Source organism: Temnothorax nylanderi, unplaced genomic scaffold (genome assembly GCF_030848795.1).
Source record: "Temnothorax nylanderi isolate EJ_2023f unplaced genomic scaffold, tnyl_v1.0 TNYL_tig0323_pilon, whole genome shotgun sequence".
Taxonomy (NCBI): domain Eukaryota; kingdom Metazoa; phylum Arthropoda; class Insecta; order Hymenoptera; family Formicidae; genus Temnothorax; species Temnothorax nylanderi.
In genome coordinates, this window is record NW_027249385.1 from 1 (window position 1) to 72,089 (window position 72,089).

A 72,089-nucleotide genomic window follows, 5' to 3' on the forward strand; every position below is an offset into this window, starting at 1 on the left:
ATATATATATATATTGTTGCGCCCGAGCCGTGACGCCCGGTAGAAACCCGGAAGGCAGCCGCGAAGCGCTGTCTGACGACGTGCCTGACGACGAGCCGTGTATTTGTTTGTTGACGTTCATCGTTATTCAGATTCTTCGCTGGGCCTTCGTGTCGAACAGACGTGTTCACGAGCCCTTCGTTGTATTCGCTAATACCCATTAAACGAGTTCCTTTCTAATTGAGAGAGTCTTTATTCCCGGCAACGGGATCGCGCGCCGCGTTCGCGAGTGAGAGTGTTGTGAGTGCAGCGAACGCGCGGACGAGCGCAACATTTTGGGGGCTCGTCCGGGATAAAAGTATCCCGGACAGGATGACGACCACGCACACCCCACCGAGGACCCGTTCGCAGGCCGCGGCGTCGACGGCAACGGAGGCGGGCGCGACCCATCCGCAGGATGCGAGGGTAACGGAGGCTGAGACGGGCGCTTTCGAAGCTGTCTATTTGGAGCTTCAAAAGCTGCGTCAGGAGCGGCAGCTGGAGCAGCAGGAGCAACAGCTTTTCCGCAGCGAGTTGGAGGCTCGTTTGAGGGAACGCGACGCTGCGGTGGCACGTCTCCAGGCAACTCGCCGTACATCAGCTAAGTCCTTCCAATACGAAATTTGGTCGGGCCGCTGCGTGTGATGGGCGCGGGTGAGGGCGCGTGTGCGGGGCGCGCCGCGTGCGGAGGTTCGAGTGAGGCGTCGCGTGGTTTGAAGTTGAAGCCGGACACGTTTGACGGGACGGCGCCGCTTCGCGAATTCTTAGCGCAATTTCTTTTAATCGCGCGCGCGAATTTGTGGACCGAGGCGGAAAAGGCAGTCGTATTGGCATCGTGTCTGCGCGGGAAGGCACGGTCACTTCTCGAATCTGCGCCGATGGAATCGAATCTCTCACATTCGCGGAGCTCACTGAAAAGCTCGAGCTGCGTTTCGGAGAGGGGCACCTCTCACAAAATTATTACTCTCTTTTACCAATAGGAAACAAAAATTCGGGGAGGAATACGCAGCGCTGGGCTCCGATCTTGAAAGGCTCTCGCGCCTGGCCTATCCCGAATGCACTTATGCTGTGCGGGATAAGATTGCTTGCTCACAGTTCGTTTCCGCTTTGTTTGATGGGTTTGTCATAGAACTTTACAATTGGAAGGTGGTCACTTCATTAAAGATCGCGGTGGAAAGGGCGAAAGCGGTTAAAGCTATTCAGGGCGAAAGCTTGGGGGAAAGAAATAGAGGTGGAAAGTTTTTCAATAAAAATGGGGGAACTAATGAAACAGCAAATCCTATTTTGGGTGAACAAAAAGAGAAAGAGAACATGAAAGAAGGAGCAAAGGGAAGATTTGTTTAAGAATAAGCCGAAGGAATGTTGGCTTTGCGGGAGGCAAGGGCATTTCCGTAACGAGTGTCCGGATAAAAAGGAAAACGCGGTTTAGTTGATCTCGGCGGGGAGAGATCAACTTGCGTGGATAATCCCCGACGAAACGGTGTTTTCTTGTTAAAAGGGTGCGCATAAAGTTTTTAAAGATTATTGTTACACTGGTTTTCTAATAATAAAGAATGCATTTTCAAAATAGATACGGGCTCTGATGTTTCTTTAATAAATAAGAAATTCGTTCGTGAAGGGGAACGGAGATTTCCGGTATTCGGTCGAAGGTTTAAGTATCCCACGGGGGAAGACGTTATGGTTGACTTTGAAATTCTCGCCAAGGTTGAACTTGGTAAAAACTCATTTGAGCTTCCAATATTAGTGTCGGATATTGCGGATGATTGTCTTCTGGGGGTGGATTTTCTCCGGAAGACAGATTTCGGTCAAGTTTGCGATTCTTTTTTTGGCGCACCTTCTGTTGTTCGAAGGATTGCCCAAACGGAGGATTCTGAGGAGTTCTCTCCCCTTTTGGAGGAGCTCCTTTCTAAAAATTCTAAGAATCTTTCCGATAATCAGCAAAAGTTTTTGTCGAATTCATTCGTGAATATCGGGATGTATTTTCTGAAAAGATTGTTGCGGGAAATTGTGATGTAGTTAGACATGTAATTAACGTTGTAGATTCTCTCCCTATTAAACAGGTACCACGCAGAATCCCGTTTAACATGAGAAAGGAAGTCAATGAGATTATTGAGGAAATGAAGAACAAGGAGTGATCGAAGCATCACAAAGTCCCTGGATTTCTCCTGCAGTATATTAGTAAAAAAAAAAAGGATGGATCGATTAGATTCTGCGTGGATTATAGGAGATTGAATGATGTAACTATGAAAGACTCCTTTCCTTTACCACGAATTGACGATATCCTCGACCAGTTAGCAGGTACACTTGGTTTTCTACACTCGATCTTAAAAGCGGATATTGGCAGGTGAAAATACATCCCGAGGATAGGGAAAAGACGGCCTTTTCTATTGGCAATGGTCTTTGGCAATTTACTGTGATGCCATTCGGATTGTGTAACGCCCCCGCGACTTTTCAACGTCTTATGGAAAAAGTTCTTCATGGTTTATTATTTAAGATTTGCTTAGTTTTATCTGGACGATGTAATTTTTTCGGGAAGAATTTTAACGAAATGGTTGAGAATCTGAAAAAGGTTTTCCTTCGATTGCGAAAGGCTAATTTAAAAATCAATCCAAAAAAATGTGTCCTTTTTGAAAGAAATGTAAATATTTAGGTCATGTAATTTCTTCCGAGGGCGTTGCAACAGATCCTGAAAAGATCTCTGCAGTGAGAGACTGGCTGTCCCTCACACAAAGAAGCAATTGAGGAGTTTTCTCGGGTTTTGTTCCTATTATAGAAAATTCATTAGAGGATTTTCTTCAATAGCCAAGCCTTTATTTATTCTACGGAAAATAAAGTTAAATTTGTTTGGGAAGAAAATTGTCAAAAGGCTTACGAAGAATTAAAACTTGTATTATCATCTTCCCCAATTCTATCTTTTCCTGATGGGAAGGAGAATTTATTGTCGATACAGATGCTTCTGGTGTTGGGATTGGCGCGGTCCTTTCTCAGGAACAGGAAGGAAAAGAAAGAGTAATTGCTTATTATAGTCGTGTCCTAAATAAAGCAGAAAGAAATTATTGTGTGACTCGCCGCGAACTTTTGGCGATTGTCGACTCTCTTAAATCTTTTCGCCATTACCTTTTGGGGCGAAAATTTTTAATTCGCACGGATCATGTCCTCTTTGAAGTGGTTAATGTCCTTCAAAGATTTAGAAGGGCAATTGGCTCGTTGGTTGGAGAGACTCCAACAGTTTGAATTTTCTGTGGTTCATCGTAAAGGCTTTTCTCACAAGAATTGCCGAACGGTTTATCAAGGCGACTGTGTGAGATGGAAAATTGTCAGTATTGTGCAAGTGGAAAGAAAATCTTTTCAAGGACAAGAAGAGGACTGTTGCTCGAATCTCCTTAGACACTGGAAGTCTGGAACTTTGGCGAAAGGAGCAGAGATTGGATCCGGACATTTCTTTAATTTACAGGCGAAGGAGGTAGGTGTTCGTCCTCCTCGTTCTGAATAGCATCAGGAGATATTTCTTCTCAGATTTATTGGGCATACTGGGATGCTCTTGTTGTTAAAGATAATATTCTTTATAAGAAGTGGGAAGCCCCTAATCTAAATTCTGTTCATTTTCAGCTGGTGGTTCCTCGAAGTCAGGCTGCCAGAATTTTAGAGGAAGCTCACGATTCTTCTTCGGGAGGGCATTTTGGGATGAATAAGACCTTAAGTAAAATCCGTCGACGTTTTTATTGGGCTACCTGTAAGCGCGATGTGGAGACTGGTGCAGATCTTGTCGTGTCTGTGGTAGCCAAGAGGGGTCCCTCAGGCAAGGGAAATCTCCTCTTCAAATTTATAACGTGGGGACCCTTTCAGAGGGTACAAATGGATATACTTGGTCCCTCCCAAGAACTTCCGCCGGGAACAAATATTTACTTGTGATCGTTGATTGCTTCACTAAATGGGGTAGAAGCATTTCCAGTCAAGAATATTAGGACAAGGACTATCCGCCGAGATCTTCGTTAACGAGGTTATCTCCAGACACGGAGTACCCTCAGAAATCCACACTGACTAAGGGCGAAATTTTGAGTCTAAATTATTTTGGGAATTAGTGTACCTTCTGGGAATTAAAAAGACAAGGACTACTCCTTACATCCCCAGTCGGATGGCCAAGTCGAACGTCAACATCAGACGATAACGAATTTCTTGGCGAAATTTGTCTCTGAGAATCAAAAAGATTGGGATAGGTGGATTCCCATGTTTCCTACTGGCATTTAGATCATCTAAGCATGAGACCACGGGTCTCACTCCAGCAGAGTTATATTCGCTAGAGACTTAAGACTTCCTCTAGATTGTTACAAGGTAATTCTCCGGGCGTTCAGGAGCAGGAATCTTCCGGGAATTACGTCCAGGACTTGAGGAAGAGATTAGGAAAAATCATTTTGAGGCGAGAGAGAGAATGTCGTTGAGATCTTCGAAGACTAAACCTGGTATGATGAGAGAGCGAGATCATTTCTTTTCCAAGAGGGCAGAAAGTTTGGCTGTTTAATCCTCAAAGGAGAAGAGGGAGGGCTCCTAAGTTGCAGAGCAGTTGGGAGGGCCCATATTCTATAGTTAGGAAATTAAGTGATGTAGTGTTCTGTATTCACAGGTCTCCTCGGAATAGGAAGAAGATTGTACATGCTGATAGGTTAGCTCCTTTCGTAGAGAGACATTTGGGTTAGGTCGTGACGCGAGGAGTCTAGCGGAGCCCGAGGGGAAGGGGAGGAAATAATTCTTATTTATGTTTACAATGTTTACACGTTTAATTGTTTTTCAGTTACTCGAGAAGGAGGGAAGAAGGGAGTGCCAGAGGCGGCTACGGACGAGGAACGACTCCGACTTCTGCGGAGGCCGAGTGGACCTTCTCCTCCTTCGAGTTTCGTTTTTGTTTCTCCTTCAAGGAAGACCCCTTTTTTTTTAGAAGACCGCCTTCCCGAGGTTTTCGATCCGTGGTTTTCCGAGGGACTACGGGCAAATGCCAAGGCGGAGGCTTGGGGAGTCCTTTGGACAAAGGGTCCACGGTAGTTACATTTCCCCCCCCTTGCCTGAAAAAGGAAGAAAGAAGGCCGCAAGTCCTCAAGACAGAAGAGGAGCACAGGCGGCGGATCGGTCAGAGATTTGCCTGATGAGGATGCAGCCTGGTAACCCGAGAGTTTCACGTCGGGGAGGGCAAGAAGGAAAAAAAAAAGAAGCATCGAGGCATTGAGATCCCGGAAGAAACGGCTGCAAACTACCTCCTTGATTGTCGGGACGACCATCTGGAAGAGGGAGGGCAGTGTTGCGCCCGAGCCGTGGACGCCCGGTAGAAACCGGAAGGCAGCCGCGAAGCGCTGTCTGACGACGTGCCTGACGACGAGCCGTGTATTTGTTTGTTGATGTTCATCGTTATTCAGATTCTTCGCTGGGCCTTCGTGTCGAACAGACGTGTTTCACGAGCCCTTCGTTGTATTCGCTAATACCCATTAAACGAGTTCCTTTCTAATTGAGAGAGTCTTTATACCCGGCAACGGGATCCGGCGCGCCGCGTTCGCGAGTGAGAGTGTTGTGAGTGCAGCGAACGCGCGGACGAGCGCAACAATATATATATATTTCTTACAAAATTGATGTCGGTCATCTATTCGATATCGAATCGATGACTTATCGACATCGAATTTGACATTGAAAATCAGCCGATTTCAATCAATTGTTTGGCATTAAGTTGCTTCTTCTAAGTTACTTGTGTTCAAAACTCTAAAAATTTTGTCTAAAATTAAGAGGACTATCACCATATAGTATGCAGATAGTCATCGATTCGATGTCGATCGATATCGAAACCGATGACTATGCATACTCTCATATGGTGACAGGCCGATATTCATAGTCGGTTCTTATATTCAAGTCCGTCTAAGTTGAATCTTAAAATGTCATGAACCAATCGCATAGCCGTATTAAGCCTCTTGCACAATGCCAGGCAACAGGCAATAGGAACAGGAAATAACAAAAAAATCGTTAATTACAACCTAAAAAATTCGAATACTATGATTGGTTGGCAACAGGCAATAGGCACAGAATTTCCAACGTGACGGAAACTCTGTGTCTATTGCCTGTGTCACTGTTATTCTGTATTTATACATGTATTTATACATGATTTCTGATTTCTATTCCCTGTTCCTATTGCCTGTTGCCTGGCATTGTGCAAGGGCTTTAGCGTCTTAAGACATAACTTAAGACGGTCTTGAAATAAGATCCGACTATGAATACCGGCCATTAGTCTCTTAATTTTAGACAAAATTTTTAGAGTTTTGAACACAGGTAACTTAGAAAGAAGCAACTCTTGATGCCAAACAATTGATTGAAATCAGCTGATTTTTTATGTTAATTTCGATGTCGATGAGTTTTCGGTGAATCGACGTTGAATTGACGTCGATTCGACATCAACCTTCTCACTGGATAAACATACTAAATATGCGACATGTTCGACATTTTTACATCAGGCTATGCTGAATCTACAACTTTCAATAAGATCTGTTTCTATTCCGGCACTGCTAAACTAGTGCACACTGATGCAGTATAAGTTAGAGTGGGACAAGTTATACTTTGTTTATATCTTACATTTAATCATAAAAATATTTTTAGAATATTGTAGAAAGTTGTAAATAGTTGTAATTTTTACAATAATTTGCAACTTCTACAAATTACTAAAATTTTTATTTAAAATGTTGTTAGAACGTTGTAGAAAGTTGTAAATAGTTGTGATTTTTACAATAATCTACAACTTCTACAATTTACTACTTTCTCATAAAAATATTCGCAGAATGTTGTAGATAGTTATAAATAGTTATGATTTTTACAATAATCTACAACTTCTACGATTTACTACGTCTCATAAAAATGTTCGTAAAAAAGTTGTTACAATTTTCTATTACTTTTTACAACTTACTACAATTTACTACAATTCACCATGAATTTCTACAATTTTCACAAATTTGTAGAAATTGTGATTTGTTGTAGAAGATTGTAATTCTTCATAGAAATACGTAAATTGTTGTAAAATTATTTCCACCAGGGGCCAGTGACTATATAATCTTTTTGTTCATAAAATGTCACGTTGTAAGCACCTACTATAGTATATTGTGCACCGGAGAGAAAGCAGCGTTTTTCAGACGAGTGTGAAGTTTGCCACCCGAGCCAAAGGCGAGAGCGGCAAATCACACGAGTCTGAAAAAGCTTTTGATTCGAGGTGCACACGATATTTTCACAACACTAATGAAAAGTTCGACTTTCATGCCTAGAGAGGGGCGAAAGTGACCAATTTCACGCTAGGGCGGCATAGCAGGCGGAAAGTAACCACTTTCCTTCCTAGGAAGGAAAGTCCAAGCATGGAAAGTCGAACTTTCCGTGGAGGTGTTGTGAAAAAATTATTTTTAGTTAATAAAGTTAATTTTTTTGTTTGCTTCAAATTTCAGATTACCTCCTTGTCAGAGTATCAGAATATTTCATATTTTTTATTGCTGTCTCTCTATTGTCATTACACACGCAAAACGCAGAATTATTATTCAGTTTTGATTAATTACATTTTGATTCACATACCTTTTGTAATCAAGAAATAGAGAAGAGAAGGGACGGTATCAAACCTAACATAAAACCACTCCATTAATTATAAAGTGCGTATTTATTTATATAATTAAAGTTCGAGACAAATATTTAATTTTAATATCTTTCAGAATAAAGTTTAATCCATACAATGTAATAATGCCTAGTGCTGACCTTCGCATCAGCGCTTTCGGTGTCCCGGAGTTGAAATGGAAATTTTTAAGCGTACGGCGCAACTGAACAGAAATACGCAACACCTACCTACAGCGCGACGCCTATACCACATATCATCTCGTCTTGCCAAAAATCTAATAATGGTATCATAATAAAAATACACATGGATGTATTTGGCATTTGACGCTATTAAATTTGCGTTGGAAAAATTGTTATATTTGGCAAAAATAATAGGTGGGGGTGGGTTAAATTAAAAAATGTGACAAATTGAAAAATCTGATTACGCCATTGTAAAGAGCACAAAAAGCCATAAACATTTTGTACAAATTTTTTGTCGTTACGCCTTATATTTTCGAAGATATTCGCAAAAAAAAACTATAAAATCCGATATTTTCTAGGGGTTGTTTCAACCCCTAAACGTCGAGATACGCCGCAAAAAAAAACACGTGTCTAATGTTTTTTGATGCTCAACACATATTCAAAGCGCATCCAAATCGGGTAGGTTCCAAATCGGGTTTTTTCAACCAATAACGTCGAGATAAGCAACAAAAAAAAATGCGAGTCTAATATTTTTTGATGCTCAACACATATCCAAAGCGCATCCAAATCGGGTAGGGACACTTCCGACCGTTCCCTTGTAAGTGAGACTCGTTGGTCAGCCAGAGCGGACGCTATAAAAGCTTTGTCTCTAGGATATAGTTGTTTTCGAAATGCTTTAGAAGAGCTTAGAATTGACAGCAGTCAAAAGCAACAACTAGAATAGAAGCACAATTTTTTATTAACTCATTGAATAACTTGAAATTTGCGATTATTTGTGAAATTTAGAATGATATTTTACAAAAATTCAACGCTACAAATAAAAGTTTGCAAAATATTAATATTGATTTGGAAACTGTGGTAAAATTGTATAATTCTTTAAAAGATTATCTCTTAAATCTTAGAACAACGAATACTTTCTGGATTTTGAAAAAAGAGGCAGAGAAAAATCTAGCTGTGAGGAGTACGATTCTAAAAGTAATCGTAAAAGAAAACGCCACTTTGATGAAGGTGCAGAAGCTGAGACTGTTTTCGATGCCAGAGATGCAATGAAAATTAAAGTGTATTTTCCAATTTTGGACAACCTTATCAATGCCCTAGAAAAAAGAGTGGCAAGCTATAAATATTATTTGGAAACATTTGGATTTCTAAGCAAGCTACACTTCATTCTGAATTTGGAAATGATCAACTAAGAGTTTGCGCAAAAAAAATTTAGTAAAAATGTATAATTGCGATCTAGAGGACGAGTTTATTGAAAAAAACATTCAATTTAGATATTTTATCCAGAAGAATTTCCTTCCGATATTCCACTTCCAGTATCTTATTTAAAATTAATACAGGAAAATAAAATTCAAGCCACTTTTCCAATGTCGAAGTGGCAATAAGAATATATCTTTGCCTAGCCTTAACAAACAATAGCGGTGAACGATTATTTTCGGAATTGAAGAGAGTAAAAAATGCTTTTAGGTCAACATTAGGTCAAGAAAAGCTGAACAACCTTTCTATTTTAAATATTGAATCGGAGTTTTCAGCTAAAATAACACTTCGATAATATAATACAAATATTTGCAGAGAAAAAAAGTCGAAAAGTACATTTATAACAAAATGTTCCATTTTTTAATTATTTATCTGTTCTTAAATGTTTTAAAAGTTTAATAAATATTAAAATGTTATTTAATTATATGCTGTTTATTCATTTGGAGAAGGAGGGAGCTAGATCGGGGGCGCTCGAAGATCACAAGTCCCTGGGCGCAATTTTTATAAACGCGGCACTGCGTCACGTGACCCCCTTTTCTCTGATTGGTCGCGGGTAGAGGCCTAGATAATCAGAGAAGCGACATTGAGGGCACGCTTGCTGATTGGCTGACCGCGGCACCAATCAAAACCGAGGCTATCGGGCCCGCAGCTGATTCCGTGTGCACGTGTGCAAAGTAACGTGTTACATCAGGTTAGGTGAGTGAAAAAGATTATATATTTTTAATATTATTAAGAAAAGAATTGTAGACATTCGTGAAGTTTTTGGGACATCGTAAATATATGCATTTTTTGTGGATGAGGGTTATATCATACAATAATCAGTAATATTCTGTTTACTTGTAACTAATTGAGAGAGAATGTGATCATATTTTTAAATATTTTTATAAACTTATTACATTTGTCGTCTTTACAGAAATCAAGAGTTTGTGAATAAAGATGGTAAAAGTGTGTGAGGTATTCGGTTGTACAACAACGGAAAAAGAAAGGACTCTGTATGCATAAATTTCCTAAGAAGAATGTGGAACATCGAAATGCGTGGTAGCTGGATTACTCGTAATCGTCCCGGGTGGAGTCTGAAATGTAATAGCAGAGTTTGTGAGGTATTTTATAGGATTCATAAAATATTGAAACATGCCCTCAGATGTGTGTATGTTTTATCATGTATTGTCTATTTTGTTGCAGTTGCACTTTGTTCCTGAGGACTATGTGGAGGACACAAGAGGAAATAGAATTCTTCGAAGGCTGAAAACATCTGCTATTCCCTATTGCAAGTAGAGGAAATTGAAGATAGTGAAAATCATTGTAATACGAAAACTATACGAAGATTTCGACAAACCGCACAATGCTTGAAGATGTAACAAATATCCCTATTATAGGTGGTAAAGAAAAAGAGAATGAGCATGCATACTGCTTAAAAGTATTAACTTGTGATGAAGTAAGTATTCTCTCGATTTTATCATTGTTGTGCCAAAATATCATATATGCTGCGTTCCAATATTCACTGCCAGTACTAAAAATCTATAGTATACGTAACGGAAACTATAGATTTTCAGTACTGGCAGTGAGAATATTGGAACGCAGCCATAGTGTTTGTAAAAATAATTTTTTTTCTGATTAATACATCCTTCCAGCAGGTACAGGACTGTTTAGAAGTAGGAAATACTCATAAAGGGGAAGAATTACAGCTGAGTGTAAGATGTTTGAAAGATGAACATAGTGATGTCACACATGCAATGAAAACCATCGATAATGAATATACATCTTGTTCAACGCCACCAATCAAACATCCTTGTTGACGAGTAGACTAACTGCATCGTCGGCTTTATTGCAAGAGGTCATGACAGTATCAGTGGCACAAAAAGATTCCGACAATGATTGCAATATTCAGGTAAAGGATTTTTCTTTTCTTTTCCAGTTTTGTTTGAAATTGTGGTCGACCTTTTGTATATATTGTTTATGCATTCTTTTTAGTTGGATGCAACCACTGCTGATGTACTGGACAGCGAAAACCAAGAAACTTTGCAAACAGAAGAAGCATTGTTAAAAGAACTAACCGCATCATCGGCTTTATTGCAAGAGGACATGACGGTATCAGTGGCACAACAAGATTCCGACAATGATTGCAATATTCAGGTAAAGGATTTTTCTTTTCTTTTCCAGGTTTGTTTGAAATTGTGGTCGACCTTTTAGTATATATTTGTTTATGCATTCTTTTTTAGTTGGATGCAACTACTGCTGAATACTGGACAGCAAAAACCAAGAAACTTTGCAAACAAAGAAGCATTATTAAAAGAACTTGAAGAAAAGAATAATATAATAAAAAGTCTAAAAAAACAAATTGCTGCAACGGATCTCAGTTTGCAAATATTACAAAACTGTATAAAGTGACTAAAAAAAATTACTTCGATGAAAAGAAACGTTTGAAGAGACTACAAGAGTATCATTTTAAAAGCCATGCAGGTGTGTCCGCAACATTACGACCAGATCAGATTAGAGCTTTAAGTAGAAAGTCCACTAATGGTGTGAAATGGAGTCTTGCAACTATAACAGATGCTTTGGAATTTAAGTTTAAATGGGGAATTCGTGGTTATGAGTCTTTTGTGAAACGTGTTCCGATTTATCCTACGGCACGAACTTACAGAGAAAGTTGCAGCATATACAATTTGATAGTAATATTCTAGAGGAGATATTTCATATGCTGCAATGTGAAATGACAAAATTACAACCTCACGAAAAAGACTGTGTAATAGTAATGGATGAGATGGCCATCAAGGATGAGGAGGTGTTTGATCCAAGTAGTAAACAGTTTATTGGGTCTTGTTACTTTTCCTACGCATTCCGGGATAGCCAATAAAGTTTTAGTATTTCTACTGGCAGGCTTAACAACTCGTTGGAAATACACCGTAGCCTATTACTTTACTAAATCCACTGACTTAAAATATAAGGAAAGCAAAGTAAATGCAACTGGTTCAGCATTGAAGAATATTGTTCTAAACATTATTGAGAAATCAGAAAGCATTGGTTTACAAGTTCATGCAATAATCAGTGATATGGGTACGGATAATAGAGCTATGTGGAATGCTTTTGAAGTCGGTTGCTCAAGACATCATGTCAATGTTTCTGTTCAACATCCAATTAGGGCAGAAGATAAACTGTTTTTTATTCCAGACCCTGTTCACGTTTTTAAAAATATTGCTTGTATGCTAAATAGCAATAAAGTTATTACTTTGCCCCATGACATTTGTCAATCTGAAAATCTTAGCTATCTACAGGTTCACTTGCAACATTTGGATAGACTTCTAAACCTTGAGAACAATTTGAACTAAAGATTGCCTTTAGACTTATTGAAACTTACTTGCACTGTCAAGATCAGTATAAAAAAATGAAAGTTTCAACTGCACGATCAGTTTTTAATAAAAGAACTGAAGCCGGATTGAAATGTTAGCCAAAAGAACTAATAATTCTGCTATTGAAACTACAGCATTTTTTATTAATCTCGTTAGCCAATGGTTTGCTCTCATGACAAACAGAAAGAGATCTTTAGGTCTTAGTAAAAATAATATTGAAAATTATAACGAAGCAATATATCACATTAAAAAGACCCGTACTATTTTTCAAAACATGAGCATTGGGGTAAAAGGACAGTGGAAACCAGTGCAGACTGGTGTCATTATGGCCACTGAGAGCATTCTGCAACTACAAGATTTTCTTCTTAACAAACGGGGCTACAAATTTGTTCTGACCGGCCGCTTCACACAGGATTGCTTAGAAAATTTATTTTCGCTGCTCCGTTTTAAATTGCCTACCCCGAATGCTTTGCAAGTGAAGCAAAATTTGAAACTCATTACTATGACACAAATTTCCTCTTGCTCCAAAGTAACCAGTTATGACACTGACATTTCAATGGATGAGCTCGAAAGTATTAATATAAATTTCTTGGACGTGTCAAAACAATTGGCAACTGAAAAATGCCAAGAAAAGGAGGTTCAAACATTCATGGAAGCTTCAGCTATTCATGTACCAGAACTGACAGATGTTTATTTAAACTTGATAGATAAGTGGGAATGGCCAATCATATATGATATTGCTGGAGCTGTGATACGTAGCATTAAGAAAGTGTGCATACTTGTGATGTATGTTTTAATGCTGTATTATGGCAAGGTCCTAATAATCATCCATACGGATTGTTATCGATTTACATGATTATAAAGATGGTAAATTATATAAGTGTCTGACGATTGTTTCAAGCTATTATGAAAGCAGAAATAACGTTTCGACAACTTAGAGACACTCTAAAAACAGTAACTTATATAAACATCATAAACTTTATGGTTGAGAAACTGCAATACGTGTGGGATGGAACATATATTCCATCTTGCCATACATCGGTCACAAAATCCTGACTAGATTTTTTACAATGAGATTAAGAATGTATTGTTTGAAACAAAAGGAGCAGTATTCCCAAGAAAAAAAAGCATATACAATAGCAAGACTATGGCTATGCATGCTATAGTTTAATGAAAGCCCCTGACACAATAGTACGATTTACAAGAACATAGTCGATCTCCAATCACATAGTTTAAGTTGAGAAAGTAATTTTTTTTGCACCATTAAAGAAATTTTTTTTATTGAACAGTAACAGCATTGATTTGTAAAGAATATTTTATGTTGCAAATATGTTAATATGTGCAATTGTTTTGTATAAGATCTTAGATTTAGGTATTAACATTTTTGTTAATTTCACTTTATAGTTTTCATAAAATTATTTAAATGTGAAGATATTCAATGCAATATGCTCATAAGGCGCTTGACTGATATAATTATAAGTTAGTTTAGGCTCTCTACTTCTCATGATGAGAAAAATACTTTTTTTTTACATTTACTGGTCATATGTAACTGTATTTATATCGTACAATTTATTTTTTCTTATGAGTTCGAAGTTCAGTATTACTATAATTTTGTACGAATATATATGTTATGTATTTATGTTATGACAAGGCTTGAATAAAAAAGTAAACACATTATGTATGATTGCCATTTATTTTAAAGACAGTATGAGGTATAACAAATATAACAGTTTTTTGTCAAAAAGAACTCTGTTGCTTTAGTCGTGCAAAATATGATTTATCCCAATAAAGGATCTTACAAAATGCTTAACTGAGTTATTCATTCGCACAATGCCTGTTTTTGCATATGTGGCATAACATCACATGATATATAACAAAGATACTGGCATTTTTTTGCAAAATGTGGACGTCGTCGAATTTTTGATTCTTGTCTTATTCGCATGATTTGTATGTAATTATTATTGCCTATTTTGTAAACATAATTATAAAACTCGTAATCAGAAAAATATTACAAATAATGTGACACAATGAACACAAGTGTTTAGGTCTATTCCTTGTTTTACACTTCGTGGAACTACATTTAGTAGCAGTAGACTGTAACTTTCGCAATGCCTTCTCCATTTTGGCAATCTCACTGAACATCTTACATAACTGCTGCAGGCCTAAGTCACGTTCAACTCTTAAGTCTTGAATAACTTGTGATGCTTTGCTACACTGCAATTTCAGTTCCTCAATTGTATAACATTCTGTTTTGGAAACCAGTAGAAAAGGGATTGAATGTCTCTCTTCAATAGCACGAATCTATAACATACGTTATAACACAAATGAAAATTTTGATTGACATTTTATACAATTGTAAGCACATGACATTGGGTACGTTCAGGAAACAACGGTTGCACAACAGCTGAGTAACTGGTCAATGTAATTGGTCTAAATTTAAAGATTTAATAGTACAGGCCAATAATCACTGACCGCTCACTGATCGCTTTGTTTTCCAAAAGCGGCTATTAATACTGACCTTTGCAGAATATTCATTTGATACTTGAACAGAAGTAGTATCAGTCTCGTTACATTGTTTTTCCATTTTTATTTAATGAACTGGTTCCTAGACAATGAACAAAACAAATATCACATTATGATAATAACATTACTTACTTTATCATTTCAATAAGATATAAGTAAAAGTACTAGAGTAGGCGTCAGCCCGATAAAAACAGTCACGTCACATCCACGTCGAATCCACGTAATTTACGTGGACTACGTGGATGCAGATTTATCCATAAACTATCCACATGGATGCAACGTTCTTTTCTCATCACTACATCGAAGTCTATTATCTCCGAAATATCAATGTAGATTCTCTGTGGATATATCTATTAAGAAATATGTACAGGGAATTTTATTGACACGTCGAGGATAAAAAACTTCGATGTAATGATGAAAAAAAAACGTTGCATCCATGTGGATAATTTGTGGATAAATCTGCATTCACGTAATTTCTATTAAAGATTATAATTAATCAAAGTGATATAAAAATTATAATTAATGAAAGTATTATTATACTGCGTTTATGCGCTAACCGGATGAGGTCCCAATCATTATTTATTAGGGATGCCATAAGAAAGGTTTCCTTATTTTTGTCTAGTGAGGCCCTTGTAAGGATTTGATAAGAATGTTTTAACTTTATAAATATACTTTTTTTCATAAATATATTTACGACACAAAAATTTCATAATGAGCCGGCACTGATTCTGACATTCACCCGACATTAAGAAATATTATATCATATATCCAATTCAAAATTTCATTACTCTTTTTAAACTGAATTTGTTTCTTAAGATAATTTTTGAAAAATTATATATTTGCGCTGGTTATGACATATGTAGACTATATATAACGCTTACATCAAATTAAGAAGTAGTCTACCACGTAAGGCAGTTGGCTCACGATGCAGAGGTCCCGAGGTCTCGAGTTCGAATCCCACCAAGGTAAGTGTGTTTTTCAAATACGAGAAATATTTATAATCATAGACTGCATCTTAAGAAATAAATTTAGTTAAAAAATAGTAATAAAATTTCGAAATAAATAATTTTTTTATGTCGGGTGAATAATTATTCAGTGAAACATGTCACTCTTTTCAGAGTTGAAGAATCACTCCAAGTAAAGAATGAATAAGTAACTCACTTTTTCGAAAAGTGAAATTTCACTCCAATTAGACTGGCAGTATTTCATTATTCCTAGGAGTGAAATCTCACTCTTTTGGAGTGAGATTCCACTCCAAGAAATTTAGAGAGAAGCTCGTGGATTTCACGTCAAATCGATGATCTCATCCACGTGGACTACAGTACCGTTCTTGAGCGGATTGTCCACTCGAATGTCCACGAGGATTCCACGATGCTGATCCACGTAGCAATAACGTGGATTTCACGTACTGTTTTTATCGGGAGTGAAATAAATCATTTTTATTTCTTACTCTTACCGCTTGTAAGCGTAAGAGCTGAAGTTGGATTAAGAATAAAAATAATTTATTTTGCTTACGCCTTTATTTTAGCTTTATTACACTTTTTACTTCTCACTTCTTACGCCTACTCTTACTTCTTACTCCGCGTATTGTAGACGACGCTTCATCAGAGGTTAGTTTCTTCACAAGCGATCAGCTGCGGGCCCGATGGGAACCATGGTGGGGGTATAGGACTCTAGGTGGGGTAGAGTTGTCGCTTCCTCTGATTATCTAGGCCTCTAGTGTTGATAACACGACACTCAACACTGCTGAACGCGGCCATTGTGCAAGGGGCTTAACGGTATCGCGAAAAAGCCGGTGGGATTAGGTTATGCTTCTTTCTATTTACTGGTTTGAATATGTGCTAAACCAAGTGTCGTGTCGTTAAATTGCTATTGTCGTTTCAGTTGCCATTGTTGTTTGCTCTTTGCTCTGTGTTGTTATTATACCGTAAATGATTTGCCGAGACTTTATGCTGCGTGTGTGCAGCAGAAAATCATGCAAAATGCTTCATGAAGTGAAAAATTGCACTCTAGCATCTTGCAATGGAGATAATACCTGTAAAAAAGTGCATCTCACAGACGATGAAGTAACTGAAGTTAATAATAATATACGACCTTTTCGGCAAAAAGTTTACCTAGAGATGACACGTTTAGCGTATATCTTAAGAGAAACTTTTCCAAAAGAACGCAGATCACAAGTCTGTACGCTCAATATGTTGGGAGAATGCCTATGGCCATGTTTGGCTTGTGGAACATGTAGGAGGAATAGTAAGTTTTTCTATAATTATTACACCCTTATAGAAATTTAATACTGTAAAGGATTTTATGGCTAGTGATTAATCATTTAAAAGCACTATTAAAAGCACTATTAACAGTGCTTTTAATAGTGCTTTTAAGTGATGAATTACTAGCCAAAAAATCACTTACAGTTGTAAATTTCTATAAAGGCATTTCTAATTAAATATTTCAGTTATTAAAATGATTTAATTGAGAATATTTTCTGCTTTCAGCAACTACACCAGTATGCAATAATTGCTATATCTTATGAACAAAAGACAACATGAAGGCCTTGAGGTGTTGCCATATATACTGTGAATATTGCTTTAACCGGCTTCCATTTGCAGCAAATGGTCCACTTCCCTTGTGGTGCTGTAAAGTATGCTCTAAATGGACGACGATTTTTATACTGTGTAAGTTTTGAGAAACACGTATTGTTAAGAACATAATTTTTGTAATGTTTTTGCAATATTCTTGAAAATTGAAAAAAAAACTTGGTCAATGCTGCTTGAAGAATGTTGTAATGTGTAAATACATTGTAGAAAAAAGATTTCTAACTTGAACTTATACTATAACTACGTTATGCATTGACTAAGTTTTATTTAAATCTTCCAAAATTGTAGATTTATCTTCACAATATATTTAAAATGTTATATTTTATCTTCAATATACTTAAAAAAGATAGAAGTATTATCTATTAATAAATTATATAATTTATTAATAAATATATTATTCATATTTCATTAATATATATTTATAATGAGGATGAAACATATTGTTTGCAGATTAAGCAGATTAAGCAATAGAGGATACAGAGGAAAGAAAAGTTGCAGTTACTTAATAATTATTAAAAAATACAAGACTTTATGATATACAAATATATTTTTTTATGTAATGTTTATTTTGTTAACATAAGTAAACATGTATTTTTGTAAATAAAATTAGAGTGTGAAAAAAAGGACAATGTATTGAAGAGAATAAAATATTCAAAAATTACAAAACAATACAGTTTAGAGAAATTGCTATGACACTTTTTGAAAGTAATAGAAGACAATAATGACAGGAAGAAAAAGTAAAGGAAGGAATGCATTACAACGTTGAATAAAAAATGAACAATTTTTATTTGAAATAAAGTGAAATATTAATCAAAAGTGAAATATTAAAGGTACAAATATTATGATAATTTCTTATACGGGACTGTTTTCTTACATATTGGACATTGTGTTTTGACAAAGTTTTCATCTCTGTCATTTATTAAGCAGCGCACTGCACAATTGGCACAAAAAATATGCCCACAATCTCCTACACCCAAATATTCGACATTTATTATTTCTGTGCATATTATACACTCTAAAGGTGCTACATCATATTTAACATGTCGTAACCTGCATTTTGGTAGTGTGCAATCACCATTTTTAAATTTGCCACATATGCTTGAGCTTTGTAGCGTTCGGCCAACTTCCCTCTTTAGCTGCTCGGTTTCTTTTCCTGATGTCTCGTAACGAAGCTGTTCCAAGCTGGTACAATGTAAGAACGGACATTTTGTGTCGCTGCATGTAGTATTCTGGTATTTGTAACAGTATTGATATTTGTGAAGAAAATTGCAATTTGGATCAAAGCAACATTATTTTAAAAGCAGCGCAATCTTCAATGACAGATTTTCTGAAACAAAAAGCATTGAAGTGTTGAGCGATGTGACAATAGATACTAAACTCGCATAACTGTAAAATATTTAAAAATCTGACCGGAAATTATAGCACGGCATATTTGTAGGCAAAACACAACAATAGCAAAAACGACAGGGGCAAAGTAAACGACAGAGGCAAAGTAAACGACAGAAGCAAACTGGACGACAGAAACAGCAGTTTTTCTGAACACTAGCAAATTAAATAATACAAGAGTGAGAATTGCAACTACAACAGCAATAGATAAAGAATAACACATGTTCAAAGCAGTAATGTTTACAGATTCTTATGACGTTTTGTCGTAGCAAATCAGAGCCTCCACATAGGAACATCCGTAACACGGTGCAATACGTTACGATAAGTTCTGACCGTATACTTACATTTGTACGTAAATTTGGATTTCGGTCAACGCACAAAGAAAGATGTAAAACGTAACACGCTTTTATTGTTACGTACGCATCAAAGTATATGGTCGGAACTTATATAACCTAACGTAACGCGTTAATAACCCCGACGATCTTGTGCGGAGACTACTATATATATCGACATATACGACATATGAAATATTAGCCTAATGGAAGATTCTCACCACGTCCGGCGTCAAAAACACGTCAATCCGATATTCGATAAAATAATCAGTTCTGCCCCGCGAAGCGAAATATTAAATCGTTGAAGTTGACGACAATTCAGGTTATGAACCTGTCATACCGACATAACTTAAAACATAATAGGCTGCGTTCCGATATTCAGTGCCAGTACTGAATATCTGTTGAGAACGAGCATATCCCATAGGCCGGTATTCATAGGCCTAGTCGACACAAATCACTTAATACACGTATTAAATAGTAAATAACTAGTAAATTAGTTTGATTATTGGCTGATCAGTTCAAATATACTATTTGATACGCGTATCAAAAGATCGGTGTAACTAGGCCTTCAAGACAGTCTAAAGGCCATCGCACACAAAATTGCATAGGCTGCATAAGCATAGCATAAGACCGCTGGACCAATGAGCATCTTATGTAAATTAATATGGCGGCTTTATGGATGCTCATTGGTTTAGCGGTCTTATGCTACGCTTGTGCTAAGCTATGCATTTTGTGTGCGATGGCCTTAAAGCGGGGAGCACACACTTCTGCACAACGCATAATACGTAAGCATAAGAAAATTGATTGGTATATTTCCCTATGCACATTTGTATGTACCAATCAATTTTCTTATGCTTACGCATTATGCGTTATGCAGAAGTGTGTGCTTCCCGCCTTAAAGGTCAATACAGACAAACTTGCATAGCGCATAAACATAAGCATAAAGCGGGGAGCACACACTTCTGCACAACGCATAATGCGTAGCATAAGAAAATTGATGGTCCATACACATGTGCATAAGGAAATAGACCAATCAATTAACTTATGCTTACGCATTATGCGTTGTGCAGAAGTGTGTGCTCCCCGCTTAAAGGTCTATCCAGACAAACTTGCATAGGTGCATAACCATATGCATAAAGAAACGGATTGGTCTATTTCCTTATGCATGGCACATGCATATGGATCAATCAATTCTCTATGCTTATGTTTATGGGCTTATGCAAGTTTGTGTGGATATAGCTGAAGGAAATTGATTGGTCCACATACATGTGTATAAGGAAATAGACTAATCCATAGACCTTAAGTAGCAATTGAGCGTGATTGTTGGATCCAAAGGTAAGAACCAATCACATTCAATTGCTACTTAGCGGCTCAGTGAGCGGTCGTGCTTTCTGGATGCACCCAATGTTTCCCGCGTTTTTCGCGGCAGTTAGCAACGCTCGTCATTGTAATCGCTCAATGCACGTGCTGAATCTGCTTCTGATGTACTTGTCGTAATAATTATGCATTTGTTGTAACGATTGTGCGCTCATGTCGTTAATCTGCTTTTGATGTTTCCTTGTCGTAATAATTGCTTTTGTGTATTGATCGTGCTCGTGTCGTAATTGTAACCTCAGTTGCTCATACATTCTTAATTCTAAGAAGTGATCATTTTTTAACGGCTGCTTCTTTCTTTCATTTGATGCTTATCGTATCGTTACCAATGTAAGTAACCGACAACAGCAAGAAAAAAATATCTGCTACGTATTACTTTTCTACAAATTAAATATTTTATTATAAGAATTTGATCAGTTTAAGCCTGATGTACAATGTGTTCTTTGCTTTCTGTTTTCTGCTCTTAACCTCTTACGCTATCTCGTATTTCGCAATTCCGTCGCGTAACGCGATGTTTTTGTCTCTGTCGCCCAAGATAAAAATTGACGAACTTTAATAGAGACAAGAAACATCACGTTACGCGACGGAATTGCGGAAATACGAGATAGTCGCAAAGAGGTTAAGAGCAGAAACAGAAAGCCACAAGAGCACATTGTAGATCATCAGCCTTAAATTATTGTATGGAATATTTTATCCGTACGTGGTCTAACGCTTCTGCAAACAGAATAAATCGCCAGCAATTTCAGAGCAATAAGTTATTGATTAATTTAATTCGCCGTAGAATTTGGATAAACTTGCTGGCCTAAATTCTGGTGTGAAAAAATAATGCATGTGCGGCATTTTTCATAGTTTGTATACTACATACATAAATAATCTTAGAAATTATTTGCATATGTAATACAAAAAATTTATTAATTATGCTTTATTAATAGCTATAATATTGGAAGATTAGTGTTGCTCGAGAATTTCAGGAAAATAATACTTTCAAAGACATATGCTTAAATAATTACAATATATCCATGATTTAACAGAACATTTTGTTTCTTTCAATTTTTATTACAAAGTATTGACTATTGTCTTTAATTTAATATTTTTTTCAGATGGAGGAAATATGTGGCAAGCAACCTGGTACAACACTTTATGTTTACGATGATTACAGTTATAATAAAGATTCTCGCAAATCAGAATATTCTAAGATGCAGTACTCGCCGGTCTTCAAGTGTCCTGGCGCTATAAATCTTGAGAATGATCAAATACGTTTAGTCCAGATCATAATCATACAAAGACACAATGGAAGATAGTGCAATCTACCATGAAACAAGAAATGTTGAAGCTGTGTCGAGAACGTCTTGTCTTTGAAAGATATATTTGACAATGTCTGTAGACAGTAAAGTAAAATTACTCTTCGTGATTATTCCGTTACTTAAATGTATGAATCCTGATGACCCTGCAATGGGACATATGTTGTAAATATGTATGTTTTTCCTATTTTGGCTGAACCTTCTCACTAAAATTGAGAATACATAGATAAAACTTCAAAACATTATTTACAAAATAAAACCTACATAAAAAACATTGAAAAGTCACAGGAACCTATATATTCTTTCAACGTTATAGAATTGCTGTTACAGTTACGGGTTAAAATAGTGTATAGAATAACAGTATGAAAATAAAATTTAAATGCAAATCTTTCCTTTGTAAACAATCAAAATATTTTATAAGCATGAAGCTTAAAATGTAGTGAAAATTATAACCTTTTTTATTGCTTTTTTTAATTTGTTTGCATAAAAAAGAAATATAAACTAATTAGATATTTGCATTTCATTGTTTATTTTACTTTTTATTTCAAACAGCATTGAATTTATAAAATTATGAATTTATTATAATATATATGTATTTCAAAATGCAGTGCCGTGGGTCGTGCGTTCTAGAGTAGCTGTTGCACTTGGCAGCCGACGTTGGATAATGCACAGTCACGGGCGCTACATTTGGAAATACATACATTTATAATAAATTCATAAATGTAAAATTAAAGCAGAATTAAAACACAGAGTGAATAATTCATTGCTGTATGTAGTGAATTAAACGGAAAAATTATTTTTATTTTTTTAGTTATTGGATCTTTTTAGTTACCATTTCAATATATTGAGTGCTTTTTCCGTAATCGGTTTTTAAACCCTAATCTTTGGCAAACATTTTTATTAAATTAACTTTTAAAAATATAATTTTTTTTATTTAACTTTTGTGTGATAAAGGTTTTTTATTATATATTTCATATATAAAGAAAACCAGATAAAGTAATAATATGTCTTACAATTAGTTTACTTAAACCAAAATTTTTTATTTTCAATTTCCTTCTTTAATAAGAATCAACTTGCCTCTTTTATTAAGTTTTTCTCCTTCTTTTTTTCTTTTCTTCTTTTATTTTAAATTTTTTTTTACCATCACTGCTCTTTGTATTTTTAGTCTGTTTAATAAACTTTCTTTTTTACATTTTCCATCTTTTTATATTTTTATTATCGGCGGAAGTTTTTTCTTATTTTACCTTTTATTTTGTCAATTTTGCTACACAAGGGAAATATAAATATTCTTTCAATACATTTCTTTTTTATTTTATTAGATTAACAACAATTTTGTTCATAGTTTCTGTCATGTTTACATTACAAATTATACACAAAGAGATTACTATGTAAACAGATATATTTAAAAGTAATTTATATTTTTTTTGAAGTGTTGCAAAATATGAAAAGATTGCGTAAAAAAAGTTTTCAAATTTAAAAATGTTTAACCGATTTCGATTTACATTTCCCTATTGCTTTCTAACAAGTAAATAAAATTACACTCTGAATATAGATTTGAAAACTAGAGGCCTGCTTTTAACCCTCTGGAGGTTACATATTTTTGGCTTAACCTTTTAAATTTTTAAGATGTTTCATTCAGGTAATAACAAGTTTAAGATAAAAGTCTATGGGCATTTTGTAGAAGAGTAGAAGGTCTGGTGTCTCTGTAACTGATGTCTCAACATTATAATTTAGATCAACTTGTTTCGGTGAAAATTAGCATTTGTCTTATAATTGATTGTAATTGTTGCTTGTTTATATAGATATCCTGATGCAGCCATAAATTTGTCATATGCCTCATTAAAATCTACATTGTATCGTGAAAGAAGGAAACTGCGTCCTAATGTAACAAAAGACATGAACGTTCTTGCTATGAGTTTATCAGCATACGCACCTCTTGAAGGATTTTACAAAGGAAGCGTAACCTGTAGCAATGGAAAAACAGCATTAATATTTACAAGTAATGAGCTGTTGCAAGAATTACAAAAATCAACAGAACTTTATGTAGATGGCACATTTAATGTAAGCCTAGCTCATTTGCAAAACATTATATTACTATATATGTTTCTATGTTTTAATAAATAATACAAATAATATTAATAATATAAACTATTTTTAGATTGTTCCACGTGTACCATTAATGAGCCAACTGTATACTATTCATACTCGATTCGTAACGTGGTAAGTACCAAAGTACGCTCTAACATAGCTTTTATTATTATGAATTGTAGCTTGTTAATGTAGCATATAAATGTTGAGTAACAGTAGAAATATAGAAAAAGAATAGAGGAGCTTGTATCAATATTCTACATTAAGTTCTTTGTACAATAATATTCTTTTCATACAGATTGGCTTATATTCTTTTAAAGAATAAATATAGGAAAAGTAAGAACAATAGGAAAATAATATTCTATTTTATATGGATATCGACAGTAGGAATTTAAAAGAACGAATACATCATTATTTTTTATAAATTTATACGTGTTTTAAATAAATGTCTGATTACTTTCTTAATAGTAATAAAATAGTGAGATTTAAACAATATTTATATTAACAATTCAGTTCGTATCTTACTTCCTATATGATTCTCTTGTGAAATATCTAAATATGTATATATTACTTGATTTTAATAACAAATCTGTTATATTTTGTAGGGTATTGGTATGATCTTTGTCCTGTGTGAAAGTCGTTCAAGTAATTTGTATACAGCTATTTGGGAGAAAATTATTGAATTAGTGCCAACGCTTCAACAAAATTTAAAGTTTATAATGAGCGACTATGAGGCAGCTGCCATGAAAGCGATAAATAAACAATTTCCAACAGCAGAGGCGCATGGTTGCTGGTTTCACTTTAATCAGGTATAATAATTTATTAGAAGAAATATTGATAACTGTTGGAATAAGATTTTGTACAACAAAAATCAATGTGAAGAGTAATATCTGATTGATAATTATGTTTCTTTATTATCTATTGATAAAAGTAACGCGTTACTTGTAACATTGTTATAAAATGAAAATAATATTGGTAACGAGTTACTTTTATCAATACATAATAAAGAAACATGATTATGATAATAAATGTTACTAATTTTTCATATTTACTTGGCGCAAATTTCCTGATATCATTTTTTATTTTGTACGGAGTACGTACACTTGGCGCAAAACACTACTGTGTCTCTTGATCTTAATGAATACAAAAATCCTTATGTATAACATAAACTTATACTTGCAATAGTTGTCTCTATAATTATCGGAATTGACTGATTATAATGAATAAAAATATATTTATAGGCATTATTGCGTCATTGGCGGCGATTAGGTTTAATGGATGCACCAAGAAACGTTTTATCTATGACTATGACTATGGCGTTGATTCCTTCTGATTGCTTTGAGAAAGCATTCTTTCTTATACAGCTTGAAGCTTGTCAAATTTTGGGAAAATATCCTGCTGTTAATAATTTTCTGGCTTATGTACGGAATACTTGGTTACCGTTAGCATCAAAAGTCAGTGTTCATAATTGTCCTGTGAGGACAAATAACATAACAGAAAGTTTCCATAATATAGCAGGAAAAAAATTTGGCAAATCTCATGGAAACGTGTGGGACTTCTTAGGTAGGTAATTCATTTCCATTTTATGAAGAAATGAACAAATTTGATATAACATTCCATTTGCAGATAACTTACGAAAATTGATTGTTGATGAAGAACTAAAATTAAAACGTCTACAGACTGGTGAAATAAGTGGATATCGTACAAGCCTTAAAAACAAAAAACGGGATTCTAAAATACTGGAAGCTCAAAGAGCTTTTGCAGCTTGCAGGTTAGATAACAATAAATTATATTAATTTACTGAACTATGGCAAACAATAGTTACAATGTTTTCTTATTTTTAATATTTTAATTTCTTATTTTTAATATATATATATATATGTACCTCAGAGGTAAAGGACCATATGTCTATAGTTTTATACATTTCGAGAAAACGGCGTTCAAAGTTTTAAATAAGGAAAGTGTATTTTTATTAAATGTAAAATAAAAGTAGCAATGTCATTTGTTAAATATTTATTACAGCAATGAAACTGATATGTTTTGTAGTATAATTGTCAATACATTGTACCTAACCAAAACTAAAGAACTTGCAAGAACTAAACAACTTGTTTACCGCTAAATGTAAAATCAGGTTAAAGAAACATAAATTTTAGACACTATTTTAGATAATATAGTTGTAATAGACATAAAATCTTTTACTATATTAAAATTTAAGCTCCTGGTATATTGGAAATAGTACTAACTCAATTTTGATAAAAAGTGGACATATGATCCTTTACCTCTGAGGTACAGACTACAGATATGTCACTACAATACAAATAGGTCTGTATAAAAAAGTACGTAATTCAATTAAAAAATCGTACTTTACGTAATTGGTAGTAAAATTAAACTCAAATTAATATTAATGTTCCATTTCCCAATTCAAACTCAACAATTTTATCTAAAACTATTTTAATTAAACGGTTTTAATACCAAGTATTTGGATTTATTTTCTTATTTGAAACACTGTATTTTTATTTCATATTTTTCCATACTTTTTAATATTTATGTATAGTAGTTTTAATATTATGTATGTGGTATAACAAACTGTATTTCTTATTTATTGCAGGCTAGATCTTGAATATTTCTTACGTATGTTTACTGACAGCTGCGAAAATTTTATTCTGACAGATACAGTAGTTCCTAAAGGTAAATACACATATACACACACATATATTTTTTCTATTAACAATGATAAATGATATTTAAAAAAATAAGTACAAGCGGTTTAATTGGATATCATACAATTGCTCAGATTATATTTCATTAGTTTTTCTCTTATAAGTTCAATTGGACTAAACTGTAGTGTCGAAATAAATCGTGTCCAAATGAAACCCTGTTATTTTAAGTAATAATACTAAAGTATATATTTTTATATTAAGTGCTTATTATGTATTGCTAGAAATTAAGTTTATAATCTGAACAATGTAAATAATATATTTTTAATTGTATATTTTTCCAATATGCATGCTTAACGTTTTAAATTTCCAAATTAGGTTTAAAATGAATTAAGTATACATTTCACTTTTAAGTTGTAAACTTTTACAATAAACATCTAAATTTAACTTTTACATAAATTTGATTTATCTCTTGCAGTACTACATAAATAAAATATGCTATAAAATACAATTTTTGAACGTAACATTTATTAGATAAACAATTTTTTGCTTTCTTTAATTCTTACAGTAGTCTTCAGCTTATTGTTATTAAAATATTAATATTAATTTCACTTTTTTACAGAAGGTATCAATCACGAATCAAATTCAATATCTGATGAAGAAGATACGCCTGAAAAAACAAGATCAGAGACATTGTACGATAATGCCGAAAGTGATATTCAAGTTGATGCTCCATTCCACAAAATACAAACAAACTGTTAAGTGCTAATAAAGGTAATAATGCAAATTTCAATGACATTTACTAGTTTTACATACATATATATATGTTCTCTATTAACAATGATAAATATTTGAAAAAGAGGAGTGCAAATGGTATGCAGTTGGAAACCATAAGATTTAGATATAAATACAATTGCTTAGATTGGATTTGATTAGCTTTTCTCTTATGAGTTTAATATGATTGAACAGTATAGTGTCGAAATGAATCGTATCAAAATAAAACACTGTCATTTTAAGTAATAATACTGAAATTTATATTTTTATATTAAGTGGTTATTATGTATTGCTGAAAATTAAATTCATAATCTGAACAATGTAAATAATATATTTTTAATTGTATATTTTTCCAATATGCATGCTTAACGTTTTAAATTTCCAAATTAGGTTTAAAATGAATTAAGTATACATTTCACTTTTAAGTTGTAAACTTTTACAATAAACATCTAAATTTAACTTTTACATAAATTTGATTTATCTCTTGCAGTACTACATAAATAAAATATGCTATAAAATACAATTTTTGAAATTAACATTTATCAGATAAACAATTTTTTGCTTTCTTTAATTCTTACAGTAGTCTTCAGCTTATTGTTATTAAAATATTAATATTAATTTCACTTTTTTGCAGAAGGTATCAATCACGAACCAAATTCAATATCTGATGAAGAAGGTACGCCTGAAAAAACAAGATCAGAGACATTGTACGATAATGCCGAAAGTGATATTCAAGTTGATGCTCCATTCCACAAAAATACAAACGAACTGTTAAGTGCTAATAAAGGTAATAATGCAAACTTCAATGACATTTACTAGTTTTACATAGTAAAGTATACAGTAATATATAATTAAACATTTATAATTGTCAATCAATAAATTTATTGGAAAAACTATTTTGAAATATTTTTATCATTGATATTTGGTCTAAAAAAAGTGGTATTTTATTCGTCAGAATTTTGTCGATCACTTGTGCAACTATTATAACGAATATTAGCTCATTAAAACCAATTTTTTGACAAAAAATATATTTTTATGGCCTTCAATGAGTAACTAATAATATTTATTGACTAGAATTAAAGTTATTTTTACAGTTAATTTAATAATTTATGGAAAAAATAAAAAAAAACATCCAATAAAGCTCATAATTTTGTTATAATATGAAAAAAAAAGAATTTTTATCCACTTTGAACTTTAAACCTTACTATCGTCTAAATGGTATTATATTGTTATATTAAAATATTAATATTACTTTTTTGCAGAAGGTAACAATCAAGACCAAAATTTAACATCTGCTGAAGAAGGTACGCCTGACTCAAGGATATTGTACGATAATGCCAAAAGTGATATTCAAGTTAACGCTCCAATCCAGAAAAATACAAACAAACTGTTAAGTGCTAATAAAGGTAAGAATGCAAATTTCAATAACATTTACTAATAGTTTCATATTTTTCAAAACTAGTGAAATTAGACTAAGTCTTCAACCAACACGCATCAAGAAATATTAAAGATGTTTAAAGAGATGTCTAAACTCTATTAGATATGTCTTATTAGACTTATCTAATAAAAATTTGACATCTTTTTAAGCGTCTTTAACATTTCTTTCAGACATACGCGTTGTGTTGAAAATGTAACATCTAGGAATATCAGGTTTCTGAGTAATAAAAGTAATAATAATTTCATATGTATATTTATATATACAAGGTAGGGAAAGAAAGTCGGTCTCCCTGAATAACTCAGAAAATATAAGTTTTATAGATAACTTTGAGATAAAAGTTGTAGGGTTTAAAAATATATCTATTTACTAACCTTATCAGTTTGATAAACCTATGGGCCATAGGCTATAGTTGGGCTATAGTTAGAGGCCAACTAATTATCTTTCTATATTTTTTAAGTCTAATTTTATTAGAATTGTTTATTAAAATTTACACTTGAAAAATATAGACAGATAAATTAGTAGGCCTCTAACTATAATTAAAAAGAATAAATAAATTAAGTATACTTTTAACTTTTAAGAGTTGTAAACGTCTACAATAAACATTTAAATTCAACTTTTACGATGATTTATCTCTTGCAGTACTACATAATTAAAATATTGAATATGCCATAAAATATAATTTTTGAAAATAATATTTATCACATAAACATTTTTCCTTTTTTTAATTCTTGCAATTTTCTTCTGCTTATTATTAAAATATTAATATTAATTTTACTTTTTTACAGAAGGTCACAGTGATGTACATAACTCAACATCTAATAAAAAAGATATGCCTTATAGAACAAGATCTAGGACATTGTACAATAATGTCAAAAGTGATATTAAAGTAAACGCTCCATTCCAGAAAAGGACAAAAAAATGGTTAAACGCTAATAAAGGTAAGAGTGCAAATTTTAATGTTATATTTACAAGTTTTATATTTTTTTAAATTTAATCAAATTAGTTAAAATAACTATTTTTATTATTTCTTTCTTTCTTTCTCAATTATTAATATTAGACGTCCTATGAAATGATACTATGTCGTTGTTTCTTGTCTATATTTATTACTCAGTTGCTAATCCATCCACTTGTAAAGAAGGCGTGCAAAGACAATTAGTCGCATATATTAAAGTATTATTGACGTTTTTTATTTCTAAAAAAGGCATGTAAAGTCGATAATCAAATCTATCAAAGTATATTGTTGGCGCCTTTCCGCAATGCCAATTGATTCTCTCGTTGCGCTTACTTCGTGAGCGGCTATCATTGCATATTTTACCAGTTGATAAAGTTGTGTGTATCTAAGGGTTAATAGTGTAATAGTGTTTATAATATAAAAATAGCTTAAATAAATAAGCAGCGCGCGTTTAAAATGTCTAGTTATTACATAAAATTAATTTTTTCATATATATTTTGTCAAGGTGGATCATGAAGTTAACTATATGCCCTATGTGCCCTATTAAATTAGGGCAATTTAAATTATCTGTACTTAATTACATGTAATAATATAGGTATTACTTGTGTAAATGAAATATATAAATTCGTTACTTTCCAATAACCCTTTTTCTTTTTGCTGATTCTATTTTCTGGAATATTATATTATATTATATATATAATATATATTTGTGTATATATATATATATATATATATATATATATAGAAATAAACAAAAAATTTTATGACATATAATATTCTGTTTTCTAATTAACATTTTCTTATTAATCGTATTATATTTTTTTACAGAGAATTGCTATGAAGAGAACAAAAATGCGCAGAAACAACATACTACTTCAATGAAATTGCGAGAATTACATGTGGTTTTACACAAGATAGATGAACCATTAAAAAAACGTTACAGAAGTAACAGAATTTAAATTCCATCAGGTAATGCTATTGTTGCTTAGCACTTCGTAATACTTTATACTCAGACATAACAGTTAACAAGTAATAAGTATATTACAGCAAGTTTTCATACATGTTTATGGACAATATCCTTAACGTTCTTTCCTCTTTTTCTTACAGATGATTCATCCATATATGAGGTGCCAGAAGATGATTATGGATATTGGTATGAGGATAACAACAATACTCATAGAGAAGACTTTCCATTCCATGCTATTAACAGAGATTACCAGAATTCTAACGTGTCAGGAGCAAAACCTTCCGAAGAAACCTGCACGGTGTGTCTTACTAATGAACGAACACATGTTTTCATACCATGTGGTCATCTTGCTTGTTGCATTGAATGCATTGAAAAATTAGAAAGAAATCGATGTCCGATTTGCAATACTACTTATGAAAACTGTTTTCGAGTTAGAAGACCATAAAAATTGTCTTTGAGTCAAGCAATATTTTTTTGTTTACAAACACTGCTGTCTACTAATTTTAGAACAGTAGAATTTTAGAATAGAACAGAAAACGCTTTATTATTTTTATTTACTCTGTTTTAAAAACAAATTGACTCATATTTCTTACATTATTTAGAATGTATCTTAAATATCTGTATGTGCAATATTGCTTTGATTGCATCTGAAATATCTACTTATAATTCGAATTTTACAGGCAAAGTTATGCACTATGAAGTACCGATATATAATAAGTCTACAAATTGTGTAATGCATACAGATATTTTTTATCCTAAACAAAAAAATGGAAACAGATAAAGATACCAAAGCCAAATGTTAATGTTATATGTAACTTATTGCTATAGTCATGCATGGTTTTCGTTGAAATTAATTGTTTTCTAAATTTAGCTATAAATCAATTATAACAAGACATTTTGCATTTTTTATGATTTGTTGTAATAATTAATATCTTTTAACATGCCTGATTATAGAAACTATAGTTCCTAATTAAACTTAATCATAATTAGTATACGTAAGTTCTCTGTTACCAAACATGGGCATTTTATTTTATATACCAAAGATTTATGATAAGAAAGATATTTTGATAACTATTTCTTTTAATATTGTTACACATACGCTGTGATTACATGCGATTTTCTTTTATAACGTTTTATCGGAAAGATAACACTGCATATTATAATACTTTGTATTTGATTTAAAATGTTTAGTATAAGCATTGTTATACCGCTATATTGCGCTGAAGGCAGGTATAAAATAAAAATTGCGAATTTATGATACCAAAGATATTATATGCGATTTTCTTTAGTAACGTTTTATCGGAAAGATAACACTGTGTATTACAATTCTTCGTATTTCATTACAAATGTTTAGTATAAGTATTATTATACTGCTATATTGCGCAGAAGGCAGATATAAAATAAAAATTGGGCAAATTGCGGATTTATGATACACAAGATATTGTGATAACTATTTCTTTTAATATTGTTACGTATAGTACAAAGCGCTGTGATTATATGCGATTTTCTTTTGTAACGTTTTATCGGAGACAACACTATATATTATAATTCTTCGTATCCTTTCTAAAAAAAGGCATGTTAAGTCGATAGTCGAATTTATTGTTGCCGCTTTTCCGCGATGCTGATTGGTTTTCTCGCTGCGCTTACTTCATTTGCAGCTGTCATCGTATATTTTGACAGTTGTGTGTATCAAGAAATTAATAGTGTAATAGTAATAGCATAATGTTAAAGCTAAATAGCGCGCGCGAAGCGCGCGTCTGTGGTGCTAGTTTGATTTAAAATATATAAGTACAAGTATTGTTATACCGCTATTGCGCAGGAGGCAGGTATAAAATAAAAAATTGCGGAAATTGTCACAAATATACATACGTTTTATTAAACATAAATAGAGTTTGTAACTTTTATTTCCGTACATAAATCTTAATGTGTGTTATGTAATTTTTTATCCTTTTCTATTCTTATCCTTACCCATATACTATGAATCACTTCTGATCCCAAAGAACATTGCCAACATGTAAAAATAGTGAAAACTTGCAATTTTTAACCCGAGTATTCTCAATCACAACGATATGTCGCGCATTTTCGTGTCCAAATGCACAGGTCGCGTATTCTCGTGTCCAACTGCACAGGCCGCGCATTTTCGTGTCCAAGTGAACAGATCGCGCATTTTCGTGTGCAAGTGAACAGGCCGCGCATTTTCGTGTGCAAGTGAACAGGTCGCGCATTCTCGTGTGCAAGTGAACAGGCCGCGCATTTTCGTGTGCAAGTGAACAGGTCGCGCATTTTCGTGTGCAAGTGAACAGGTCGCGCATTCTCGTGTCCAAGTGAACAGGCCGCGCATTTTCGTGTCCAAGTGAACAGATCGCGCATTTCGGTGTCCAAGTGAACAGGCCGCGCATTTTCGTGTCCAAGTGAACAGATCGCGCATTTCGGTGTCCAAGTGAACAGGCCGCGCATTTTCGTGTCCAAGTGAACAGGTCGCCCATTTTCGTGTCCAAGTGAACAGATTGTGTATTTTCGTGTCCAAGTGAACAGGTCGCGAATTCTCGTGTCCAACTGCACAAGCCGCGCATTTTCGTGTGCAAGTGAACAGGTCGCGCATTCTTGTGTCCAAGTGAACAGGCCGCGCATTTTCGTGTCCAAGTGAACAGGTCGCCCATTTTCGTGTCCAAGTGAACAGATCGTGTATTTTCGTGTCCAAATGAACAGATCGCGAATTCTCGTGTCCAACTGCACAGGCCGCGCATTTTCGTGTGCAAGTGAACAGGTCGCGCATTCTCGTGTCCAAGTGAACAGGCCGCGCATTTTCGTGTGCAAGTGAACAGGTCGCGCATTCTCGTGTCCAAGTGAACAGGCCGCGCATTTTCGTGTCCAAGTGAACAGATCGCGCATTTCGGTGTCCAAGTGAACAGGCCGCGCATTTTCGTGTCTAAGTGAACAGATCGCGCATTTCGGTGTCCAAGTGAACAGGCCGCGCATTTTCGTGTCCAAGTGAACAGGTCGCCCATTTTCGTGTCCAAGTGAACAGATCGTGTATTTTCGTGTCCAAGTGAACAGGTCGCGAATTCTCGTGTCCAACTGCACAGGCCGCGCATTTTCGTGTGCAAGTAAACAGGTCGCGCATTCTCGTGTCCAAGTGAACAGGCCGCGCATTTTCGTGTGCAAGTGAACAGGTCGCGAATTCTCGTGTCCAAGTGAACAGGCCGCGCATTTTTGTGTCCAAGTGAACAGATCGCGAATTCTCGTGTCCAACTGCACAGGCCGCGCATTTTCGTGTGCAAGTGAACAGGTCGCGCATTTTCGTGTCCAAGTGAACAGGTCGCCCATTTTCGTGTCCAAGTGAACAGATCGTGTATTTTCGTGTCCAAGTGAACAGGTCGCGAATTCTCGTGTCCAACTGCACAGGCCGCGCATTTTCGTGTGCAAGTAAACAGGTCGCGCATTCTCGTGTCCAAGTGAACAGGCCGCGCATTTTCGTGTGCAAGTGAACAGGTCGCGAATTCTCGTGTCCAAGTGAACAGGCCGCGCATTTTTGTGTCCAAGTGAACAGATCGCGCATTTCGGTGTCCAAGTGAACAGGCCGCGCATTTTCGTGTCCAAGTGAACAGATCGCGCATTTCGGTGTCCAAGTGAACAGGCCGCGCATTTTCGTGTCCAAGTGAACAGGTCGCCCATTTTCGTGTCCAAGTGAACAGATCGTGTATTTTCGTGTCCAAGTGAACAGGTTACGAATTTTCGTGTCCAACTGCACAGGCCGCGCATTTTCGTGTGCAAGTGAACAGATCGCGCATTTTCGTGCCCAAGTGAACAGGTCGCGCATTCTCGTGTCCAAGTGAACAGGCCGCGCATTTTCGTGTCCAAGTGAACAGATCGCGCATTTCGGTGTCCAAGTGAACAGGCCGCGCATTTTCGTGTCCAAGTGAACAGGTCGCCCATTTTCGTGTCCAAGTGAACAGATCGTGTATTTTCGTGTCCAAGTGAACAGGTTACGAATTTTCGTGTCCAACTGCACAGGCCGCGCATTTTCGTGTGCAAGTGAACAGATCGCGCATTTTCGTGTCCAAGTGAACAGGTCGCGCATTCTCGTGTCCAAGTGAACAGGCCGCGCATTTTCGTGTCCAAGTGAACCGTGTTCAAATAAACCGTGTCCAAATGAACGGTGTCCAAACGAACCGTGTTCAAATAACCCGTGTCCAAACAAACAGTGTCCAATTCGCCGTGTCCAAACGAACGGTGTCCAATTCACCGTGTCCAAATGAGTCGTGTCCAAATGAACCGTGTCCAAATGAACTGTGTCCAAATGAACCGTGTCCAAATGAACGGTATCCAAATGAACCGTGTCCATTTAAACGGTGTCCATTTGATCGTGTCCAAATGACCGTGTCCAAATAAACCGTGTCCAAGTGCAGGCCACTCGGGGATGACGGGGCGCCGCACAGTGGGGGAAAAAGCACCTTCTGTGGACAAAATTCGACCGACGATCAAATTCTTAACGGATTTTAAAGATTTTTTTTTAATTTGTTGGTAATTGAACAGGCTATAAGTACGTTGTGCGTAAATTTTGATTACGGTCCAAATTAAAGATGGCGGAACCAATAAAGTGGGCATAAAACATCAAAACTGCGCGATTGCAATTGAATTCGTAACAAAACGTGCAAGTATCTACGTAATAAAGTTATTATGTGTTTGTATAGTCGATAATTACAAATCTGTAGGTTGAATAAAAAAAATGGCGAATCCGAAATGGCAGAAAACTACAAATAGCCAGATTTTTATTAAAATTGGTTTTAATAGGTTTTCGGAGTCGCTGATTATGAATTTGTGATCAAAATGACAAAATTAAAGAAGGCGAATCCAGTCAAGGTATCAGTCATGAAAAGGGTTTGGGGTTATATATATATTTTTTGTTTTTAATATTTTTTAGATTTTTTTTTACATTTTATATTTTTTATTTTATAATAAGAAACAAAATTTAATTTACATTTGTACATAATTTTTCACATTTTGGTGAGTTATATATTAGGTATATTTGAATAAGGAATGGAAAAAAAACACTTTTTATCGTTCTTTATAATTGATTAATAGTGATTTTGCTCCTTCAGATAATTCTGTACTTTTTTTATCTCGTTTTATTCTTATGCTACTAATCAATGGGTCAGAGGAAATTAGAAGATGGTGCATTATGCATTATCTTCGTTGCTGGCTTTACGTGAACACATTCTACTATTATTTGCTCGAGCATTTCTGAAGACCTTATTTGTTGCTTCTTGTGCTTCCTCTGACCCATTGATTAGTAGCATAAGAATAAAACGAGATAAAAAAAGTACAGAATTATCTGAAGGAGCAAAATCACTATTAATCAATTATAAAGAACGATAAAAAGTGTTTTTTTCCATTCCTTATTCAAATATACCTAATATATAACTCACCAAAATGTGAAAAATTATGTACAAATGTAAATTAAATTTTGTTTCTTATTATAAAATAAAAAATATAAAATGTAAAAAAAAATCTAAAAAATATTAAAAACAAAAAATATATATATAACCCCAAACCCTTTTCATGACTGATACCTTGACTGGATTCGCCTTCTTTAATTTTGTCATTTTGATCACAAATTCATAATCAGCGACTCCGAAAATCTATTAAAACCAATTTTAATGAAAATCTGGCTATTTGTAGTTTTCCGCCATTTTAGATTCGCCATTTTTTTTATTCAACCTACAGATTTGTAATTATCGACTATACAAACACATAATAACTTTATTACGTAGATACTTGCACGTTTTGTTACGAATTCAATTGCAATCGCGCAGTTTTGATGTTTTATGCCCACTTTATTGGTTCCGCCATCTTTAATTTGGACCGTAATCAAAATTTACGCACAACGTACTTATAGCCTGTTCAATTACCAACAAATTAAAAAAAAATCTTTAAAATCCGTTAAGAATTCGATCGTCGGTCGAATTTTGTCCACAGAAGGTGCTTTTTCCCCCACTGTGCGCCGAACCATCCTCCCAGAAAAGCAACGGGAGGCGTGGCGGAGTGGGTGGTGTCCACACTCCGCCACAACAACGATAACAACAGGGCCCTTGAGCCAAGAGCCCAACGGCTCATAGGAGGAGGCCCTATCGGGCCTAGCGTTGGGGGGCGTCGCGGAAGAAATGTTAACAAATTCCCGGACGTTCCCCTCAGACGCAGAGATGGATACCCGTGGAGTTTTAGTGGGTAAAAATCCCACACTCTCCTCACTCCTCTCCCCGGAGGGTGAGGGGGTCTTCCCCTCTCAACCACCAGAAGGGGGCCACTGGCGGAAACCTTGGAACCGCATGTTAAAACACTCGATTCCGAATTAAGCCGGGAATCGTTCGTGGAGACGCAGACCATGTCCCACGACCCCGAGAATACGAGCGAGGTGCAGGAGGAGCAGGAGGTGCAGCCGAGCCAGGTGCATAAGCCGATCGAGCAACGATCAGAGGGGTCTCAGGCAAACCTGACGCAGACCCAAGAAGACGAGGAGGTCCAGAGGCTGTGGGCGACGGAAGAAACGCCATTCGTGGTGAGCACGTCCCCGGGGAGCCAACTATTTCAGGCAGAGGAGGAGGTGCGGCAGGAGCCGCAACCGAACGACGACAGCACACCGGTCCAAGGTGTGGAACAAGTGCACCAGAAGGTGTACAAGCAACTTTAATCCTTTTGATAATGTATTTTAAAGAGAAAATTTTAAAGTAAAGAGATTGGTTAGCGCTGAGCGCATACTGACGAACGGTCAGGATTTTATTTCATTTTATTTTATTTCATCAAAGAATTTTAAAGAGATAGCGGCACGCGAAGTGCAGAAGTTATATAATTTTAGAAAACAGAACTGTTTTATTTCATGCGTATGAGAAAGGCTACGAGCCAACCTTTATTATAAGATTAAGTTTGTAAAAGACATTTACACTAAATACATATATAAAAACACTTTTCTGTAAAGATTCCTCCAGTCCCAGATCAGTACGACGAACACGTAAAATACATAACGTCAACAATAATATTCATTGAAATGGACTCAGATAGATTCAGAATAATAGTTCTGTCATTTATATTTGTTTTATTTGCAGTTGCAGTAATCTGCATCCTATTACTTACATATTCGCACAAAGTGCTACCAGAACCACATTACGTACCCTAAGTACAACAGGATGAAATTAAAAGAATATCTAGTAGTTTCAGTAATCATATTTTTTCCATTGTTTATTAACTTTCCAGATCCAGACATAATCATAACGACATTCATACTATTCACACTTTACATAATAATATTAGGAGCGGAAGTAGATCCACGACCGATCCGCGAGTGACGGTTTCATAATTAATAATATTTAAGCTACACTTTTAGCATTACTAGCGAGCGGGACATATTCCTGAATGCGCATATATTTTATTTAATTTTTTCAAGCGTTATTTACAACTACACTTTAAAGCACTAAATACACTTTACAGGCCCTAAGCCAACGGAAGAACGCAGAGACAATCTGTAGGTGGAAGAGATTCCAATTCAATACAATCAGCAATTTTATAAAGTTCTATTAACTTTTTCTACATTCAAAACAGAATATTAAGGCCTTCAGCCGATGAGATGCACAAGGTGCACAAGTACAATTCAAATTACACTTTATTGAAGATATTCAAAGATTTTAGTAAAGAAAGGACCTTTTAGGTCGATATACAGTCAATTACGTTAATTTAAAACATTTAAAGGCATTTCAAAGAGTTACACCTTTACATTACACTTTCAACACTTTTTACACCTGTTTCTTAGATTCGGCGTGCGAGACGAGCCAGCGAGGGCTCTACACCTTTTGTTACACGTTCAACACTTTCTACACCCGTTTCTAGATTCGGCGTGCGAGACGAGCCAGCGAAGGCTCTACACTTTTCAATTACACCCATTACACTTTCTACACTTGCATGTTGCATTTAAGCGTGCGAGAACGAGTCACCGAAAGGTGCTACACTTTTACACTTTCTACACTCGACGTCTTAGAATAAGCGTGCGAGATGAGCCAGCGACGGCATTTACACCTTTGATACACTTTTAGCACTCCGAGTGCAGATTCATTAAATTCATTGAATTTCCAATATATTATTTACAGTTATATCTCACGGAAGAGAAAACAGCCAAATGGAGTCACTCCAGGCCAAGATTTATTTAGCATTGCACATTGCATTAATTTTCATTATATTTAGTTACACTTTGTTACACTTTTGTGAACTTTCTACACTTTTAGACGGCATTCAGCCAATTTGATATTATATTCATTAATTCGATATTTAAACATTATTCCCTGTCAATTTAAGAATGCATTATTATGCGATTATGCGTGCGGTAATTTTAAGCCGCGATACACTTACCTTTTATACTTACCTTTTTACACCGACTCCGGTGATTAGATGAGACGATTCCATAGCGATCCTGGGTACCTGAAAGAAAAAGAAAATACTTACCTGGTTTCATAGGATTCGTCTGATTGTGACAGTGAGAGTCACTCGATGCGAATCGAGTGACCTAGAGTTCGCTTGCGCGAAGTTTGCGTGCAGCGACGCGTTTGGTTCACGCGAGTGCGAAAGCCAAGTCGCGCCGTTGCACTTTGGTGTAGCATCTCGTGAAAAGGTGCCGAGTCCCAAGAGCGACTCGGTGTACGAAGTGCAGATGGAGTCGTACCATCTACACCCCAAGGTCCGAACGGCCAGTACGGTGGCTGCGCGCCTAAAATGAGGACTCAGCGCATGCGTGAGTCTAAGGTGGGAGAACACGACCCGTTCCTCCCGGACAGTCCGTCGTGAGTTTTCGAGGCGTCAACACGTGTTGCGCCATACAAATCGAAAAAGGCGTTCTTATCCCGTTATCCGCTAGCGTCAGTAGCGTGATTAATCTATTGTTAGAGACAGTGAGTGCGTGATACGGGAAGATTCCTATTGCGCTTATTTAGATCATTACGATCCGTACGAAGATAGCGGCGTTTCGAGAAAACTCGACGTATTCCCACGCGGTCGAGCGAACACGCGCGCGAAGAGAGATGCTGTACAATATTTAATAATAAATTGTTATTTGTTTATAATAAACAAAGCAAATATTCATTCGCGACCCCGGTGAATATCCTGTCCGATATACGTATATACGCTTCGCTTAACAAGGGCGTGGCCGACGGCCTTGAACACGTCCGCGACGTAGAAACGACAGCCATCTTGCTGAGAAGGAAGGACGGGGCGACGCAGTTGAACAAGGTTTCTGTATTCGATCCTAAAAATACAGTGGCGACCGTAAACACAGCCCAAGTAGTAAGTGGCTATATTTAATAATTTTGATAATTCCATTCGTTGTTCCGGTTACAACCTGACCTTTGGGTCAGGGATTCCAGTGGCTTAGAAGATTTTCTCTACGTTAAAAAAAGCAGACTTACCATAAGTAAGACCACTTACCGACAGCAGACTTACCATAAGTAAGACCACTTACCGACAGCAGATTTACCATAAGTAAGACCACTTACCGACAGCAGACTTACCATAAGTAAGACCACTTACCGACAGCAGACTTACCATAAGTAAGACTACTTACCGACAGCAGACTTACCATAAGTAAAACCACTTACCGACAGCAGAACTTACCATAAGTAAGACCACTTACCGACAGCAGACTTACCATAAGTAAGACCACTCACCGACAGCAGAACTTACCATAAGTAAGACCACTTACCGACAGCAGACTTACCATAAGTAAGACCACTTACCGACAGTAAAATTCCGACAGCAGAACTTGCAGCCGTATGCATCATGTAGGCCACCTGAGGGGACGCAGACAACAAGCACGCATCCCGGGAGGATAAACGTGGGGGCCTTCGAGGGGAAGAGGCCCGTGCGACGATATAGACTGTAAGTTAGAGTTAAGGAACGCGGACAATAACGCGATCGAGCGTAGACCGCGACGAAATAATCTTCGATGCCGTGTCAGGGCGGAGCTAGAAACAAGCGAAACCGAACCGCGTCACAATCCAATCACCGGGGGGTGAGATTCGGGCCCGCGGTCAGTAGCCGCCCGATCGGGCAAAATAACCACCGGTGCCGCGTCAGGGCATCACGAGAGGTAGGCACAGCCGAACCGCGTCGCGACCCGATCACCAGGAGGCAAAAGAGCCGGACAAGCGTTTTCTCCGAGGAAAAGCCAGCGGTGCCGCATCAGGAAGACCTGGTACACCCGAGGGACCAGGCGCCGTCGTAATCCGAACACCCGGACGCGAGTTACGGGGACACGGTCCGCGAAAACGATACCCGGACACCGGCTACGGGAACCGCGGCCGGGGGACAGTCAGGGAGGGTCGTAGAAGCGGGCACCGGGGGTCGCCGTCAACGGCGGACACCGCAAAGTAAACCTGGACATCTTCGCCGAGGAGTCGGTCCAGGTGCTCGTATAGTGACGTCGTAGGAGTCGTGCGCATAGGTCGGCGCCGTCGAAAAGCGGAAATTGTAAGTAGTGAAAAACCACTACCCGGGAGGTAATAAAGCACGTTGCGCATAAGGGTACGCAAGTGGAATTTTCTACCGCAAACATCTGGCGCGCCCGGAACAGGTAAACACCATCTGGTACTGCGTAGTAACGCGCATTCCTCAGAGAGAAAGCGGCCGTGACGCCATGGAGGGGGAAATTCCCAGCGGTGGGGAGCCAGAGAGCGGAATATTCCTTGAGGCAGTCTCTCGTGGGCGCTCGTATAGGTAACATCTCTCTCGCGCGTATATCTCGGTGTGTCGCGGAAAGTTCGCGACCGTCTACCGGATTACGATAATTAGTTTACCACAGTGTCCGAAACCAACGGAAACGCCCGCGAAACGCGTTAATTGTCGCCGATACAAAAGGCGAACGGTCCGAGTGAACCGAAAAGCGAAACTTCGCACTTTGCGAGACGTGCGACCGCCATCTTGCGCGGAACTTGTAACAGCAAAAACCTGTTTGTGTAAAACGAAGATTATGAATAAATGGAAACTACATTTGTGAAAATAAAAGTGTTAACGATTACTTACCTGATACTTACCTGCACGGGTGTCAGCCATTTTCCATAATCGTTGATCCGGGTCGGAGTTTTTTATCGGTGCTACATCAGTGGGCATCGGAGATGAGGCAGCAGCGGCGAAATCCTGGAAAAAAGTAGCAACAATTAAGTTAGTTAACCACGGTACTTATACTTACCTCGGTGGAGCGGTGGTCAGCCATCTTGTGTATACGGGGATCCTGGTGGGCGTTCAGCAGCGGTGATCCATGTGCCGGCGACACAGATGAGGCACCCGTCTCGAAAACCTGAAAATAATAAAAATTAATTAACTTAATTTACCATATCGGGATTTAGCCTGGTGGTAAGCCATCTCGATACTACGTTGACCGAGGCTGGTGATTAGCGGTGATGATCCGAGAGGAGGCGATGGAGAATGGGCACCCTGGTCAAGAATCTGAAAAGGGGATTGTTTAAACAAATTAGTTAACCATAAGTTCGTGAACACGTACCTTCTCGGTAGATTGAGGATAAACCGAGTGGCGACCGATGACTCAGAGGGCAAAAAAAGCGTCCTGTGACCCGATTATACATCGTTTGGTTACAAACTTACCATAAGTAAGACCACTTACCGACAGGAGAACTTACCATAAGTAAGATCACTTACCAACAACCGTAACTTACCATCAGATTTATGCGGTAGAGTTAGTTACATGCCACGTAGCATATAAGCAACAAGTACTCGCGATGCCCGCAAGGCTCTTCTCAACTTTAACTATAAGGATCTAACTTCCAAATCCCCACAACCCTTCCTCAGACCCTTCCAGAAAATTCTCGGCTCAATGAGTCACACGACCGTACAAAGGAGAAAGCGAAGGCAGAAGCAATAAACGCAACCCTTTCACTCAAAACACCCACGCCATCGAGCACGAAGGAAGACGGAAAAACATGACCATATAAGAAGAGAAATCGGGGACCGGACCGATGACGCAACACGGCCCTTCCATCTCTCAACCCTTCCACTCAATCACCCCCGCCATCGAGTACGAAGGAAGATGGAAAAACATGACCATATAAGGAGAGAAATCAGGGACCGGACCGATGACGCAACACGGCCCTTCCATCTCTCAACCCTTCCACTCAATCACCCCCGCCATCGAGTACAAAGGAAGACAAAAAAACATGACCATATAAGGAGAGAAATTGGGGACCGATGACGCAACGCAACCCTTCCACTTCTCAACCCTTCCACGCAATCGTTCCCGCCGCCAGGAAAATGGAATATAAGGACGAACATCCCGAGGGACGCAGTCAGTCAGCCAGTGAGTTTTCTCGGTTATCCTTCAGACGCGGACTCGACACTTTTCCCAGTGAACATTACCACATTCTTCTATATCCTTCTATATCCGAAGCCTTCAAGCACCACGCGTAGCATTGCATTAGTCGAATAATCTAGAAGCGTCACCACGCATATATTCAAGTTGTAATAGTAATAAAGCGTTTGATTGTAGCAGTTTTGTAGAATTATCGTGTGAAGTTATAATAATACACTATTGTTTAAACGAATCTACGTGTTCCGTGTGTTCTCTCATCAACCTTAACTCATCCTATTCCCATTGGGTAACACTAATTCCGCCAGTAATATCAATTATTCAGTACTAACAAGAGTACCGCAATCACTGGTCCTCCCCTTGCATTACATCTGCATACGAGGCAGTGCTATACGAGTGGCACGCTATCGTCCGTGTGTGTTCGGAAAGAGGCAGTGCTATACGAGTGGCAAGGTGTCGTCAAGGAGGAATTAAGTGGCGCACCCGCCGACTAAACCGCCTTCTACATATATCTCCTTCGAACTCCTTACTGGGAGTCGAATTCGCGGAGCAACCCGAGTACGAATCGTATTTCGTCGCGAACTCCGCGCGCAAGGCGGACGAAAAACTCAGTGTTAACTACGAAGACCGGCACGCGAGTGTTAACGATTTTTTAACCTACATTCCACTCCCGAAAAAGGAATCCCGGACAAATTACCGCGCGCTCATTGAGAAACGAGTGACCCCCATAGCGAGTCCCGCGCGCAAGACAGACTGGATCCCTAAGATATTGTGTGTGAGTGGCAATTGGAATCCGGTTTACGTGCCGCCGCATAAAAAGGAATCTCGCCCGAGTTATCAGGCGCCCTTCAAAAATCGCCCGTACCGGTTAATCCGCATTACGGAACTTGACCCTCTCCCGTCAAAGGAGCTGGTCGAGCGCATCAGGGAGGACGACCCCCGCCGAAGCTACTACTCGCGGCGTCGCGCGGAGATCTTGTATCAATACGGCGCCGCTACGCCTGAACATTGGGGGACTGCAGATCACCCGCTGGAGCTCGAGTAAAGGTAAGTGCCGACGCCCCTAAATTTAATTAGCCGATATGAGCGAGGCCCCATTACGACCTACCACCCGCCGACTCTCGCCCCTGGTCTCTCGAATCACGCGCAGGAATAGGCTGTCCCGCGCGATCTGCGTTTTCGCGTTGTGTTACCAGAATCAGAACAGTAACCATTATCTCTGTGAATCGTGTTACCGCGACTTAACGGCGCAACAGCGCAACCACTACAACCTCTTGGTCCGACATTACTTGCACATCGGGTTCCGGTACAAATTGGAGGAGTGTGACGCGTGCGACGTTATAATCGGCGAGATCCGGGGACCCACGGGGTGTTCCACGTGCTCAGAGATATACCTCGACGTGACGCGCTCGGTAATACACGAGGTAGGGCAACAACATTTAGACATAGAGCTTACTATTATCGCCATCTCCCAAATCAGAGGCCGATAAAATCGGAAACATTACTGCCAACATCCAACAGTCGGTAAATTGAGAACGCTATTATCGACATCCAACGGTCGGTAAATCGAGAACCCTATTACCGACATCCAACGGTCGGTAAATCGAGAACGCTATTATCGACATCCAACGGTCGGTAAAATCGAGAACCCTATTACCGACATCCAACGGTCGGTAAATCGAGAACGCGGTAATACTGAAGGAGACGGGCTTCCTCTCCGATTTCGATGAAATTAGGCTTATTCGACGCGTTTTTGCATAAAACGACCGAATCTGGCAGAAAAAAGTGTCGCTCTGCCACGCGAAGCGAGATATTAACTGTTAAAGTTAACGACTTTCAGGTTATGATTCCTGTCATACCGACGAGATGTAGCGACTACGAACATGCCCTATGGCCATATGCGCATGCTCAGTGGCCACACGCGCATGCAAAAGTGCGCGAATTTGAAACGTATGCATACTTATAATGCATAAATATAAATATGTACTTTTCATATACCAACTATTCTCTGCTTTAACAAATTATTTCTGCTACAGATATTAAGCGTCGAAGTTAACGAAACAGAAATAATTTGTTAAAGCAGAGAATAGTTGCAGGTATATAAAAAGTACATATTTATATACCAACTATTCATAGAACATATAAATGTGTACGATGAATAAGTACATATAAATATGTACTTTTCATATACCAACTATTCTCTGCTTTAACAAATTATTTCTCTTTCGTTAACTTCGACGCTTAATATCTGTAGCAGAAGTAATTTGTTAAAGCAGAGAATAGTTGGTATATGAAAAGTATATATTTATATTTATGCATTATAAGTATCCATACGTTTCAAATTCGCGCACTTTTGCATGCACGTGCGGCCACGGAGCATGCGCATGAGGCCAAGGAAAAATAAAAAAGTGTGAATAATTGAATCGCAAATAATTTAATTAATGGTAAAATACATTGTTTGAAGTGCAATAATGAATTAAAAATAAACAGAAGTAACTTTCTATTTTGTTGTCGAAAAGTCTTGTATGAGAAAAGTAAACATAAGAAATATGTAAGGAAACAATGTGACTTCAAAGCAAGTGCAAAAATTAAAACATGGTTTAGCAATTCCAAATTAAGCTTTAAATTGAGTGAGATGGTCCAGCCTCCGAGACATCAGGTACATCGGTGAAAATCTTTGGTGGATATAATTCCGCAATTGCACAGAAAAAACTTTGCAAACGCTCTTCATATTTATGAACGCGTTTGAAAAGATATTCCGCTAAATATCCCGCTAAGTGATGAGTACGCGTACCATAGCGTGGGATATTCGCTCTCACTTCTCTCCAAACGCGTTTGATATGTTGAGTGTGGGCTCCTGAATATAGAACAAATACAAATAAATAATGTTAAGTTTAATGTAGTGTATATGAATGCATATGTTGCAATGTAAATGATTTATAAAGTGCCTGTACTAACCGGTATCTGGGTCGACAAAGTTCACAGAATAATTAACTGTCAAATGTTGGAAACCTTCACTATTCAAACAATTATAAGATCTCCAACAATCTGACATTATTGTTGTCCCAGGTAAAATCCATTCTCTAATAATTTTAAGAAGTGTTTTCTCTGTGCGTTCCGGAACTGCCACAAAAAATACTTTTTTTGATTCACGCTCGTATCCACCAAAGATCCACTTTCCTTCGATTATTCGGCCACAGTTATACTTTCTTTGCCGATTTTGGCTTCGTCAATTTCAACAATTTTATTGGGTCCTCCAAGTTTTGTTGAATATTTTTTAGCCCAAAAGATGCAAACCTATAGCAATTTCCACATTATACATTTCATAAATATATATTTCATCTTTTTATATATCTCATGTATTTCATGTATCAAATTCTACTTACTTCTCGGCAAAAAGAAATCCAATCAACAACCGAATGATCGGAAAGTTGCAGTTCTGTACATAAAAACTGATGTCGCGGAGGTTTCAACATAATAAAGTACGCAGTTATTCTACATACTGTTTCTAAGCTTAATTTGCAATTACTAAACCATGTGTCAACTTTTGCACTTGCTTTGAAGCCACATTGTCTCTTCACATATTTCTTATGTTTATTTTTCTCGTACAAGGCTTTTTGGCAACGAAATAGAAGATTACTTCTGTCTACTTTTAATTCATTATTGCACTTTGGACAATGTATTGTACCATTAATTAAATTATTTGCGATTAAAAAATTTATTAATTCCTCCTTGTTGTGTGTTACAGCCAAAAATTCGTGCAGCTGCATTTTGCCTCATGAATCGTAATAAAACTGCTGCTTGTCGCGTGTGAGGAAACAAAAGAGAATCAACATTCGAATTATGTTATTTTTCTTACTTACCAATCAGACAGATGTCACGTGACCTTGGGACCGTATGACAAGTCACCCGTTTCCCAAACTAGCCGGGAATCACACCCGAGGACGACGGAGATGTCAGGGGAACAACAGAGGGTGCAGAAGGAGCAGAAGCCAGAAACACCGGGGATCGAGCAGCCCGTAGAGACGGTGCAAGAGGTTGACAGCGGTCTGTGCGAGGCCGACAGCCTGATATATTCGCAAAGATACACGCAGGAGGCGGACGAGGAGGTTCAGAGGTTGCTGGAGGTGGGCGAACAGCCCGCTGGACAGGCCGAGCGGCAGAAGGTGCAGCCCATAACGGTCAAAGTGCAGGAGGAAGGGCAGCCGGGAGCGACCGACTCGCAACAGTACACCAGCCTGTGAAGCGTGGGACACCAAGTCTATATTTTTTTTATATATATTTATCTTTTGCTGTAAAACATATACTCCTTATTATTTATTTTATTTTATTAATACTATTTTATTTGCACAAGGCAAAAATACACCGATGAGGTGCAGACGTTTTTAACAAGTACACCTAGTACACCACATGCTGCAGAAGCAAGCACATACAATAAACAACATTTTACCCGATAACAAATCGTTATCCTAATTACAAGATCCTATCCAATTACGATTACCTCGATAGAGATCAAATGCCTTCGGAGAAGTGCAAGCTCATAACATTAACATTCATATTTGTTCTATTTGCCATCGCGATAATTTCCATATTACTTTTAGTATATTCACTCAAGAATTAAAGATGCACTCAGATAAATTTTATATAACAATCATAACGTTTATTCTCATACTATTTACAATTTTTATAATATACAGGGTGTCACTGAATGTTTGGTACTTTTCTCATATTTAGATAGAGCGAGCCAAACTGAGTCGAAAAGTCATGTACCATTTTGCAATTTTCGCGATAGTTGATGAGTTATTAATGATTAAAAATCGCCGTATTGGCCCGCCCACCGCCAAATCCAAGCGCGCGGTGAGATGCGGCCGCCTCGCGGTCGGCGCGCGGGCAGTTGTTTACTCCAAGCGGCGATGATGACACGGCGCGACGCACGAGCGGCGCGTAACGCCGGGCCCCCGTCCTGAGCGATGATAGTTTCTCGCCTTTTTTAAACAGAAATAAAATTTTCTAACATAGAAAAATTTTTTGTGCGTACGTATGTACATACGTGTGTACATGCATACACACAGGAACATATCAATTGTACTGCTTAAAAAAGCGATTACTCAATTTACTTTTTTTCTTTTAGTAAGTAACGGTTGTCTTTAAGAAAGAATATTTTCTTGATGATAGTCTTAAAATGTACAAATTTTAGAAAGAGTCTTTATCATGTACTCGAAAGAAGAATTTATACTCCTTCAAAGAACATAATAAAATTTTATCAAAGAAAAGTCAAAATAATAAATAAAGTAATATGAGGACCCTCGAGATTAAAATAGGAGAAGTCAAGGCTATGAGGGTCAGACGCAGATCACAGTGCGTAATATCAGAAATAACTGATTTATTCGTCGTTTTGATACATTATATCGATCCGTACGTTTCGGCTCAGTTTTGAGCCATCTTCAGCGGTAGTTACAGAAATTAAGTTACACGTTCTCCGTACCGTATGGTGAGTATACTGATTCAAAGTATCAGAAAAATAGACCAATTGATCCATATCTGTAAATTTGTTCAATTAATGATGAGATATTAAAAAGATCCCTTAGGAAACTCACCATTCGGTCTGAAAAACGTGGAATACAGAGCCATGTACATAATGAATACTCTCTGCGAGAAGACTTGACGATCTTATCGACACGACACATGCACAGCAATGATATGAAAGGTCTTGCAAGAAGAGGCATGTCGTAGGTCAACACACCGGCGAGGATTATAACAAAGCACGATTTGACACCGTCTCAAAATGACACGGATTTTTTGCATCATGCATATGTCACGGTTTTGAGCAAATTGTAATCCATGCTCATGAACTTTGGTCGTTGGCAAATCGGGGTTTTACTATTGGTACATGTAATATTGTGACGGTGTCAAATCGTGCTTTGTTATAATCCTCGCCGGTGTGTTGACCTACGACATGTCTCTTCTTGCAAGACCTTTCATATCATTGTGTGTCGTGTCGACAAGATCGTCAAGTCTTCTCGCAGAGAGTATTCATTATGTAAATGGCTCTGTATTCCACGTTTTTCAGACCGAATGGTGAGTTTTCTAAGGGATCTTTTTAATATTTCAATATTAATTGAACAAATTTAAAGATATGGATCAATTGGTCAATGTTTCTGATACTTTGAATCAGTAAACTACTCACCATACGGTACGGAGAACGTGTAACTTAACTTCTGTAACTACCGCTGAAGATGGCTCAAAGCTGAGCCGAAACGTACGGATCGATGTAATGTATCAAAACAACGAATAAATCAGTTATTTCTGATATTACGCACTGTGATCTGCGTCTGACCCTCATAGCCTTGACTTCTCCTATCAAAATAATTAGCAAATCGAATTTTTGTTTTAATTTTATATTCTTAACTGAAGAACTGAATAATTAGAATTTAGAATATTATTTGTTTTAAGTAAAGAGAGTGATGAGTGTATTTTAAGATTATTATCAAAAAATATTCTTTGTGAAGATAACCGTTAAAAGAAGGGAAATGGAGTAATTGGTTTTCTTAGCACTAGAATATTTTTTGCGTGTGAATTGTGCATAAATAGCAATTGCGATATAAGATCGCGAGCCAAAAAATAATTTTTTTTTCTGTGGCAAGAAAATGATAGTGCGCTATCATTTCCACACCACCTTGCGGTAGATAGCATGGCGCATTTTTTTTTAAGTGGTATCCCCAGTAGGTCTAATCCACTTTGCATTAAAATATTTTAATGCAAGAACTGTTCGAAGTGCCTTCCTCCTTCTCGTATACAGAGTCCGGCTCTTCGAGTAATATTGCGCGTCGCGCGGTGCGCCATTTCCGGCGTGATGGTACCGAAAGCTGCGAGAATTTCTTCTCGTACCTCAGCTTCTGTACCACCACGCCTGTGCTCGACTAAATCTTTGATGTAACCCCAAACGAAATAGTCGAGCACGTTAAGATCTGGCGACCGCGCCGGCCAAATGATTGGGCCACCTCGACCCATCCATCTGTCCGGATATCGCGCGTCTAAAACATTTCGCGCCTGTCGCGAAAAATGCGCGGGAGCCCCGTCGTGCTGGAAAATGAGCTCTTCCCGTTCACGAAGGGGAACGTCTTCGAGAAGACCGGGCAACTCATTTTCCAGAAACCGCGCGTAAATTTCCCCGGTTAAGCGTGGCGGGAGAATGTAGGGACCGATCTGAAAATCGTAGAAAGAGTGTGATTTGAAAAAACTGTGAGGGAGACAAAGACGGACTTTCTTAACTCATAAACTTACTACTTACAATTCGGTTCGCTTTTATTCCTGCCCAAACATTTATCGACCAGCGATACTGAAACGCGCCTTGGCGAATGGCGTGCGGATTTTCACCTCTCCATAATAAAAAATTATGGCAATTAAACACGCCATTTGGTGTGAAGGTCGCTTCGTCCGTCCACAGGATGCGGTCGGGGAAAAGAACGTTCCGCCGACACTGCGCGAGGAACCCTGTGTATTTCGCCGATAATTATTATTTGTTAAAAGCAGCGTAAACATTAAAGAAAGATGATAAAAGTACCTTCACAATAATAGACGCGCGGCTCTGCATCTCTTGGAAGAAGTTGCTGCACCCGTTGATAATGAAACGGGTGCAATCCGTCCTGACGTAACACCTGATGTACGACGCTTCGGGAGAGACCGAGCATACCAGCGACACGGCGTATGGTAGGTCGTCTCTGGGGGTTCTCGGGGTCGTCCTCGAAATCCTCGAATGTTTGGAGGATTCTCTCTTCGTCGATTACGCGACGTTGCAACGGTGCACCAGCATGTCGCCAATTTGGCAAAAGAGATCCTGTCTCTCTGGCGCGTCGGACACATCCCAAAATCACGTTGTATCCGGGATGTCGTTCACGCCCGGGAAATCGTTCCGCGTAAAGTCGAACGGCGGCACGGACGTTTTCTCCAGCCATTCCATACGTAATCAGCATGTCGGTATACTCTCGAGCAGTATACATTTTCTTACACGTTGTCAAAATATTCTCGAGAACGCACGCACGTCGAACGCTGGACACGTATTGTCGTGGAGCGACACTCAACGTTAAAACAAAAGAATATTGTTAACTGCAAACGTTTGTTGTTTGTCGCTACACGACAATACGTGTCCAGCGTTCGACTAAAAGAAAAAAAGTAAATTGAGTAATCGCTTTTTTAAGCAGTACAATTGATATGTTCCTGTGTGTATGCATGTACACACGTATGTACATACGTACGCACAAAAAATTTTTCTATGTTAGAAAATTTTATTTCTGTTTAAAAAAGGCGAGAAACTATCATCGCTTAGGACGGGGGCCCGGCGTTACGCGCCGCTCGTGCGTCGCGCCGTGTCATCATCGCCGCTTGGAGTAAACAACTGCCCGCGCGCCGACCGCGAGGCGGCCGCATCTCACCGCGCGCTTGGATTTGGCGGTGGGCGGGCCAATACGGCGATTTTCAATCATTAATAACTCATCAACTATCGCGAAAATTGCAAAATGGTACATGACTTTTCGACTCAGTTTGGCTCGCTCTATCTAAATATGAGAAAAGTACCAAACATTCAGTGACACCCTGTATATGATTCTATTAGTTTACGCAGCTAGGGATAATTCAGAGCCACAATTTATAACATGAGACTTTCAGAGTTCGTAATAATTTCAACAATAATATTCTTTCCATTAATTATCCATTTCCCAGACACTGACATGGTCATTACACTTTACATTCTATTTACACTCTACATACTAATACTAGGCGTAGGAGTAGATCCACGGTTGATCGAAGAATGACAGCCGAACGATACGATTCGTTTAAGATATATTCACTTTATTTAATTTCATTTACAATGAGGGTTCACATAATTTAACATTTAAGTTACACTTTTGGCACGGAAAGCGAGCAGGACGCATTCCTGAGTTCGCACATATTTCATTATAATTTTACAAGCGTTATTTACATTTACACCTGTATACACTTTACAGCACTAATTACACTTTATAGGCCCTAAGCCGATAGAAAAACGCAGAGACAATCTGTACGTGGAAGAAATTCCCAATTAACATATTCGACAATTTTATAAAGTCCTAATAACATTTTCTACTATTAAACAATAATATTAAGGCATTCAGCCGATGAAATGCACGAGGTGCACAAGTACAATTCGAGTTACACTTTGTTCAAAGATATCATTACAGAAATGACCTTTCCGGTCAATATTCAGTCAATTACCGTAATTTGCAACATTTTAAGGCATTTAATAAGATTTACACTTTTTTACACCTTTTACACTTTTTACACTCGACGACTTAGAATAAGCGTGCGAGACGAGCCAGCGAAGGCTCTACACTTTAGATTACACTCTTTACACTTTCTACACTTGCATGTTAGATTTCAGCGTGCGAGAACAAGTCACCGAAAGGTGCAGCACTTATTACACTTTCTACACTCGACGTCTTAGGATAAGCGTGCGAGATGAGCCACTGACGGCAATTACACTTTTGATACACTTTTAGCACTTCGAGTGCAGATTCGTTAAATTCATTGAATTTCCAGTATATTATTTACAGTAACGTCTCACGGAAGAGAGAACAGCCAAATGGAGTTATTCCAGGCAAAGATTTATTCAGCTTTACATTTAGCATTGATTTTCATTATATTCAGTTACACTTTATTACACTTTTGTGAACTTTCTACACTTTTATACGGCGCTCAGCCGGTTTGATATTATATTCATAATTTTGATATTTTAATCCTATTCCCTGTCAATTTAAGAATTCATTATATGATTATGCGTGCGGTAATTTTAAGCCGCGTTATACTTACCTTTTATACTTACCTTTTATTACACCGACTCCGGTGATTAGATGAGACGATTCCATAGCGATCCTGGGTACCTGAAACAAAGAGAAATTAATACTTACCTGGTTTTCATTGGATTCGTTTATTGTGACGTTGAGAGTCACTCGATGTTAATCGAGTGACTTTTGGTTCGCTTGCGCGAAGTGTGCGTGCAGCGACGCGTTTGGTTCACGCGAGTGCGAAAGCCAAGTCGCGCCGTTGCACTTTGGTGTAGCATCTCACGATAAGGTGCCGAGTCCCAAGAGCGACTCGGTGTACGAAGTGCAGATGGAATCGTACCATCTGCACCTTGAGGTATGTGCCGCGAATGCGAGAGTTGCGCGCCTAAAGTGAGGACTCGGCGCATGCGTGAGTCTAAGGTGGGAGAACTCGACCCGTTCCTCCCGGACAGTCCGTCGTGAGTTTTCGAGGCGTCAACACGTGTTGCGCCATACAAATCGGAAAAGGCGTTCTTATCCCGTTAGCCGCTAGCGTTAGTAGCGTGAACGAAATATTATTACGGACCGTCCGTCGCGAACTTTCGAGACGTTAATTGCGTCATACACATCGAAAAAGGCGGTCTTATCCTGTTATCCGCTAGCGTCAGTAGCGTGATTAATCCATTTGTAGAGACAGTGAGTGCGTGATACGGGAAAATTCCTATTGCGCTTAGGTAGATCATAACGATCCGTACAAAGATAGCGGCGTTTCGACAACCCTCGACGCAGTTACACGCGATCGAGCGAATTCGTCCGCGAGTTGAGATTGCTGTACAAGCTAGTATAATAAACTATTATTTGTTTATAATAAACAAAAAGCATTGATTCGCGACCCCAGTGAATATCCTATCCTAAAATTCCGTAAACACGCTTTGCTTAACAAGAGCGTGGCCGACGGCCTTGAACGCGCCTGCGACGTAAAACGACAGCCATCTTGCTGAGAAGGAAGGACGGGGCAACGCAGTAATACAAGGTTTCTGTATTAGATCCAGAAAATACAGTGGCGACCGTTAATTCAGCCCAATTAGTAAGTGGCTATATTTCATGAATTTAATAATTCCATTCGTTGTTCCGGTCACAACCTATCCTGTCCTTTTCTGTGCGTCTACGGAACATGCGTATGTAGCCGCGGAGAGAGCGGGGCATAGTCACAGTCGCTACATCGCGTCGGTATGACAGGTTTCATAACCTGATAGTCGTCAACTTTAGCAGTTAATATCTCGCTTCGCGGGGCAGAGCGACACTTTTTTCTGCCAGATTCGGTCGTTTTGTGCAAAAACGCGTCGAATAAGCCTAATTTCGTCGAAATCGGAGAGGAAGCCCGTCTCCTTCAGTAATAGAACGCTATTATCGACATCCAACGGTCGGTAAATCGAGAACCCTATTACCGACATCCAACGGTCGGTAAATCGAGAACGCTATTATCGACATCCAACGGTCGGTAAATCGAGAACCCTATTACCGACATCCAACGGTCGGTAAATCGAGAACACTATTACCGACACCCAACGGTCGATAAAATCGGAAACGCTATCATCAATGTGTCCCAGACACCCGATCAATCGTCGACCTCTAGGGATAATCACTCCCCCTACTCCCCTTAAGATCTGGTTGATGACCGGGATTTGCGTATATTCAATTTTCTTCCGAAACAAAACCACTCACGCGATCATTTGTGAGGATTGCCTACTCAATAACCATCAGGACGCGCGACAAGAGTTCGGAGGCATCCTCTGGCATTACGTACAGTACGGTCCGCGAACGGAGTTTACCACGTGTTCCGACTGCAACAAAATCTTAGATGACTACTGCCCCGCGCTCGAGTGCTACTATTGTACCGAAGTCGAAGAAATATTCGAACGATACATCTTAACAACACGCGAAGAACCTTATAATCAAACTCTCCCCGTGAGAATCCGAATTGGAGCAACCCGCTTTTAACGGGACCCGGATAGCGAATTACCCCGGTCGCGGGTATCCCCGGGTAGAGCCCCTCGGCTTAATGACCCGACAAAGCGACCTAGCCCCGTTAGAGATCCGAGCACCGCGTTGCGGCCGCGATCCCTCGGGACGTGACACATTACCCAGGAAGACCTGAAGATCTCGCTTGTTTTTTGGTGCCGGTATTTCTTTAATTGCCTTTACTTTATCGTCGATAGTTTGAATTCCTTCTTCCGAGATTTTGTGACCCAGGAATTTCATCGATTTTACTCAAAAAATTGATTTTTCGACGTTTATCCGGAGATTTGCCTGCTGCAATCGACGCAAAACTTTTATCAATCTCTCGTCATGTTTGTCCGAAGTTTTTCCTTGAATTTTTATATTGTCAAGGTATATTTGGATACCTGGAATACCGGCCATTATCGTTACCATGTATTTTTGGAAAATACAAGGCGCTGCAGCGATGCCATCCAGAAGACGCATCACATTGAACAGTCCTGTCGGTGTGCTGATTGTCAATATCTTTGACGTCTCTTCGTCCACTCGAAGCTGTTTATAAGCGTCCTTGAAATCCACCTGTGAGAAGATTACTCCTCCGTTTAGAGTTGATAGCGCCTCTTCGACCGTGGGCAACGGATATTCCGAGTTCAGGATCTCCGGATTCACCGTTATTTTAATTATAAAATACTCCCACCACGCGGATTTTTTCGTTGGCTTTTCTCACGAAGATTACCGGCGTAGCCCATTCGGATTGGTCTACTGGCCGCAGTATCCCTTGTTGTACCATCAATTTCAACGCATCCGAAGCAGCTTCTTGCAGCCCGTACGGTATACGTCTGGCTTTTATAAAGCGAGGCCGAGCATTTTCTTTCAGTTGAATGTTGATAGGCGGCCCGTTGTGTCCGGACAGTGTCGGCAGCGTTAATGATGCAAACTGCTCCAGTACTGATTCTTTGCAACGCACTTTTTCTTTTTGTGTGATACTGTTAATTCCCGTAACCCTTATGCCTAATGCTTCGAACCAGTTGCGTCCTAATAGATTTTGTCCGCACTCGTCAACTATTACTAGCGGTAGAGTCGTTTTTACTTTTTTGTATTTAACGGAGACGTCCGTCGTTCCTATTACTTTCAGCGGTTTCTTTCCGTAACCGAAGAGTTTTATTTCGACTTCGAATTTTACTAATCTTAATTCCACTTCGACTTCAATAATGTAGTCGTTTTCTTTTTTTTTCGCTTGTTTGAATTACCGGGCACGCGTATCGATCGTCATTGCTAACGTCTGACTCTGAATCCGAATCCCGGTTTATTTGTTGTGTTTTTGGCGTTTCTTTTTTCTTCCCCGATGTCTGCGGTTTCGAGTTTTTTTTACTGATGCATGCCCGACTGATATGACCGGTTTTTTCGCAGAAATTGCATGTTTCGTTTTTATAAAAACATTTATCCGCGGTATGGTTAGTATACCCGCATCTGAAACACGGCTTTCGCGTCGATTCTTCATTTCGATTGTTATTTTTATTCTTATTAAACCCTTTATTTTGCGTTATTTTTTTTATCGTCAACGCCTCGGAGTCTTTTATGATTTTTTGTTGCAATTCGGCTGCTTCCGCGTTGCCCGCAATTTCCAACGCTTTATCGAGAGTCAATCCGTCTGTGTTTGTTTCGCTTACGTACTCTTCGTGCCTACGGCAAAGATATCGCTAAAGCTCTTCGTTCGCTATCCCCGCCACAAACCTATCGCGCAGCATTGTTTCCAGTGGCAACTTCTTTGCTGGCCCGGTGAATTTATAGTCCAATGCTAGCTTGCGAATTTCGCTCACGAATTCTTGTAGGGTCTCGTTATTCCCTTGATTCCTTTTATGAAATTTAACTCGACCCAGTAGCTCGTTGATCCGTTTTCCAAAATGTTGTTGACATTTTTTAAGTATATTCTCGTACGATACGTTCTTCGGTGCTTTCGGTGAGCAGAGAGATTTAATAGTCGCATAATTCGCGGTTCCTACAGCGGTCAACAGCGTGGAACGTTTTTTTGACTCCTCAATAATATTATTCGCGTCCAAATAAAATTCGACTTGCTCGATGTAATCTTCCCAGCTCTGCTGGCCTTGAGCGAATTCCGTCAGTTTACCTATCGCCGGCATAGCGAATATAGTCTCGTCTTGTTTACTCACGCTCTGGCTGCTTACGGTCCTTGTTGACTCGTGTGTGAACCCCTTTTCACCACGCGACTGCTGCGATTTTTCGTCCGACGAAATTTGCTCTTTCGTGAAATCCGCTAACAGCTTCCGTAGATCGTCCACGGTGGTTTCTTCAGAAATTGATATTTTGTTATGTTCACAGGCTCTCTGCAACGCGGCTTTATTCAACGTATATATCCAAGATGTTTTTCCTTCTGCCACATTTCTTTCAACTTCCTCGAGTAGATTACTCATCACTTAATGCACATAGTCTTAGTCTTAATTTTTCCACACACGTAATTTCTTTAGTCCTCGTCGCCAATGAAGAATATCAACAAACAACTGGGATTTGGTTTAACGGCTTTTTTTATTCGATACGATTTGTCACGGTTCGCGAGACATAACCCGGTTCGGAGCCGGCAGCCGACTGACTCATCGGCGACTCGCGGGCCGACGCCGCGGTGTTGCCGTCGTCGTCGAGTACATGACACACTTGAATGGGAATACAAAGATACGTACCACTTGAGTTTTATTTTTTTTAAAGTAGCACAACAATTATTTTTCAAAGCAATATATATATTCTCTTTGTAGTTGGCGCAATTTAAAGATTTCATATATTTTTTTGAAATAACATATCACTTACAAGGATGCCAATGGTGCTGTTTTGCCCGCTGCCTGCGCGCCTGGTGGGGGACACGCACACACCTGACGGAGCCGTGTACGTGTGCGCTGGGCGCTCGGCGGCGGCTCGGCCAGCTTCGGGCGGGTAGAAGAGTGCAGACATACACTCGGATGTCTCGTTCTTCCGCGAGTCGTAGCGTAGCCATAGCCGGTTCATCGAAAGTCGTATGCGTTAGCGCGTCGGCTGACTTGGCTCGTCTATTATGTCTCGCGTATCCCTTCTGATGTTGATTTATGAATAAAATATATTTTATGACATTGCAGATGAATAAAATATCCCTTCCCACACTAGGCGCGATACACTGTGTCTCTTAATTATTTAAAAGTAATGAAAAAATCATTTATGTAATTAATAAATTTTACTAACAAAAAATGTTAGTAAAATTTATTAATTACATAAATGATGTCTAATGAAATTATTCAAATTATATTATCTTTATTCTGAAAATAACCTATATAAATTAAGTAAAGAAATAAAAAACAGAAAAAGCGTAAATAATAGAAATCCACTCTTGGCCAATATGTACGCTTTCTTCTAAAAAAATCTTGTTATTAATTTAGAAAGATGACTTCTGTTTGCAATTCTTACATTTTTTTAAATAAAAATATATTACTGTACATCATCAGCACACTGCGTAATTTATATTTTCTCTTTACCATATACGATTATATATTTTTAATCCATTTATTTTAATAAATATCTATACATATTGTTGGAATACATTTGCTGACTTAATATGACTCATAAAAATGTAAAATTAAACGATGACTTTCAGTTTTTATTTTATATTTGCGGTTTATTATTAGTAATAAATCAATAAAGAAATGGAAAGTTTTAAAATATTTATTTTTCTTACAATTATTTGATATCTATTTATAAAATGTGTAATTTTATGCTCGTAATCTTGCACTTTTTATTATCAAATTTTTCAATATGTTATCAGCAATCTTTATAATCTATAAATGCATATTTTGGTGTAATAACATGGTGTCTTTTCATAATAATTTCTGAAAGCTGTACTTTGGATTATCTTAAAAATGAGAACTGACTATATTAATACTAGCCTAATTCATATTTATTATAACACCTCTATTTCACTATATTAATTATATGATGTTTTAAATTGACCTCTTCAATCAAATTATTATTTGTTCACTCTCAACATGCTTTGCGTTACCGTGTGTCTGTGAAGTTGGCATATCATTTTCCAGCAGATCAAAAATAAAAGGGAGTTCTTGTCGCATGCAGTCGAGTTCTATAGTTCCTGATACTTTTTAGTAATAGTTCTGTTGATTTTGACAAAAAAAGTCCATTGAAAAAATTATCTGCTAGTTTTCCGAAATCTCGGAGTTCCGGTTTATCTAAAATATTTTTCGAATAGTTCTGAGCATATTGAAGCATTTTCTACAGAGTTCCCGACACTAGCAATGTTGAATAATTTTTTTTATAAATTAATACCGGCCGAAAGCCGAGTATTTAGAGAGAATAGGGTGATATGCTGTACGAAATGTCGCAGTTCCGGTTTATTTAAAATATTTTTCGAATAGTTCCGAACATACTAAAGCATTTTCTACAGAGTTCCCGACCCTGGCAATGTTGTATGATTGTTTAAAAAATTAATACCGCTCGAAAACCGAGTATTTAGAGAAAATAGGGTGATATGCTGTACGAAATGTCGCAGTTCCGGTTTATCTAAAATACTTTTCGAATAGTTCTGAACATACTAAAGCATTTTCTAAAGAATTCCCGACATTAGCAATGTTGAATAATTTTTTTATAAATTAATACCGCTCGAAAGCCGAGCAATTAAATTTTTTAAACAATCATACAACATTGCCAGTGTCGGAAACTTTTTAGAAAATGCTTTAGTATGTTCAGAATTATTCGAAAAGTATTTTAGATAAACCGGAACTGCGACATTTCGTACAGCATATCACCCTATTTTCTCTAAATACTCGGTTTTCGAGCGGTATTAATTTTTTAAACAATCATACAACATTGCCAGGGTCGGGAACTCTGTAGAAAATGCTTTAGTATGTTCGGAACTATTCGAAAAATATTTTAAATAAATCGGAACTGCGACATTTCGTACAGCATATCACCCTATTCTCTCTAAATACTCGGCTTTCGGCCGGTATTAATTTATAAAAAAAATTATTCAACATTGCTAGTGTCGGGAACTCTGTAGAAAATGCTTCAATATGCTCAGAACTATTCGAAAAATATTTTAGATAAACCGGAACTCCGAGATTTCGGAAAACTAGCAGATAATTTTTTCAATGGACTTTTTTTGTCAAAATCAACAGAACTATTACTAAAAAGTATCAGGAACTATAGAACTCGACTGCATGCGACAAAAACTCCCTTTTATTTTTGATCTGCTGGAAAATGATATGCCAACTTCACAGACACACGGTAACGCAAAGCATGTTGAGAGTGAACAAATAATAATTCGATTGAAGAGGTCAATTTAAAACATCATATAATTAATATAGTGAAATAGAGGTGTTATAATAAATATGAATTAGGCTAGTATTAATATAGTCAGTTCTCATTTTTAAGATAATCCAAAGTACAGCTTTCAGAAATTATTATGAAAAGACACCATGTTATTACACCAAAATATGCATTTATAGATTATAAAGATTGCTGATAACATATTGAAAAATTTGATAATAAAAAGTGCAAGATTACGAGCATAAAATTACACATTTTATAAATAGATATCAAATAATTGTAAGAAAAATAAATATTTTAAAACTTTCCATTTCTTTATTGATTTATTACTAATAATAAACCGCAAATATAAAATAAAAACTGAAAGTCATCGTTTAATTTTACATTTTTATGAGTCATATTAAGTCAGCAAATGTATTCCAACAATATGTATAGATATTTATTAAAATAAATGGATTAAAAATATATAATCGTATATGGTAAAGAGAAAATATAAATTACGCAGTGTGCTGATGATGTACAGTAATATATTTTTATTTAAAAAAATGTAAGAATTGCAAACAGAAGTCATCTTTCTAAATTAATAACAAGATTTTTTTTAGAAGAAAGCGTACATATTGGCCAAGAGTGGATTTCTATTATTTACGCTTTTTCTGTTTTTTATTTCTTTACTTAATTTATATAGGTTATTTTCAGAATAAAGATAATATAATTTGAATAATTTCATTAGACATCATTTATGTAATTAATAAATTTTACTAACATTTTTTGTTAGTAAAATTTATTAATTACATAAATGATTTTTTCATTACTTTTAAATAATTAAGAGACACAGTGTATCGCGCCTAGTGTGGGAAGGGATATTTTATTCATCTGCAATGTCATAAAATATATTTTATTCATAAATCAACATCAGAAGGGATACGCGAGACATAATAGACGAGCCAAGTCAGCCGACGCGCTAACGCATACGACTTTCGATGAACCGGCTATGGCTACGCTACGACTCGCGGAAGAACGAGACATCCGAGTGTATGTCTGCACTCTTCTACCCGCCCGAAGCTGGCCGAGCCGCCGCCGAGCGCCCAGCGCACACGTACACGGCTCCGTCAGGTGTGTGCGTGTCCCCCACCAGGCGCGCAGGCAGCGGGCAAAAACAGCACCATTGGCATCTTGAATTGTGGCAAGAAGTCGATATAGCTTTAGGTAAGTAAAATTCAGCTCTTTACGCAGTAGATGTACATAAATATCACTTCTTAATCATGTCTTAAGAAATTGATTTCACACTTTCGGCAAATAGAATAGGGGTTGGTTATACATATATACTATCAGTGAATATCGTAATATCATTTTCAGGTGTGCAGACTGGGTGGAGTCAGAAAACATTCAAATCCTTAAGAGATCGTTTCGTAAAATTACTCACAGAGGAAACAAATTCAAAACGCAGTGGCAGTGCCACAATGAACAAAACCAATTGGAAATATTTTACGCAGTTGGAATTCCTCCGTCCCAGTGTAGAATATAGATCGTAAGTCCCTTAATTACCGTATACAATCATAGAAAAGGGTACAATTGTAATTTGTACATTGCTTTTTCGTAATTTTCTTTACTTTACAAAGACCTCAATGTAAAAAATAAATCTGGGAAAATTACAATGTTTGTGTCTGAAAATTACAAAGTATAGTGTCTGAGAGTTATCTATGTGTTATCTTATGTCAAAAACTTATCTTTCTAGATTATTAGTAACGTTTAAATATTTACACAACTTTGACTAACTTCTTGAAAAATCTTTCCTGAGAGAAAGCAAAATAAATGAAAAATGTACGTACACTATGTATATTTTTTAATTATAGGACCATAAGCAGCCTCTCGAAAAATAAACGTCCCAGTGCTGAAGTAGAAGCATCGGAGGCAAGCTGTTCTTCCAAAGGAAAAAGACTTAAGAGTCCCCAACATACCAAACCTTTATCAGAGCAATTTGAAAATTTCTGTAAGAAACAAATGGATCCAACTATACCCGATCGGATTGGGTCTTTTCTTCTTTATTTAGAAAATGAAATGAGAGCACTCCCAAAACAAGCTGCGACAAAGTTGATACGAAGAATAACGATGTCTCTGATAGAGGCTCAGGATGAGTTAGCTTTATAACGAAAAAGACCTTACCTTACTTTAGTTTATAACAAACAAGCCAAACGAACCTTTTATATATTTTTATATAGCATTTATTCTTTTTTTTATTTTTTCTACTTTTTATTTTTTAATTTTTCTACTTTTCTACGACTGTGATCATGTATTAGGCGGACTTCACACCTTAGCAGAAAAGCAGGAAGCAGGAAAGCAGAACCCAATCAGAATTCTCACTCATAGTAAGCGGTATGTAATAGTATATACCAATACATACTGCTTACTATGAGTGAGAGTTCTGATTTGCTTCTGCTTTTCTGTTTTTCTGCTAAGGTGTGAAGCCGGCCTTAGAGTACAAACACTTACATAGCATTTTTTTTATTTTTTTCTATGATAATAACCTTACTGTATTAGATATGTTACTCTATAGATTATTGAAAGTTATGTATATTCTATAGTGTACGTGTATATTTTATACTAAATATGTAATTGTTACATTTTTATACTCTTCTACGACTGTGATAATGCATCAGAGTACAAAACAGTTTTGAAAGAAACTGAAATTTAAGACTGTATAAAAATATGTTCAAAATAAACTTTAATACGTATAAATGTTACAAGATTATTGCCCGTATTTACAATTATATAATTTTGTTTGCTATATTTGCCATTGCCAGGGTACAGCTCCTTCGGTCATAAAATAGTCGGCAAATCGATCTCTGATCTCAGATGCTTGTCTTGAATAATTAGTTGCACGGGCACCATGATAATCCTCAATTGCACCTGCTAATGGTATATTTTCTCGCCACGCACCGTTCGCTATGATACCATGACAATCCATATGATCTGCAAAGTTGTTGTTACAGTAGCAATCCCTTGTCATCATAAAATTGTGCAAGCAAACAGTAGCTTGTACAATTGATTCGGTTGTAGCTAGTGATGTGTTCATAGGCTTATGGTAGATTCTCCATCGTGCTGTCATGATACCGAATGCATTCTCAACTACTCTTCGTGCCCTGGACAATCTGTAGTTGAAAATTCGTTTTTCTGGAGTAATGTTTCGTCCTGGGTACGGCCTCATAGTAAAGGTGTTCAGCTGAAAAGCTTCATCTCCGACGATTACATATGGAAATGCGTACGAGTGTGCTGGGTCAATAATATTTAGAGAAGGCAAGTTCATTAGGCCTGCACTAAATCGACGACCCATTTCGGAGTTTTTGAAGATACCTCCATCACTATGACGACCTTGAGCTCCTATATCCACCATCAGAAACTTATAATCTCCCGATACCAAGGCCATGAGAACGATGCTGTGCTGTCCTTTGTAGTTGTAAAATGTTGATCCAGAATTCGCTGGAGCCTTAAAAGGTAAAAATTTTATTATCTATAAAATATTTGTAAATGTGTTAATTTGTGAAATTTTTCAGTTATTCAGCTATCAAATACAGTGCTCCAATTTGTAAATTCCCGAGAATTAAATTAATTTGTACCAATTATCTAATTAATTCACACCAATATATAATTTTGTTTTTATGTCAGATATAATAAATAAATTTAAATGGCAGAATAAAAACTGGAATTTAAGCTAGGTAAGGATAGCTCTAACACACGTTCCTTCAAATATTTATTTTTAAGGTATTTATTTTATTTTTTTTACTTAAAGTATTTTGAATGAGAATATAAATTTGGGATATAAAAGTTAAACATAATTTTCATAAGGGCAATTAATTTTAATACGACTCAATGTAACATCTTGACTCATTGCTTATGAAGAAATATACTTACCATAATGACAACATGTTTTCCATCCAATGCACCAACACAGTGTGGAAAGTTCCAGCGTTGTGCAAATTTTTCCTCAACGTATAGCCAATTTTCTTGAGAAGGAGTAAAGAATGTATGTTGCATGTTAAGCCATATGAGTTTACATGTCTCTCGAATTATTTTCGATGTAGTAGATATCCCAATTCGGAAGGCTAAAGCCGTTGACTTCAGAGAATCTCCAGTAGCTAAGTATCTGTAAAAATTTCGTAAGTAGTTATTTATTTATACCTTGTCCACTGTAAAACCATTTTACTAGCTAATCATCCTAAATTTTTAATTTACCGTATCGTTAAAGCCAAGCGAGCTTCTGCACTAATTGGCTCTCGAAAATTTGTTGTCTGTTTCATAAGTTGTGGTCCAATTAATGAAAGAATTTCTTCAAAAGTCTGTGGTGTCATTCGCATAAAATTGAAGTAAGTTTCATGATCATATAATCGTAGTTCATTAATTAAGTGTTCCCAGTTTCCGTGTGTTTTTCTAGTATAAAGTATGGGACGTATCCAGAATCGACGAATATTTTGGTGTTCCTTCTCAAAACGTTGTATTCTTTTATGAAGTATCATCATATCCATAACTTTTTTCTGCCATTTCCTTCGATAAGCTTCCATAATTCTACAAACACAATATAAATAAAAATATTGAATAATTGGAGTAAAAATACCCATTAATAATGCGATAGTTAATAATATGTAACCTAAAAAAGATTGAATATGAATTAAATTTATTTCAGATATTTCATAATATACTTACACTCTAATTCAATTAAAGCTGTGTAGTTAATTCTTCAAACGCGACTTTTATTTCTCTTATGGGTTATGTTCTGCCCGTGCGTTTATATGACGCGACGCGTTCAGTGAGAATACAATTGACGCTGTTTTTCGTCTTTCGTAGCGTTGCGTCGTGACGCGTCGCGCGACGCGACGCGCGACGCGTACAGTGGGAACGCACCATAACGCAAAGCATGTTGAGAGTGAACAAATAATAATTCGATTGAAGAGGTCAATTTAAAACATCATATAATTAATATAGTGAAATAGAGGTGTTATAATAAATATGAATTAGGCTAGTATTAATATAGTCAGTTCTCATTTTTAAGATAATCCAAAGTACAGCTTTCAGAAATTATTATGAAAAGACACCATGTTATTACACCAAAATATGCATTTATAGATTATAAAGATTGCTGATAACATATTGAAAAATTTGATAATAAAAAGTGCAAGATTACGAGCATAAAATTACACATTTTATAAATAGATATCAAATAATTGTAAGAAAAATAAATATTTTAAAACTTTCCATTTCTTTATTGATTTATTACTAATAATAAACCGCAAATATAAAATAAAAACTGAAAGTCATCGTTTAATTTTACATTTTTATGAGTCATATTAAGTCAGCAAATGTATTCCAACAATATGTATAGATATTTATTAAAATAAATGGATTAAAAATATATAATCGTATATGGTAAAGAGAAAATATAAATTACGCAGTGTGCTGATGATGTACAGTAATATATTTTTATTTAAAAAAATGTAAGAATTGCAAACAGAAGTCATCTTTCTAAATTAATAACAAGATTTTTTTTAGAAGAAAGCGTACATATTGGCCAAGAGTGGATTTCTATTATTTACGCTTTTTCTGTTTTTTATTTCTTTACTTAATTTATATAGGTTATTTTCAGAATAAAGATAATATAATTGAATAATTTCATTAGACATCATTTATGTAATTAATAAATTTTACTAACATTTTTTGTTAGTAAAATTTATTAATTACATAAATGATTTTTTCATTACTTTTAAATAATTAAGAGACACAGTGTATCGCGCCTAGTGTGGGAAGGGATATTTTATTCATCTGCAATGTCATAAAATATATTTTATTCATAAATCAACATCAGAAGGGATACGCGAGACATAATAGACGAGCCAAGTCAGCCGACGCGCTAACGCATACGACTTTCGATGAACCGGCTATGGCTACGCTACGACTCGCGGAAGAACGAGACATCCGAGTGTATGTCTGCACTCTTCTACCCGCCCGAAGCTGGCCGAGCCGCCGCCGAGCGCCCAGCGCACACGTACACGGCTCCGTCAGGTGTGTGCGTGACCCCCACCAGGCGCGCAGACAGCGGGCAAAACAGCACCATTGGCATCTCTGCATGCACCATTCTTACAAAAAATGATATTTCGCAATTCCCATAGGTACTTCTATAGAAAATCTTATATATTTTTCAAAAATCTTTGAATTTTTGTTCCAGCTCAGAAATTATAGGAGCCTTGATTCCGCCCGTTGGACGACTTCCGCAAAAAGGCACTTTGGATCAATGGCTCTGGCGCCGCCATTTTGTCAATAAAAAATTAATAAAAATTTTTTTAATACTTTAATATATAGATAATAAATAGAATTAAACCGATTTTAATTTATGATTATTGTATTTCTGAAAAAAATTATCAAAAATTGGCTTTTTTGGGACTCTAGAGTGGCGTTACCCCTTAAGGATCGTATAGAGGGGTAAAGAAAGAACAACTTTCGATTAGGAATCTATGTTTCCCGAATTAATCCTCAATCAGTACAGACCTTTGAATATATGGAACTCAGACAATATACCAATAAAATAATCGTAATGTACTACTCTTCCACTAACTTACATTTTTACACATACTATTACATTTTTAATAAGATTTTGTTAAGGCTTACATTAGTTCTTCTCTTACAAACTAAATTTATAAAAGGTGTTCGAATTGCATCGTCGTGTAATGAATGTGGTAATATGTAAAAATATGGTAAGTATTGTGACTATAAAAGAACTGAAACAATGTATTTCCCTGCGATAGGCTCATCGGCCTCAATAGTACTAGAATCTGAACCTTCATCATTGTCATTATTTGTCCAGCATGGCATCAAGTAACATTTAGCTTTCACTTCATTAATAGATACAACATTGAAATTGTTACTTAGAACGGAACATTGGAAAATACCGATGAGTGAAGAGGGGATACCAACATCATAAAAATCTTCGACTATCTCAAATTTTTTTAGTACCAATAATGTAAATTATTAATTAAAGTAACTTAAATCGACTGTAACTGGCAATATATAACGTCTTTCCGATATGAACATAGAAAAAACTGTGAGCCAACTCACTTTGTCGGATTCACACAGCACTTTTTTCGGATCAAATCGAGACATTATTAATTTCGACCATCACTTTTGGTCAGTTGATGTAATTTCTAAGTTGAATAGTTTAAAATTTTATTGCCTCGATTTGATCCGAAAAAAGTGCTGTGTGAATCCGACAAAGTGAGTTGGCTTACAGTTTTTTCTATGTTCATATCGGAAAGACGTTATATATTGCCAGTTACAGTCGATTTAAGTTACTTTAATTGTTATTCTATCACTGGCGAAAAGAGAAGTTATTATTCTGTAAATTATTAACTTCTAAAATGTTGTATATAAGGCACACTGACAAATCACGAAGAATACAGCATCTATCGCTTAAAGAATCAACACTTATAAACATGCTCCTAGTCTTCAATTTTTTACATTGAGAACCATGCATTAAAAATTCTAAAGATAAAGGACCTTCGTCGTGTCTTCCAAAACATTTAATGTTATCGGTATCAATTAAAGGTTTTAATTTCTCTCGTTCTTCTTTCTCAGCTTCTCTATAGAAAAATTGTTGCAGAGGACGATGAGGTTTTCTATAATATTTCCTGAAGAACGTTATATTATTTTCATACGGAAAAGCTGAGAAAGAGTCCAGAGGTCCTAGGCGTTCAACATCTGTTGTTAAATGTAACAATGCATGAATGTTGTACGAGAGAAAAGTGCTTTTATACAATTGAGGACATTTTTCAACAAATTTTTCAAAAGCAAGCTTGGCAAAAAGCAACAATGTTTGCGAAATCGGTGAGTGACACAATGCATGTATCGCCGCATGAAAAAGTAAAAAATGCATGTAACCTTGTTTTTCCATAACACCTTGTAAAACGACTGGTCCAGTGTACAAAACAAATTGACCACCTTCAGTTGCCTTATAATCTTTATAATCGGCCAATGATCTTGGCTTTCTCGCAAATTCTCGCGGACAATACCGTTCAATACGTTGAAGTCGGTTTGAAATTTTATCTTGATTTCGACCAGATAATTTCATTTTTTTCCATACTTTCCAGTAATCCATGCAGTCAATAGTTTTTTGACGGCACCTATACAAATCGAGTGCATATACTCAAAGGGCACTTGCGAAACTAGACCCATTGGTAAACGAGATAGTGGAGTCGGCCCCTTGTGATGATCTTCATCGTCTAACTTAATGTATTCATCATCTGTTCGCAAGCGATGATTTATGCCCATGAAAACCATTTGATTCTCGCATCGAGTACCAGTAACTCGACATTTAGAACATGGATTACTGGAAGTATGTCCAAAATGATTCAGTACCCAAGAACGTGCAGGTGCATCTGCAATAAAGGCTCGTAATTCCACAGGTATTTTTTTTTTAGAAATAAAATACCACCACTGTCAATAACTGTCAAGAACATCATCAATAAATTGATTAAAAAATATATTAATGTTTAGTGGTTTCTTTGGCCCTTTATAGATGCCTACAACTTCAGGTTTGGAATTAGCGATGTTAGCTATAGAACATTGAATCGGCCAAATTTGCATATTACCCGACTTATTTAATCTGGCACCATCAGTACTCCAATCTACTTTTATTACATCTGGAATTAAGTTCGGTGATGTTCTTTGCAAAATTCTGATAAGAGCTTTAGCAAATCCTATGTGCAAATATTCTCCAGGTTCAACTATAGAAATAATAGGGCCTTTGCGTGGAGTGTTTAATAATGTTCGTGAATCTTTCGGAAGATACGAGAAACACGGTAAGGATCGTAATGTCTCTAAAATTATATTTCCCTGAGTGTGTGTAAGATTTCCTCGTCCGAAAGCTGTCGCAAGAGATTCACAAAAAGTATTCACGCCTGCATCTAAATCGCAATCATCTTCATTAGATTGAAATGTTGCAGGTGAAATGTTCCTTTCAAGGTAGAGGGAACTACAACTCCTGACATTTATTGAGCCTACAGAAGAAATTTCACTATGTTCGCTGACATGAGATATTTGATCAAACGAACAATGGTATTCAGACACTGGGACTACACTAACATGAGAGTTATTCGCATCTATCACTGAGTTATCCAGTCGTATGTTGCGATCCTTTTGATTGTTCTGCCGCAATAAATTTAATCTCCGTAAACGTTGACGCGGTAATAACTTAAAAATCGGTTTTTGGTCACGTGAGGTTTTGAAGTTTTGTTTTTTAAAGGGACTCATTTCACTGCAATGTCGAAAAACACTTGAAAGATAATAAATTTGTAGACTTTGTGTATATATATATATATATAAGATGAGAAAAAAAATTATTTATAAAATAATTTATTCGCAAATAATTGTACAAAAAATGAATTTTTATCACAAATTTCGAGGACGTACTGTATGAGCTCGACCTATGTTTATCCACAGGCGTACCCCGTTTGGACACGTAACAATATTAGGACACCGTTCAACTGGACACGCTCAATTCGACACGTATATATTGGACACCGCATAATTAGGCTGCATTCCGATATTCACTGCAAGTTTACGTGACGTACACTACAGATTTTCAGTACTGACAGTGAATATCGGAACACAGCCTTAGACACCGCACAATTGCGCGGTTCCACATGGGTTTTCAACTTATCACGCGAACTGAGATCTACTCACACCCACCCGTGCCTGCGGGGGAGGAACGGTAGCCTTACATGTATACTGTCTATACACAAATATCAGCAAATATTATCCTGCAAATGATACGTAACCGTACAATGATAAAGATGTATGGTGTCCAATATTGTGCGGGTCCAACTGAGCGTGTCCACTTAAACGGTATCCAATCGTTATGTGGTCAAACGATTCGCTACGGGTGCTACTCTGTAGCGAAGGTTAGTTTATTAGTACTCTATTGTTCTGCAAATACATTACTTTGTTACCTTGTTATATCTTGTGCTTTTACTTTTATAGTATAATTTACTTTTCATACATTAACTATTTTCAAAAACGTGTGCTATATGTTTTTGACACGATAACTTAATGACAAAATACTTTCAATTTGTCGCCCTGTCTTCTTAATATAAGCTCTGTTCTTTTTAGGCTGTGTTCGGAAACTTCTCTCAGGTACACACCAGCTTCTGTCCTTATTCAATTTTTAGTAAGTAATAAACATAAAACGATGCTGGTGTGCACTCGAGTGAAGTTTCCAAACGCAGTCTTAGTTGAACTTCTTGCACCGTTAATCTTTACTTATTTTTCTTTCCAACCTGGAGAGAGAAAAAGGAAAGATGAACAATGTAAAAAGTTCAGCTAAAGAGAACAGAGCTGAACCTACTGATAATAAATAATTAAGTCTGTTCTGTATAGCTGAATACTAATGTACACTCGTTGTACTTAAAATGAAATACAAATATACTATTTGAAGTTTGGTAAAAGTGAGAAAGAAAATTTTATTAGTGAACTAGTGCAATAAGTTAGAATAAAAGAAAATATATTTGTTTCATTGTAACTTAAGCACTAGTTAGCACTAGTTCAGAAGTGCAGCGAAAACGAACAGGTCTAATGTCAATATGACGTCAAAACCGTTGTTTACCATGACTTTCTCTGTTCTACCTGGGAGTCGATTGTGTACTTCAAAACTTGATGAAAATGACAAAAGTGAGCGAATTTATTAGAATATTTATAATTTCATTGGTTTACATCTGGTGAATTCGTTCACTTTTGTAATTTTCACTAAGTTTTAAAATACATAATCGACCTTCTAGAATACAAGTAAAATTCGGTATTATATTTATGTGTGTAAACATATTTTAATTTATTGCTTAATTATTATATATGTATATGTGATTTTGTAGCCAGTTTCCATCCCCAATGACAGTTAATAGTCCTTGTACGAAAACAAAGGATGAAGCAATGTCACAACATTTCAACAATGACGCTAATGTACAAGAAAGCAACAGTATCCCATTATTGGAATTGGATACATTGGATATGTTGAAGTTACATACAATGAATATAAGTCCTACTAATTTTAATTCCGATACGCACAAAAATAACGACAAAAATAATCAGCCACAAAGTCCTTCGATGTTGTCTATAACACCACATCGAAGGAAGAGATCTCGATTTGCATTTTATCCAGTCAAAAATAATGAAGAACTGGAACTGTCCTCAAGTGTGAACAAACATAAGACCGCTACAACACTAGTGAATAACAATAGTGAAATTTCCGATGATGATGTGATATAAGTCACTCCTACGGAAAAAACTGTTGCGTCAAAAATTAATGAGCTTTTAAAACTTAAGAGGAAAATTCCTATAAAGCGTATAGATTTTGGGTCATGTCCTTCGCCTAAACATACTTCTACGCAAATGGAAAATGTTACATTGAAAGATAAAGTTAACATAAGTTATCTTTCACCAATCAAAACGCATAACGTGACCGATATTCAAATTAAAAAATGTATTGAAGCTCGAAATATAAATGACTTTGTTTGCGAAGACGAAACTTTTTATTTGCCTGCAGAACAAACTGCAAATAGAAATGAAATGGATCATTTCAATTTGGATGACACAGAAAACAAGCCACCTAAAAAAACACGTTATTGGATAAGTTTAATGTGTAAATATCACTTGATAATTGTAGTAATATAAATTGCTTTTATATATTTAATGAAAACATTATTTATAGACGGTCAAAAAGAAAGAACATTTCAAAGCAACTTAACACGCGATGTAAAGCTGACAGAGCAAAGTTGAACGGCTGGGATTGCTG

The 72,089-nt window shown here is 36.9% G+C and overlaps 4 protein-coding genes, 3 long non-coding RNA genes and 4 pseudogenes across 7 annotated transcripts; 7 read left to right on the forward strand and 4 right to left on the reverse strand.

Moving 5' to 3' along the window:
- The first annotated feature begins 3,169 nt into the window (after window positions 1-3,169).
- Window positions 3,170-4,266, forward strand: LOC139781223 (uncharacterized). Its single transcript, XM_071720056.1, has 3 exons — window positions 3,170-3,481; window positions 3,628-3,817; window positions 4,124-4,266. Exons 1-3 carry the CDS (start codon window positions 3,170-3,172, stop codon window positions 4,264-4,266), a joined length of 645 nt encoding a protein of 214 aa, XP_071576157.1.
- Window positions 4,267-10,005: 5,739 nt separating this feature from the next.
- On the forward strand, window positions 10,006-11,750 carry LOC139781224 (uncharacterized; annotated as a pseudogene).
- Window positions 11,751-16,698: 4,948 nt separating this feature from the next.
- On the forward strand, window positions 16,699-18,264 carry LOC139781231 (uncharacterized). Its single transcript, XR_011720474.1, has 3 exons — window positions 16,699-17,186; window positions 17,429-17,608; window positions 17,981-18,264. It is a non-coding gene; the product is annotated as an uncharacterized lncRNA (long non-coding RNA).
- Window positions 18,265-18,493: 229 nt separating this feature from the next.
- On the reverse strand, window positions 18,494-19,572 carry LOC139781230 (uncharacterized). Its single transcript, XR_011720473.1, has 2 exons — window positions 19,470-19,572; window positions 18,494-18,857 (listed from the first exon to the last, which is right to left on the reverse strand). It is a non-coding gene; the product is annotated as an uncharacterized lncRNA (long non-coding RNA).
- Window positions 19,573-21,971: 2,399 nt separating this feature from the next.
- On the forward strand, window positions 21,972-24,140 carry LOC139781233 (uncharacterized). The gene is made up of 3 exons (XR_011720475.1): window positions 21,972-22,009; window positions 23,726-23,984; window positions 24,082-24,140. It is a non-coding gene; the product is annotated as an uncharacterized lncRNA (long non-coding RNA).
- A 451-nt stretch (window positions 24,141-24,591) lies between these two features.
- Window positions 24,592-32,737, forward strand: LOC139781232 (uncharacterized). The gene is made up of 10 exons (XM_071720060.1): window positions 24,592-24,820; window positions 25,253-25,574; window positions 25,638-25,782; window positions 26,620-26,699; window positions 27,291-27,442; window positions 28,077-28,229; window positions 28,705-28,848; window positions 29,666-29,818; window positions 30,661-30,801; window positions 30,940-32,737. Exons 1-5 carry the CDS (start codon window positions 24,626-24,628, stop codon window positions 27,428-27,430), a joined length of 882 nt encoding a protein of 293 aa, XP_071576161.1. The 5' UTR covers window positions 24,592-24,625; the 3' UTR covers window positions 27,431-27,442; window positions 28,077-28,229; window positions 28,705-28,848; window positions 29,666-29,818; window positions 30,661-30,801; window positions 30,940-32,737.
- Window positions 32,738-45,969: 13,232 nt separating this feature from the next.
- LOC139781225 (uncharacterized) lies at window positions 45,970-46,924 on the reverse strand (annotated as a pseudogene).
- Window positions 46,925-61,299: 14,375 nt separating this feature from the next.
- Window positions 61,300-63,001, forward strand: LOC139781226 (uncharacterized). Its single transcript, XM_071720057.1, has 3 exons — window positions 61,300-61,471; window positions 61,622-61,793; window positions 62,119-63,001. The coding sequence occupies exons 1-3, from the start codon at window positions 61,300-61,302 to the stop codon at window positions 62,411-62,413; spliced, it is 639 nt and encodes a 212-aa protein (XP_071576158.1). The 3' UTR covers window positions 62,414-63,001.
- On the reverse strand, window positions 62,971-65,163 carry LOC139781222 (uncharacterized). The gene is made up of 4 exons (XM_071720055.1): window positions 64,964-65,163; window positions 64,496-64,825; window positions 64,175-64,406; window positions 62,971-63,749 (listed from the first exon to the last, which is right to left on the reverse strand). Exons 2-4 carry the CDS (start codon window positions 64,819-64,821, stop codon window positions 63,048-63,050), a joined length of 1,260 nt encoding a protein of 419 aa, XP_071576156.1. The 5' UTR covers window positions 64,822-64,825; window positions 64,964-65,163; the 3' UTR covers window positions 62,971-63,047.
- A 2,453-nt stretch (window positions 65,164-67,616) lies between these two features.
- Window positions 67,617-69,556, reverse strand: LOC139781228 (uncharacterized; annotated as a pseudogene).
- The window catches only part of LOC139781235 (uncharacterized), a 7,514-nt pseudogene continuing 4,968 nt past the window's right edge, over window positions 69,544-72,089 (forward strand).

Coding starts and splice junctions, on each gene's coding strand:
- LOC139781223 (XM_071720056.1), top strand. CDS start 3,170: ATGTCCTCTTTGAAGTGGTTAATGTCCTTCAAAGATTTAGAAGGGCAA. Junction 3,482..3,627: donor TTAATTTACAGGCGAAGGAG/GTAGGTGTTCGT, acceptor GTTCATTTTCAG/CTGGTGGTTCCTCGAAGTCA. Junction 3,818..4,123: donor AGCCAAGAGGGGTCCCTCAG/GCAAGGGAAATC, acceptor GGAATTAAAAAG/ACAAGGACTACTCCTTACAT.
- LOC139781222 (XM_071720055.1), bottom strand. CDS start 64,821: ATGGAAGCTTATCGAAGGAAATGGCAGAAAAAAGTTATGGATATGATG. Junction 64,407..64,495: donor CGCTTGGCTTTAACGATACG/GTAAATTAAAAA, acceptor AAATTTTTACAG/ATACTTAGCTACTGGAGATT. Junction 63,750..64,174: donor GAAAACATGTTGTCATTATG/GTAAGTATATTT, acceptor TTACCTTTTAAG/GCTCCAGCGAATTCTGGATC.
- LOC139781232 (XM_071720060.1), top strand. CDS start 24,626: ATGATCTTTGTCCTGTGTGAAAGTCGTTCAAGTAATTTGTATACAGCT. Junction 24,821..25,252: donor GCTGGTTTCACTTTAATCAG/GTATAATAATTT, acceptor ATATATTTATAG/GCATTATTGCGTCATTGGCG. Junction 25,575..25,637: donor AAACGTGTGGGACTTCTTAG/GTAGGTAATTCA, acceptor TTCCATTTGCAG/ATAACTTACGAAAATTGATT.
- LOC139781226 (XM_071720057.1), top strand. CDS start 61,300: ATGTCTGCACTCTTCTACCCGCCCGAAGCTGGCCGAGCCGCCGCCGAG. Junction 61,472..61,621: donor AGAAGTCGATATAGCTTTAG/GTAAGTAAAATT, acceptor TATCATTTTCAG/GTGTGCAGACTGGGTGGAGT. Junction 61,794..62,118: donor CCCAGTGTAGAATATAGATC/GTAAGTCCCTTA, acceptor TTTTAATTATAG/GACCATAAGCAGCCTCTCGA.